Source organism: Rattus norvegicus, chromosome 18 (assembly GCF_021556685.1).
Source record: "Rattus norvegicus strain SHRSP/BbbUtx chromosome 18, alternate assembly SHRSP_T2T, whole genome shotgun sequence".
NCBI lineage: Eukaryota > Metazoa > Chordata > Mammalia > Rodentia > Muridae > Rattus > Rattus norvegicus.
This window is the reverse complement of record NC_141551.1, coordinates 41,346,712-41,415,766: the sequence shown is the minus strand read 5'-3', so window position 1 is coordinate 41,415,766 and position 69,055 is coordinate 41,346,712. Positions and strand designations below refer to the sequence as shown.

The window sequence follows — 69,055 nt, the reverse complement described above, 5'->3', positions numbered from 1 at the left end:
ATACTGTGCCCTAACAAGATTTCCTCCAAGATGAAAGCTTTTATATTGCAGGAAACTGCTAGGCAACACTGTTCTAATCCAGTTGGCAATACAATTCCTCTGAATATCCATACACATTGAGTTAAGAATTCTAGGGCACCCATGGAGAAACCCTGTTTCAAAACAAACAGATAAACAAACAAAATCCAACAACAAAAAGCCCACAAATGGAGTAATGTCCTATATGAGCCACATACAAGTCAGGACTCACGGGAAATATAGGCTATTAGGAAATTAAGATGGTATTAACTTGTAAGTAGGAAAAGTCAACAACATTTGTTTGTTTGATCACATGGCTTTGCTGTCCTATCCCTGGCTAGACTGGAACTCAATTTGTAGACCTGCCTGGCTTTCAACTCACAGAAACATATCTGCCTCTTCCTTCCAAGTGCTAAGGTTAAAGGTGTGTGCCACCACATCCATCTGAAACAGTATTTTTGTAGGTAGCCCACATTGGCCTTGAGCTTTAGGCATTGCTCACTGGTTTCGACCTCCCCAAGGCTGAGATTGCAGGAACACACCTCCAGTATTGCTATGTAAACTTAAAAAAAAATCACCACTGAGGATCCAAAGTAGGACCTTGCACATGCTAAGCAGGGGCTCTACCACTGAGCCACATCCCTGGCCCTCTACTGAGCTTTAAAAAAATCAGAAGCATAAGCCACCTTGTCCAAGGCATGTCCATACATTTCACAAAGGAATTTCCTCTCTGTCTCTAAGGAAACCACAGACTTTCCTAAGTGTATTTGTCTAACTGGAAGATGTTTAGAAGAAAAATACATGTGGGAGAATGGCATAAACCAGCCCAGGGGAGGATCAGTGTTGTAGAGTCTGTGTGTTTGAAGCACCTAGAATGTGCACATTCTTGTAGACAAAGTAGAAGAGAGGTCACCAGGGACCAGAGTGGGGAGGACTAAGGATGCATTGTTTAAGTGGCAATGGAGGTGTGGTGGCATGGATGAAATGTTTGCATATAGATGGTGGTGACAGGTACACAGCACTGTGACTGTGCTCAACGCCACAGAATGGAACATTCATGAATGTTTAGAAGAAAAATATTTTTCTCACCATGATTGTTTCGAAAATTGAGTTCTTGAAAACTGCTTTTTGTGTTGGGATAGGTAGGACACAGTGACTGTACGTAGTGAAAAGATGTGCCGGGGACATGGTGGGATTGCTTGCATTCCAGGCACAGGCCCTCAGTTTCCCCCTTTAGAGACAGCCGGTACTCCGTTTCATGTTGTTCCTCACTTCTTTCCTCTGTTTTTATAAACAGGTTCATATTCTGAAGCCAGTGCTGATCACCTATAAGCTCTTTCCACATCAGAGTCCACTACATGCGAGATAGTCAACGACTCTTGGTCCAAGATGAACCTTTTTACTCTTGAATATTCTCAAACCTTTAACCACTGCAAACAATTCTACAGTGGATCCAGGGAAGGCAATGCCATTTTGCAAACACCACTTCTTCCTATTCTTCCACAAGAGATCCCAAGCTCCGTCCATTGCTTGGCTGTGGATGTCGGCATCTATCAGAGTCAGCTGCTAGGTGGAGCCTCTCAGAGGACAGCCATGTTAGTAGTCTCCTGTCTGCAAGCATAACAGAGCATCACTAATAGTGTCAGGGATTGGTGCTTGCCCATGGGATGGATCTCAAGTTGGGCTGGTTATTGATGGGCCATTCCCTCAGTCTCTGCCCCCTTCCCCAATCCCTGCATTTCTTGTAAACAGGATAAATTTTGGGTTGAAAGTTCTGTGGGTGAGTGGTGTACCTATTGCTCCACTGGGGCTCCTGCCTGGCTACAGGAGGTGGCCTCTTCAGGTTCCATATCCCCAACACTGTGAGTCACAGCTAAGGTCACCTCCATTGATTCTTAGGCACCTCCCTTATCCCAGGTCTCTGTCATGTCCTGGAGATGCCCCACCCCCACCCCCACCCCCGCACCTCCCCTTGCTGATCAGTTACAGATTTCCATTCGTTTTCATGCCCATCTCTTAGTGGGCCTGCAAACTGGCCTCAAGCTTGAAGCAATCCTCAGGCCTCTGCCTCTCAAGTACTGCTGAGGCAAAATCTGTGCCACCATGCCTGGCTAGTTTTTGTGTTTCTTGGGAGGTTGGAGGTTGGCTAAATTTTGCAGTACTGGAGATCAAAACCATGCCTCAGGCATGCCAGGCAAATGCCATTTCCTGTCCTTTCCTGCATTAATACTCCAGTCATGGTTGGCTTATTAACTTATTTTAGTTGTCTGAGACAGGGTCTCTCACTATAGCCCAGATTATTCTAGGACTCTATGTATCCCAGGCTGTCCTGGAACTCACTAAGTAGCCCAGACTGACCTTGAATTCAGCTCCTCCAGCCTGAGATTTCGTAAGCGCTGGAATTATAGCCATGAGCCACCATACTCAGTATATACTTAAAAATAACTCACGAGGACATAAAGAAACGACGTGAGACTGACACTTCCTCTGTAGTCTGAAGGGCCTTCTTAAGAATAGGCACGCTCACCTGTAATACATCTGTATTACAGGATATTTGATTATTGTACATAGAAAACCTAATTGTTACCAAAATATAAAAGTTTAAATAGATGTCAGATGCAGTCAGGTGTGTCCTGAGGAGATGTAGTTTGGGTGTGCCTCTAAAAGCTTCCACAGATAAGACCACAAAAGAATAGGAAGATCCTGCCTAGTTTAAGGCAAGGTATTTGGGAGAGTTCTTGTGATTTTTGCCCTATGACTGGAGGCAAAGTCAGCTGGGTGGCCTAGAGCTACCCCACCATAAAGGTTCGGTCCCTCCTGCCTGACTTGGCTTGGAGCCCTTCCACCCTGATGACTCAGCCTGCCAAGACTGTAGGGAGGAGCTAGAGACTTCTTTGATAAGCAATTGGATCTGTGATAGGAGCCTCTCTTTTGGCTTGGAAGAACCTTTAAGGAAGGAGTTTGGAGTAAGAGAAAGGGATTTTTCTCTTCCAGCTTGCAGAATCCAGAGGGGAACAGTTGGGAGGACACAGGTAAAACAAGATTGTAGCAATGGGAGCTAAGGGGCCTCTTGGGTTTGGAAGAGCTCAAGAGAAAGGCAGACTAGGATGATGCAGATAGAGATTCTTAAAGAGCTAGCACTTTAATTGTAGGATCAGGCTCATAAATAGACATCTTGTACAAAGTTAAGAGAATAAAGTTACCTCACTGAGCTCACAGGTTTTTAACCTCGGCGTATGACTCTGTGTCTTTAGGTATTAATATTAGATCATTTAAATGGTTGACTATCACACATCTGGAGCTGAACAGCCTCATGCCAGAGTGACAGGCATCATGCATACAAAGAAGTGCAACCAGAACAGCTTCTTGAGAATAAAGAAGTCCTTCCGAGTTGGGAAGCAACCCACTGAAACCAAAGGCTGACAGGCATGGCATGACATAAGAAGTGTCTTAAGTCCCAGGGAGAATGTGATATGACTGTAACGCATCTATACTGAATTCTCCTGACCAAATGTCTGAGTATAAATAATGACATTTATGGAGTCTCGAAGGTGAGATGTACCAAGGTGGGGGTTTAGCCAAATAGGCATTGCAGTAAGTGAAGAAGCTGAGGGTGTTGGGCTTAACCTAAGTGTTTAATCAGTGTTGTGTAGACATAGGCTCAAAGAGTTCCTAGGGGTTTATATTCAGAAAATGTGCAAGCAAAGCCGTGGCTTAATTAGCTGTAATGGGGATTGGGCATGGAGGCGCACACCTTTAGTATAGCACTCAGGAGGCAGAGGCAGACAGATCTCTGTGAGTTTGAAGACAGCCAGAGTTACACAGTGAGAACCTGTCTCAAAAACAAAACAAAGCAACTGAATGAAAATAAAATTGGCCATAATGGGAGCATTCAGACCACGGGAATTTGTCAGCACCACAGACTGAGGTTTTCCTTCCTCACTAGAGAGCTTGTTAGTGCTCACCAACCAACTCAGAGGGAAACAAAGCTTCCTGGACAACCTTAAACCTGCACTGAAACTGCTCAGCGGGCAAATACTCTTCTGTAGCTTGTGTCAGCTGCTTTGGAAAAGCTGGAAAGATAATCAGTCTTTGAGAGCCTTTCCTGATTGTATTCTCCCTCCCCCATTTTTATGGGAGGACAACTTCTTTGTGATCTTGTCTCTAGGGACTAAAGTGACATCAAGCCAACTTCTCTGGTCCCTTTCTTCCTAATGTGATTGAAAAGATAGGGTATTCTGGGGGAGAAGCTGGGGAGGGTGAGGAGACAGCCTTCTGAAGGCCTTTGTAGATCCTAAGTACATGGAAAAAGTGTGTGTGTGTGTGTGTGTGTGTGTGTGTGTGTGTGTGTGTGTGTGTGTGTGTCTATGTGTGGTGAGCATTGTCTATGTGTGTGTGATGTGTATATGCAATGTGTGTTTATGTAATGTGTGTGTGAAGTATGTGGGTTTGTGTATGTGTGTTGTGTGTGCAGTATGTGTGTGTATGTGTGGTGTCTCAGTATGTGTACGTGGTGTGTGTGTGTACTGTGGTATGTGTACAGTGTGTGGTGTGTGTGAGGTATGTGTATTTGTATAGTGTATATGTGAAGATATATGTGCAGTGTAATGCTGTGTGATATTTGTGTAGTGTGTATGTGCAGAGTGTGTTATGTAATATGTGTGTGTTTGTGTAGTATGTATGAGTAGTGTATGTGGATGTAGTGTGTATACTGTATATGTGAAGATATATGTGCAGTGTGATGCTGTGTGATATGTGCGTAGTGTGTATGTGCAGGGTGAGTTGCATGATGTGTGTGTGTTTGTGTAGTATGTACGAGTAGTATATGTGGGTGCAGTGTGTATAGTGTGTATATATGGTGTGTGTGTGTACTGTGATATGTGTGTGGGCAGAGACTATAAGTCTACCCTATTAAGCATTTTGGGAAGAACATATGGAAGGCTGGTGACTAGGACCAGCGTGTTCTTGCCTTGTCACAGAGGAGGATCTTTCAAACAGATTTAAGCATAAGCAAATGAGACTATCAAGATGAATCAAAGCCTAAAGGTCTTTCTGAACTTTCTCAACATTATACTTATGCGCTTCCTCAATTGTTGCCTAATCCGAGGGAAGAAACTTCCTCAAATAAAATTGAAAATAGAGTTTCCCACCAGCCTGGCAAATGTTGTACTGCATTTGAAATTAGTTAGACTTACCGAAAATGAAATTATACAGCTCTAGTGGTGGTGAACACCCTGGCTGCTGTGGTCTACATTCAGACTTTAAAACTAGCCCTGCGTCTGAGTCTGGGACAGGAATCTGTAGGGAACACTTGAGTTTCTAACTCAAAAAAAGTCCAAACCATGGGCAGATGCATACAGACCACATAACAACATGGGTGTCTTAGTTAGTGTTCTATTGCTGTGAAGAGACACCATGACCACAGCAACTTTATAAAGAACATTTCACTGGGGCTGGCTTACAGTCATTGTCATCATGGATGTTAAGCATGGTGGCATGCAGGCAGACATGGTGTGGGAGAGGAGGCTGAGAGTTCTGAATCTGGATCCACAGGCAGAAGGAGAATGGCACTGGGCGTGGCTTGGGTTTTTGAAACCCCAAAATCTATCCCTAGTGGCACACTTCCTCCAACAAGGCCACTCTTCTGAATTGTGCCACTCCCAATGTGCCTAGGGGGGCCATTTTTATTCAAACTACTACAATTCACTCCCCGACCTCCATAGGCTTGTGGCCACATCAGAATGTATAACAGACAGTTAGTTATTTGGGATCAGGTGAACTTTTACAGGTTATAAAGTTAGAACATGCAATGTGTTCTGCCTTCTGTGTTATAGTGAGTTAAATAAAATGGGCATTCTGAGCTTGGCAGGCAGCAGGCATTCACAGAGATACAAAATATGCATCATCAAGAACACCATAATTAAAGGCTTTCAGAAACAGGTTCTAAACATAGACATGTTCCAGTTAGGAGATGAATAAGTGTTGTGTGTTTTAGTAACTGGTTACAATTAGAAAAAACTGGGAAAAAATTCTGAATAAAAGATTATTAGTACCTTTACTTGGAAAAACTAATCTTGGGAAACATTTTTGGATTTACAAAAGATTTGTTTATCTTTATTTTTTATGTGTATGGGTTTTTTTGTCTGCATGCATGCATGTGTGTGTGTGTGTGTGTGTGTGTGTTTGTGTGCAGTAACAGCAAAAGTCATCAGATCTCCTGGAGCTGGAGTCACTAGTGGTTGTGAGCAGCTATGTCAATGCTAGGAACTGAATTCAGATCCTCTTTGAGAGCAGCAAGTGCTCTTCACTGCTGAGCCTTCTCTCCAGCTCAGTGAGATATATCTTTAATGACATAATTATCCATCAAGAGAGCAGAAAGTCTCTGTACAGATGTTGACCTAAGGCAGCTGAATGTTCTGAATGATCGTATGAGTTGGACATATGTCTCTGCAGATTTCTTATTACTTTAGTATAAATTATGCCTTGGCAGATTTATTACAATAGAATAGTATACATTAATTTTCTCTTTATGGACTATGTGTATGTTCCAGCTGGGACCAAGGAGACTAGTTGTAGAGTCTTATAAGAGAGACAGAACCCCTCCCCCATAGTCACCTTACTCTATGGAAGAGGCCTCAGGGAGAAATGAGTCTGGCTGGAAAGCTTCCTCTCTTCTCAAGAATGGATAAGGCAAACTTTGGGAAGGCATTGATGTTGGATTGTTTTCTTTATGAATATCCTGTCGTGGTCAAAGGACCAGACTACATGAGGGTGGGTGGGAGGAAGAATGGGGTCAACAGGTTTCTCATAAACACCCATTTCCTATCAATCTTTCTGGAAGGAGGTAGATTCTGGCTGAGTGGAGGTAGAAGAAGTGGCCACAGATGGAAAAAGAGAGGGAAAGTTCTTTCCTCTTTACAAGTAGTATAAACTGTTGTTTTAGTGTGCTTCTCTGTTGCCATAAAAAGTAATAACCAAAACCAAGTTGGGAAGGAAAGGGTTTATTTATGCCTGTGTTTTATAGTTCATCGCTGAGAGAAGCTGGGCAGGAACTAAGAAGCACTGTTTACCACTATGCTTTCCACAGCTTGCTTTTTTTATTCAACCTAGAACCACCCTCCCAGGGGTGACACCACTGGGCCCTCTCACATCTGTCATGAATCAAGAAAATTCCCCATAGATTTGCACCCAGGCCAATCCGATGGAGGCATTTTCTCAATTGAAGTTTCCTCTTTGAAATCATGTCTAGATTTGTGTCAAGTTGACAAAAACTAACTAATACAAATATGGAGTTGGAATCTTAGAATCAAAGGCCAGAACTGTTTCCTGTCATACACAGGAGAGAAATGTCCTTTTCATAGACCTTAGAATAGCCTTGAGCCTAAGGTCTCAGAGGAGCCACATCTAACTCTATTATGGGTTTGTTCTGGCTATAGTTCATCTCACCGTGTTCCATGACACATAGTTCATTTCAACTTAGTACTTGGTGGGCTTGGGAATTCAATGGAAGATTGGGTTGGGCCCTGAAGAGGCCATGGTGTTCTTTCCCTGAGGCCAGAATTGGAGGTAGAGTGATGGACCAGTGAGCAGCCATGTCATGAAGCACTGGCAGCTGTGTTAGGGTAGACAACAAAAGGCGATGAGGGAGGCTGGTTGAGACATTCTCAAAGCCACCTGGGAGTTTCTCTGTGAGCCTGGGGGCTCAAGCCATGCCCTGCTCCATGCTCACACATGTTGTGTTAGCCACTCTCAGGCTGTGTCTTGCCTGAGACAATTAATTTTACTAGTGGCATCCAACTCCATTTTGAGTTCAAATATAGGGACAGGATGGCTCCACATCCCATTGTGCACATAGACACCACCACCTGTTTGTCCACCACTACACATGAAGCACAGACTGATCACTTATTTCTTTTTTTTTTTTTTTTTTTTTTTGGTTCTTTTTTTCGGAGCTGGGGACCGACCGAACCCAGGGCCTTGCGCTTCCTAGGTAAGCGCTCTACCACTGAGCTAAATCCCCAGCCCCTGATCACTTATTTCTAAAGAGAAAAAGATACCATTTATGAACTTATCAAAGTAGTGTCGGCATATGGTATCATATGAGCACGAGTATGCTAAAACTAAAGATTTAAGAAATTACTTAGCATAACTGGCTGAGGAAGGGTATAACACCTGTGCCCCATAAAGAAGAAGACCCCAACCTGCAAGGGCCACAATCCCAGCAGCTTCTCATTTGATTTCCCAATGAAGGGATCAAGGGACCAATAGAAAGGGAATAGCCAACGAGCCCCAAGGCGCCCTCTCTGCTCTGTGGCCACAGTTTTACCTTTAATGCCATTGTGTTCAGGGCCACAGTAACTGGCCATAAAACAACCAAATCCGTGCTCAAAGGCTTTATAGAATCCACCTTTCCACACTTCTGAGATTCTGAATTAGGAGCAAACAGGGAAACGGTGCTGGTAGCAGCCAGACAGAGTTGAAAATATCAGCCTGGGCAAAATTACTCCTGTAATCCCAGTGTCTCAAAGGGTAATCATTGCTGTGATGAAACACCATGACCAAGAGCAACTTGTGAAAGAAAGAGTTTATTTGTCTTAGATATCCTGAGCCAGTCTAATGAGGGAATCTAAGACAGGAACTCAATGGGATGGAAACCTGGAGATGGAAGCTAATACAGAGGCCATGGAGGAGTGCTACTTACTGGCTTGCCTTCCTAGCCTGCTTTTTTCTCAAGCCCAGAACTACCAGCCAATGGGTGGCAGCACCCTCAATGGGCCCTGCCTCTCCCATCAGCCACTAACTAGGAAATGTCCTACACACTTGCCTACAGCCTAATCATCTGGAGGCATTTTCTCAGTTGAAGTTCCCTCCTCTCAGGTGACTCTAGCTTGTGTCAAGTTGACATAAAACTAGCCAGCGCACCCAGCTACTAGGATGACAAAAGTGTGGTGATCACGTGTATGTTTGGGAGTTTGAGATAAGCCTGGACAAGATAGGGAGACACCCATCTAAAAATGAAACAACAAACGGACGTTACATTTTAACCACAGCCTCTGTTACCATCGGTAAATGTGGCTTCAAGGTTTCAGCCAAGTGTTTGACTAATCGATTTCTTTTCAGTTAGACACAGTCACTTAAGACACCGGCTTAGCAGGATCACCGTAGGCTTCTCGTCTCTCCGTCTTCTATCACACAACTGGCTCCATGCACAAAGCCCTTGCTGATAGAGAGGGATCATGGGGAAACTTTCCCTCTAACATAGGGAAAGCTTCTTTTTCTAAAACTCCCTAATCAAACCACATCTCCTTCTGCATGAATGAGGAGCAAGGAAAGACACCATCCATGTGAGTGCAGCGATCAATTATAAAGACATAACTGTCCCACCTCTTTCCAGTCTATTATTAAATATTGTCTTTATTGATTGTCTGCCTTGGCCTAAGCAAAACTTCTCATGAGATCCCATAATTTTATTATATATCTTCTAATATATGTAAGAAATTATTCATCCAGGGACTGCTTCAGAAACCTTCATCCGTAGAAGATAGGAACCACACTTGGAGGTACGAAGCTACGAGAATCTGATAACACAAAATGAATAAAGGCCAACTCAGGCAGCCCAACTGAGTGGCAGCAAGGTGGAGGCCAAGACACAGCCTTGCATCGTTGCCTGCAGTCACTTCTGAGTTCTCAGAGCCTCTTTTCTATTCAAGGGAGGCTGTGATTCTCAGAAAAGAATTTCAGGGTGAGTCAGTATGATGCAGAATTGGAGTTTGTTAAGAAAAAAGTTGTCACAGATTTAAGCAAGGACTTTGTGGGAGGCTTTTAAGCAAGGAGACTTTGAGGGAAAGGATTGTATGTACCCAAAGTGACTATGGGCTTCTCAAGAAAGACTCATAGATAAAAGTGTCTTTACACAGAGATTTGCAAGGAGGTTAGGATTTTTTTTTTTTAATGCCAGATGTGACTCATGCTTTTAGTTCTAGCACTCAGTAGACAGGAGGATATCTGTGAGTTCCAGGACAGCCAGTGTGCCAGAGTTACATAGTAAGACCCTGTCTCAAAAACCCAAAAGGAAATAAATAAATAAATAAATAAATAAATAAATAAATAAATAAATAGTATGTTTTTATAGTAAACAAGGCTTATAGCTTTTTGTTGGTTTTGTTATTGTTGTTGGAGTTTGGTTGGTTGGTTTCTTTTTCTTTTTCTTTTTCTTTTTTTTTTCCTTTTCTTAAAGAGTCTCAGAATAGCAAGTTTACAGTTGGGAAAAGAATGTGACCATAAATGCTTAGACCTTAAATATCACTAATTCGAGATCAAAGTATTGTCTCTTTCTCTGCAGCCTTCTCAGCAAAGGTGAATTAGGCTTGAATTCTTGACTCTCAGCCAGTGAGAGACTTCAACCAAATTCTGGGATAAGGGGTTCCTTTCCCTCACTGTATCCCCTTAATTCTCCCCTTCTATCCTATTTTGCAAAGTTTGGCCAAAGACAGCCACAGGACAAAAATTGATACAAATAAGGGGAAAATAAGATGAACTGTCCCCATCTCTTTATAACAGGATAATCTTGGGCTGAAATTATTACTCAGTGTTAGAGTTCTTGGTTAGCATACGCTGGCCTTTGGTTCAATCCCAAGCACTGAAAAAAATAAAGAAATAAGAATGATATAATCCTCAGGTAGACTCCTTCAGAAGGGTTTGCAAACCAGTACCTAACAATTGTATTGCTGTAACAGTTTCTTGTTTCTTCCGATAGTTGTAGTATTCCGTGCAGAGTTCGTGAGTCTAGTGTGCCCAGCAGCTACTTTTGCCTTGTGGTGATGGAATGCCCAACATAAACAATCTGAGCGAGAAATGATTTGTTTGGGGGTCATGGTTTCAGGGCATTCAGTCCCAAGATCTCTACCCTCAGGCATTTGACAGAATGTTCTGGCTACAGGAACAAATACAAAAGCATGTGGAAGAGGCTCAATTCTGCTTCTTGTTGAGTAGGGGACAGAGAGAAGGAGGCTGCAGAAAGAGCAGGAACGGACATAGCTCCAAGGGCGCATGTGCAACCTACTTCCTCAGTGGGATCCCTTGTCCCACCTTTCATCACCCCCAGTAAATCTCATATTATAACCACATTAAGCATGAGCCCACTCATTAATTTAGCTCCCTCACAGTCTAATGGTCTGGAAACAGCCTCCCACCCAGAAGTAAGCTATACTAATCTCATAAAGGTTTCTTAATCCCATCACATTAGCAATCAAAAGCAATCAGACAGTTCTGGGACGTGCAGCTTAGCACATTTCCTATTATGCTACAGGGATGTTGGAGGCGAGTTTTTGTTGCCTTATTTTTCATTCGCCTCAGCTTTGGTAATGGCAGGGACTGTTGGGTTCCTTTCTCTCTCTTCTACCTTACCTTGATACCTTCACCTTCCCTTGTAAGATCTTACAGTGGGGAAGTGGAGAAGTTAAAGCAGAGGGCCAGCCTCAGTGTAATCTCAGAATCACAGCAAGGTGAAGGATCCACTGTTTGAGTTTGCTCATAGCACTTTTCACCGCACAGCTGGATCAGTCAGTAGACCACAAGAGATCCTTAGTGTTGTGGTTCGAATTTCAAGAGAGTCTGTCAGTTGATTCTGGGCCAGAAGGCTGAAGACTTGTGCTCACATGCTGCTAACAGAGGACTTTGCTAGTGGAGATTTTTCTCTACAACCTCTCAGTTCTGGAAGTCATGTTAGACTTCATATATATATATATATATATATATATATATATATATATATATATATATATATGGTCATTCAAAGATTTCTGATGTGGTTTGAAGACTGGTAGTTTTGTAAACAACCCAAGCTGTTTAGTATTGAGAAGGATAATAAATTTGAAAGGGTGGTTTTTCAGATGGCATACGATCTCAAACCAGGATATGTCAGGTATAGACACATAGAATTATAGTCTTTTAGGATAGGTGACAAGGTACTTTAGGTAATGGACAAAATTGATGGACTGGGTGTTGAGTGTATCATATGTTTTATAAATTGTAGAATGATAATAATTGTACTCAATTTATATATAAGCGAAAAGGCCTTTTAACTGGACAAAAAGGGGGAAATGTTGTGGTTTGCCCTGGAGTTATCTGTATTTTGATGCTATTCCCACTGCCCCAAGGACAATTGTCTAGTCTTGTACTCAGGACTCAGGAGACTTCACCAGAACCTTCTCCCCATTGAATTTGTAAAATACAGGTGAGGGGCAGGTACAGGATAGAAGGGGGCCTGTCATTGGAGGAGAAGAAAGGATGGGCGGGAGAGAAATTTGAAGGAAGAGGGGGAGACAGGAAGGGAAAGGGGAAGAGATAGGAGGGAGAGAAGCTGTGACAGGAGAAGATGGCAGGTGACGTTAAGATTCCGCTCTGTGTATTTACAGGTTGTTATGAATGTTCTTAAGGGATGGATGGTACTTGGCTTTGTATGTTTAGGTGGACAATTATATCTTACCAACTGGGTCAAAGATTATTGTGTTGTATGTTCTTTTATGTGATGGTTTGAGTATAGGAAAGTGTGCGGCGGCAGGAGACACTGGGCCGCCGTGGAGTTGAGATGTGTTTCTGCCAAGATATCTAGCAGATAACTTGGGGCACCAGGTGCTGAACCTAGTGGGGGATAAAAAACTATAGTATTTTTTTATAGTTTTACAACAACACCTTAGTTTGTTCATTCATTCGTTAGCTCATACATTCTTCTCTCCTTCTTTCCTTTCCTTTCTTCCCTTTCTTTTTGTTTTATTTTGTGGGGGTTTTTTGTTTGTTCATTTTTTTTTCAAGACAGGGTTACTATGTGTAGCCTTGATTGTCCTAGAACTCTCTCTGTAGGTCAAGTCAGGCTGCCCTTGAACTTAGAGATCTGCCTGCCTCTGTCTCCCAAGTGCTTGGATTAAAGGCATGTGCCACCACTGTCCAGCAAAACTCTGTCTTTTTAAGACAGAGTTTCAGTGTTCTCCAAGCTGGTCTCAAAGCCACTTAGCAGCAGAGGATGACATGACAGGGCACTTTTGATCTTACTGCCTGAACGCTGAATCACTAAGCCGATGGTTCATGCAGCACTGGGGATCAAGTCCAGGTGACTGGATGACTTTGTAATAACCTTGTGCCTATTATGCAAGCAGTCCACTGAGCCATATCCCCAGTCAGAGTATCAAACTCTCTTTTAAAATGCTTTCTATTAGCATATGTTAACTTTATGTAATAATGGGTTTCATTTATAATATTTTTATACCTTCACCTTCCCTTGTAAGATCTTATGGTGGGGAAGTGGAGAAATTAAAGCAGAGGGCCAGCCTCCTTAGTATAATCTCAGAATCAGAGCAAGGTGATATATATATCTCCATCCCTCTATCACTGACCCTTATACCTTGCCTTCTTCATGGATCCTCTTCCTCTTTCCAATTGGTCCCCTCTACTTTCAAGTCTTTTCGTATTCATGTATAGTGTGTGTGTGTGTGTGTGTGTGTGTGTACATGTATACCATGTATGTGCCAGAGCATGCATGTGTCTGTGTACGTTCATGTGAAGACCAGAGGTCAATACCACATGTTTCCTCCATCCTTCATCCCGTGTTTTTGGGGAAAAGCAGTACTGAGAACTGCACTCTTGGTCCAAGGGCATGCTGGAGATGTGCTCTACCACTGAACTACACCCCAACCCTTCCACCTTATCTTTTGCTTGACAGGGTCTCTAATGGAACATAGAACTCACCGATTGTCTACACTACCTGGCTATTGAGCTCCTCGCCCCACCTGTCTTCCTACTTCCTGTAAGGAGACCCAAACTCATCTCCTCATGCTTACATAGCAAGCCCTTTACTGATGGAGCCATCTCCCCATCTGTGTATTTTTGTCTGTTTATACTGTTTGTGAGCCAGTAAATATCATTATCATGGTTGTTTACAAAAACATCTATAAGGGGCTATTTACAGGAGCTTAAACTCTTTGCCAGGAGCCACACCACTGAAGACAATGTCTCTGCCTCCGCCAATCAACCACTGAGCAAGTATAAATCTTCAGAGAGGCGTGGCCCTTGGGAACTCCTTCCCTGAACATGAGATTGGGTGATGGCCTTAGAACCATTTCCTTCTGTGCTTTAAGTGTCAATTAGAAAAAGGAAAACTTTCCGTTTCTCCCTAAAATTCTGTATCTCCTGGACTGCTCACCCCTGTGTCTCTACAAGGAAGAGAGAGCGGGCTCTGGCAGCCTGTTTGCCCACAGTCACATGAAGCAGCTTTAGCACCAGCAGGTTTTGGTCCTATCTACTATAGGTTTTTTTCCACGTGTGTGTGTGTGTGTGTGTGTGTGTGTGTGTGTGTGTGTGTGTGTGTGTGTGGGCATGTCTCAATAAATATCCCAGGCCGATCTCTAACTCACTGTCCTTCTGTCTCAGGCTCTCAAATGTTAGAATTACAGTCATGTGTCACTATACTCAACTCCAGCCAAAAGCTTTAATGTGACCAGTGAGGCTGGACCCAGCCAAAAGCTTTAATGTGACCAGTGAGGCTGGACGTTGGGTTTGTTATTGCTCCAGTGTTGGGTGGTGTTGGGCATTGAACTCAGTACTCATCCCTCAGTATCAAGTTACACAGTCTCTACAATGGTTTTAGAAGTTAAAAGCTAGCACAGCAAGATGATTCTCTGGGTGAAAGCATGTATATTACCCAAACCTGACACCACATGCACGACTTTACCCTAGCCCCAAGCCTAACACCACATACATGACCTCACCCCCACACCCAAGCCTGACATCACATGTATGACCCTCCCCCAGCTCCAAGCCCAACACCATGAGCATGACCCTCCCCTGCTCCCCCACATCATATATTTACATAGTAGTAGTAAAATAAGACTAAAATAATAAATCGAAAGTCATGTGGCAGCAGAAGTCACAAAGATAATGTGTGGCAGACACATTCTGATGAAAGTTACACTTTCGGGCTGCTGTGGGAGGATGGGGTTCTCCATTGTCAAGTGTAAAATTCAACGGAGGAAGCTTCTCTACTAGAGTTTTCCAGACCCACACCCCAGAGGACCTGATGCTATAGGAGGCTGAAGTAAAGATCACACTCCCCAGAGTACAGGCTTGAAGAAATCTTTGTCCCTAACCTGTATTACTGTTTCTCCTATGATGCTGTCTCCTAGCTTCTGCCCATAAAGAAGAGCGACAAGGATGCAGTCAAACATCTGAGTTCTTGCTTCACTCTGATGCTGCCTTGTACTGGATTGTTCTACTTCTGTGAATTATGGTTTCCTCACTCACTATCTAGTTAAAGAATTAAAAATCAACTGATCTCAAGAGAACCCCAAGATTCCTAAATTTGCCACAGATCAGAGGCAGGATAGAATAAAAATCAGAACCCATACAGAGCCAGACATAGTAGCACATCTCTGCAATCCCAGCATTCCTTTGGCAAGATGGGAAGTGGAAAGAAAAGAATCCCCCGATGCTCAAGGGTCAGCTCATAGCACACTGGTGACCAAGAGAGCCAGTCTTAAAGAAGTAGACAAAAACCACACCTACAGATGCCTTCTGACTCCCACATAAATGCTATGGCACATGTGTGGCTGCACATACACATGAGAGAGTGAGGGGAGAGAGGGAGAGAGGGAGAGAAGGCAGGGAGGAGAGAAGGAGAGAGGGAGAGAGAGGGAGAGAGGGAGAGACAGAGAGAGAGGGGGAGAGAGAGAGAGGGAGAGAGAGAGAGGGGGAGAGACGGAGAGAGGGGGGGAGAGAGAGGGAGAGAGAGAGAGGGAGAGAGGGAGAGACAGAGAGAGAGAGGGGGAGAGGGAGAGACAGAGAGAGAGAGGGAGAGAGAGAGATTGATTGATTTTTAAGTGACAACCTGTTGTATAAGAATTACCAAGAAGACAAAAATCAAATTCATTTTACCTTAAAATACGGGCACCGGGGTTGGGGATTTGGCTCAGTGGCAGAGCGCTTGCCTAGGAAGCGCAAGGCCCTGGGTTCGGTCCCCAGCTCCGAAAAAAAAGAACCAAAAAAAAAAAAAAAAAAAAAATACGGGCACCATCTCTTCAGGTACACACTGGAAAGAACTGTCACTTTTTTTTTTTCAGAAAGAAAGGTCTCTAATGATTAAAGTAGCTTCAGTGTTCCATGAACATCTAGTTCACTTCCTTTATGATACTTCATCTTTTTCTAAGATCTAAGCATTCCTACATGGATTGATGCAGCCCCTCTTCGAAGGAACCTGCGGTATTTTAAGATCAGTGTAATAGACCTGGCTGTTTCACATTGCTCTTTAACCATTCCAGAAGCTGGAGGCATCCTCCAAGTGCAAGAATGCACTGTGACAGACATTTCTTTATCTGCATCTACTGTGAGTGTGCATCCCTCTCCAAATAACACACCTAGAAATCTTGGAACCCCCTCACTACCCCACTTACATCAGATTCCAACGTACACCCAACTCTGAACAATAATACAGATTTCTCTGCTCTTAGTAATACTCAAATGCAGATAGCTTTTATTCTTCTATTATCCCAGTGTATTCTGGGGCAGAGTATAACAGAGCCCATCTGGCCTGAACTTGTTTGGAGTGCACAGTAGTAAGACAAACAGTGTCCTTCAAGTGAACTTTTAGGGAAATGCTTGTTAACCAACTTATGCCTATTCATACATGGGTGTTGTGGTGTCTGATTTTGTGTATCAACTTGACACTTGTGAATTATCACAGAGAAAGGAGCCTCAGTTGAGGAAATACCTTCATGAGATCCAGCTGTAAAGCACTTTCTCAGCTAGTGATCAAGAGTGGAGGGCCTAGCCCATTGTGAGCGATGCCATAACTGGGCTGGTAGTCCTGGGTTCTATAACAAGCCAGTAAGTAGCATCTCTCCATGGCCTCTGCATCAGCTCCTGCTTCCTGACCTGCTTGAGTTCCAGTCCTGACTTCTTTGGTGATGAACAGCAATGTGGAAGTGCAAACTGAATAAACCCCTTCCTCCCCAACTTGCTTCTTGGTCATGATGTTTTGTGTAGGAATAGAAACTCTGACTAAGACAAGTGTTCACATGATTAAAATCAGATGCATTATGGGAAGGGACATGTAAGTAGAAGCTCTCTGACCTATCTTGACTGATAAGGATCACAATGCCTTCCTCATTCTAGAAGGGTTCTGCCCCATACCTTAGAGGGAGGAATGCTACACAGAGAAGCAAAGAAAAATACTAGGCAGGTTTTGCTTGGTTTCCCCACCCAGTCTAGTAACTATCATGCCTGGACAATGAGGTCTCCATAAAATAGTAGAAAAGCAGGTGACTTCCAGATGGCTAAACTCATGGAACTTCCTGGGAAGGGCATGTAAGTCTGGCACCCCTCTCTCCACACTGCTCTATTTCACCTGTATCTGCTGGACATCCTGTAGACATGACAAGTGAATATGTATAAATATTCCCTGAGCTCTGCGACCCATTTGTGCAAGTTTGCAGGACCCCCAGTTTATGGAGGTTTGACCAGAAGTATGGGGAGAGGTATGAACAACCTAGGGTTTATAAGCACCATCGAAAGTGGGCAGTACTCAGCTTCAGAGAATGGGCCTTGGGGAATGGACCTTGGTGTTAGCTCAAAGAAGCAAGTGTTAGAAATCTGGTATCTGCTACTAAGAACATGTTTACTCACTTGCTTGGCTTATGTGGGGAAACTATATTTCTGGTGTCTGAAGTAGTCTGTGCTGTGAAAGAAGAGAGGAGGAAACTGAAGGTTGTGGTTTTTTTTTTTCTTTCCTTTTGTATCTTCAGAGCAAACAAAATGAGATGATACCCTGATGCTCTAACAATTATATGTGACAGTATTCAACTGCAAAAACCAAACCAGGAAAGACGCATGGTCCTAGGAAAGACAGTGGGTGTGTGGGAGAGGAAGAGAAGGAACGTATGCTTTTGGATTTTCTATGTATTTCTTGTCTGTTGTGCAGTGGGAGGTGAAACCACGTCTATCTTGTGCTTACAAATGAGGACTGACAGTTTGTTAATGCTGCAGAGCTGGGTGGTTCACCCAAAATGCTGTTCTTTTCCTTAGTGTTACCCACAATCCTACTAGTCTGCAGGAAGAAATTGTTTCCTTCTTTATGTTGACAGTGGGTGCTGGGGTATCTCAGAGATGCTTATCCTAGTCGAAACTCTGATGCTCATACACAGGTGTTTCTATGACCCAAACACCTGGCTTTCAGGTCTGTTGTCACTGGTTATGATTTTTTTCATTGGGTCTCATTGAGCCCAGTCTGGCTTCCACCTCACTCTGTAGCTGAGGGTCACCTTGAACTTCTTATTCTCCTGCCTCCATCTCCCTTGAGTGCCATCATACCCACTTTATAGATTCGCTGCTAGGGAGAAAACCAGGAGTCTATGCAGGCTAGGTGAGCCCAAGAGAGCATCTCAGCTTTCAAATTGTTTTCTAATTTTATTTAAAAAAAGGTTTTATCAATTCTATTTTTGCATAAAACACAAGGAAGAAAGCTGGCCAATCAACACATGGAAAGGGACCCATCACATATTGAGTCTAAGAACAAACTAATATTCATTTACCTTGTCTACAGTAACTGTGTATAATTCAAGGAGTCATGTAGCTGTTGCTGGTTGAGAACCTGCCATGTAGCTGACACTGCTCTTCAACTAATCCTTCTGTCTTTGCCTCCAAGTACTAGGATTATGGACTACACTATCAGGGGCTGTTTTGATTCTGTTTGTTGAGGCATCACCTCCAGCTCATAATCCTCCTGTCTCAGTTTACAGATATGTACTACCATGCACAACACATTGGCTTTGACCTTAGCATGTAATGCTCCAAGTCAACGTGATGGGGCTCCTGAGCCTATGATGTCTTTTACCAGTTGGGTGTGGATACAAGCAGGGAGCATCATAAATGGAAGTCATACTGGGAAATGTCAGAAAGTCTCTAGCTGATTCCAGGAGGAAGTCCAGAGTCCTGTGACACTGGTGGGACTCTTTGCTAAGTCTTACAGCTTAATAAGAATCAGCAAGGCAATTTCAATATACATTTTTTTTCATTCATTTAGGGTTGCTAAGGCACTGAGTACTTCCCTAAAGAAGGCAAAACCCCAGCCTAAAACTTGCCTAAAACCCCAGGAAGTTGGGAGGTAGAAGAGAGTTTGAGGATACTATAGGGAATTAGAAATCAGCCCGACCTATACAAGATGCTGACTTCAAAACAAAGAAACAAAAGATATTGCAATAGCCTTGCTGTGTCATAAAAATCTGTTTACATGCTAATGGAACCTGTTTCTCTCCCACCAAAAAACAAACAAAGCAAACTCTCACTCATTCTTCTCTTCTTGTAGCCACTCATTCACTGAAGGTTTATCTCTTGTCAGGAGGGTTCATTTCATGTATCAACCTGTTTGGACTATGTGAGCAAGTAATTCAACAACAACAACAACAACAACAACAAAGAAAGTTTGAGATTAGAGCATGCCAACAACAAAGAAAGTCTGAGAATACAGCATGCCGGAGTTTGAGCATTTACCCAGCATGCCACAGACTGCTTGGGTTCAATGTCCAGTACTGAAAACAGCAGCAAAATCTAATCTTCTAGTTGATACAAAGTCAACTTGAATATGCTGTAGATGTGACAACATTTCATACAGATGACCTTGAATCTAGTAGATTATCCTTAATAACCTGCTTGGGACTCCTCCAAGGACCGAAAGGCCTTCTAAGTGAAACTGATTTGCCCAAGGAAGAAGGAATGGTGCTGTGGACTCCAGCTTCAGGTCTCACTGGCTGTGTTCAGTCTGCTGCCAGCACAGTGTGTAAGTCAATCCCCATGGCAATCTGATCAGCTAGAGCAGCAGTTACCAACATGTGGGTCTCAAGCCTTTGGGAATCGGATGACCCTTTCACAGGGGTTACCTAAGACCATTGCAAAACACAGATGCTTACATTACAATTCATAACAAAATTGCAGTTATAATGTAGCGATAAAAATAATTTTATGGTTACCACAGCTTGAAAAACTGTATTAAAGGGTCACAGCTGAGAACCACTGCTTTAGATGAACTATGGGGTCAGTAAAACAGGAAGCACACTATAATGTAAATATATTGATATTTCCAGGCCTTAGTATGCAACACTTAAGACTTCAGATAATGAGCAGAATGGTGAGTTTGCAAGGTTACGGTAATTCCTCTAAATTCTAATATCATTTAAAATATCTAATTCTAACTTACTCTTTTTAAAAAATATTTATTTATTTAATGTATGTGAGTACACTGTTTCGGACGCACCAGAAGAGGGCATCAAATCTCATTACAGATTGTTGTGAGCCACCATGTGGTTGCTGGGAATTGAACTCAGGACCTCTGGAAGAGCAGTCAGTGCTCTTAACCTCTGAGCCATTTCTCCAGCCCCAGAATATCTAATTCTAATATCATTTCTCTGAGAAAATAATTTACTCTTTCAATTTCACAGCATAAAGCAGATATTGTTTTATTACATGAGAGCCATTTTTAGGCGACTTTAAGAGAACTTTAGCTAGAGTGAAATTGAGAGTTCGAAAATACCCATGCTGCCAGAAACACACATCCTTGGTACAATATGTTTGGGTGCACTCATACTGCAAAAACAGAAAGGAGAGGGTCTTTCCTCCCTCTGGTTTCTAACTCTGCTTCAAGTCAATGATTTACCTTTACTTCAAATTTAAATTTTCACCTCACTTCAGTATTCCAGTTTTGTAAAATACCCAGGCTTCCACCTCACTCATGGAGTGATTTCTCAAAAAATGATTCATCATTGTTTATTGTCACTTGGGGGTGTCATGTGCCACTCCCTGCATTAAGGACTTGTTTAACAGGTGCATATTCCAAGGTCCCAGTCCAAACTACTAAAGCAGAAACTTTCCAAGAGAACTGAAATCAGCATTTTAAATGTGCCTTCTAGTAATTCTGTTCTAAAAAAGACTTATCATATTATTTGTGTGTGTGTGTGTGTGTGTGTGTGTGTGTGTGTGTGCCACTCAATGGCCATTTCTCAAACTGTCTCCTAATAATTCTTAAAGTCGAAGAACCCTGCTGTTCTCTAGAAAGATTAATATTTTTTGTGTATGTATGTATATGTATGTATGTAAAGTTTATGTGTGAGTATGTTGGGACTTTGTTCCTTCCACTCTCCAAGTATGTGTGTATATGTACATATGTGTATTGTGAAATGCTTGGACCCTGCTTGTTAGAGCTTTGCTCCATCCATTCTGTGTGTGAATATGAATGTCTGTACATATATATGTATACATACATGATGTATATGTACATATGAAGTTATTGGAGTCTGCCTTTTGCTTCATTTACTCTGGGTGCATGGAAATGTATGTGTGTATTTAGAAAGATTAATATTAAATATTTTATATTACATTTACTTATTTATCTATCAGTGTGTTTGTATATAATTATATATGTATGTGTGTGTGGGTGTATGTATCTGAGTGTGTGTGTGTGTGTGTGTGTGTGTGTGTAGGTGTACACTTACCACAACACCTGTGTGGAGGTTGGAAGACAACTTGCAGAGTTGGTGTTCTCCTTCCATCCCGAGTTCTGGGTCAACAGCTTGGCCGCAAGCGCCTTTATCAGACGAGCCCACCTTCCAGTTCTGCTCACTTTTATAATAAAAACCCAAAACACAATTTCCTTTCTCCATTTGTTTGTTTTTAAATACGCATCGCTCACTCTCACAACACACAGCTTTTATTGTTGTTGTAAAGTTTTAAAAAATAAAAAGGTATCTTTTATCCCCACTAGGTCTACACCGCAGTGCCCCAAGATATCTGCTTGATATCTTGGTCTCAGTTAGCAAAGCCTCTCAACCGCTTTGCTCCATCTCACATCACACTGCCGAAGGCCTCTCTCTGAGCCTGGCAGCAGTCTCTCTACCTATCTAGTTCCCAAGTCAGGTTTCCATGCCAGAAACACACATCCCAACTCCATGGCAGCCCAGACTAAGCTGCCCCACACTCCTTTACACTTACATCTGCACATGAAAGAACACACAACACAATAACCTTAAATCCAATTGATAAGATATAATTGCCCACCTAAACATACAAAACTCTGTACACATCCATCCTTTAAGAACATTTATAACAAACTATAAAGGTACAGCATGGAATCTTAACGTCTCCTTCCATGTTGTCTCCCAGCTACTCTCTCTCCTCCTATTCCGTTCCTGTCTCCTCCTCTTCCTTCAAACTTTTCTCCTGCCCATTATTCCTTCTCATCCAATGACAGGCCTCATTCTATCTTGTACCTGCCTCACCTGTGACATCATCCCACAGGGTATAGTTTGTGCATGCCTTTAACCCCAGCTCTCAGAGGCAGTGTCTGGGGCCAGCCTGGTCTACCTTGAACCTAAGGATAACAAGGGCTACATAGAGAGATCCTATCTTAAAAACAAAAACACAAACAAAAAACATGCAGGGTTTGTTGGGTGTGATTGGACACACGTGTAATTGCACTCAGAAGGCTTAGGCAAGAGGCTTACAAGCCTTACTCCAGCCTGAACAGCAGTGTGAGAAATAACAACAATAATAATAATTAATACTAAAATAAACTAGCATTTTTGGCTGGCTAGTCTTAGGTCAACTTGACACACAAACTGAAGTTATCTGAACGAAGGGACCCTCAATTGAGAAAATGCCTACATAAGATCCACCTATGAGGCATTTAGTGACTGATGGGAGAGGGCCCAATCCATCGGGGGTAGTTTCAACCCTGGGTTGGTGGTCCTGGGTTCTATATAAAAATAAATACATAAATAAATAAATAAATAAATAGCAGACTGAGCAAGCCAGTAAGCAGAAACCCTCCCTGGCGTCTGCATCAGCTCCTGCCTCCAGGTTCCTGCCCTGCTTGAGTTCCTGTCCTGACTTGTTTCAATAATGAACAATAATATGGAAGTGTAAGCTAAATAAACCCTTTTCTCCCCAACTTGCTTTTTGGTCATGGTGTTTTTTCACAGCAATAGAAACCCTAAGATACTTCTTTTTAAAAAAAAAAACATATGGGCACAGGAACTCTCCGGATTCTCCAAGTCACTTTCATTGGGTCGCTGAGGTCAAAACAACTTTTACAATAATAGTGAGACATTATCTGAGTTTTTAACCTCACTCTTTCATGAGCATTAGTGGAATTTCCCCAAGGCTAAATGAAGCGGAGAAGACAGCAGCAAATCAAAGGCACAAACAGCTGGGGACCTGACTCTCTCCTCTGAGGCAGGAGAGGGGTCTGCAGGAGTGAAACAATGTCTCCTTCTCCTTGGCGACTCTGTGCTTTAGAAACATTGTTTTTCCACTAAAAGATTTCACCCTAGCACGCAATGAGCTTATTGTTCAAAAATAAATTAGCAAGTGCACATTTTTTAGATTCTAGTCTTTATTTCTAAGTAGTAGGTAAAAGTAGGTATAACCCACCTACAAATTAGCTGTTTAGGTTATCCAGTATTTTTCAGTCATGAGCCAAAAATCTAAGAAGCATTCCAAATTTATTTTTCCTTCTTAAATGAATACAAAAAAGAAGGAAACAAAGAAAGAAAAGAAAAAAAAAGAGAGGGGGAACTCTTTTCTGGCGGTTTTATTAACACATTCTGAACCATTTTATTTGTGATGGAACAATTGGTTTGCCAAGTGTGCAAATAACCACTGTTACATGGAACTTTGGAGCATTTTCACTATTCAAGTGTAAGCTTTGATAGTTTCCATGAAGACCAAGGGGGCCGGGGGCGGGGCGGGGGCGGGGCAGGAGCGGGGGCAGGGGGAGGGGGGACACGGGTACTAGAAAAACAAGCTCTCAGAATTCCGTCCAAGTAGCCAAGTCCAATCAACACTGAAAAAGAAGCAGATGTGATATTATTAAAATAAAGATGTTTCAGGCATGCGTAACATGACAGCACTGTGTTCGAAGCAAACACTTTTGGAATCTAGAGGTCTTCTCCAGCTTTCCTTTCATCTTGCAGGGATCAAACCTCTTAGAGTATCCTTCTTCAAATCCCGGTTTATATTGGAATTTGACGTTCATTCATTATTCATCCTTTTTCTTATTCACCAAATATGTATTAAGTATTTCCTTTGTTTCTGACACACCACTACACACTGGGAATACAGATAGGAATAATACAGAATAACTCAGAGACCAGCTTGAGGCATGAACAATTTTTGAGGCGATGAGTATATGAAAATATATTTATTGTTAAAGTCACTTTGGCCAAAATAACTGTACACGTCTGCAGCCTTTGCCCTTTTCCCAGCTTATTACCTCTTCTTAGCACTTATCACTCTATCCTGTATCATTCTATTCATCTGGGGAGGGGCAGTGCTGTTAACAATGCCTCAGAGGTTCAGTGACTTTTTTTTTTCATGGCATATGGACGCTTAAAAACATTTAATGAGTGGATTTGTCTTTCTTGTTATTTTGCATACATTTTAGGAAGAAAGAAAGGCAAGACAATACATAAAATACCTTTCGTGAGTTTCAGGGAAGATCTGCTGCATGTTTCTGTGTCTCTTCATGACCCCAGCGATATGCTCCTCTCTACAGACACACAGTTGTAGCGTGAGAAGCCTGTAAGCCATCATCCAACAATGTCTATAGGAGAATTGGGACTGTGAATAATGTATGCTGAGTCCTTCCTAAGTGGAAACGCTTGATGTGGCATCTCACCCACCAGCAACATCATCAGCAGGTAGATGAAATTGCTTTACAGATGAGGAGTTATGGGGTTTGCTCAAAGTTGTAGAGCAAGTCATAGCAACAACAAAAGAACTGTTTATCAGTATTTCCAGCAAATTGTCATGTGTGTTAAGACTTGAGACGTACTGGTTTACATAAGCGTCTTGTCATCTCTGTCAACTCACAGACCTTTACAACATGAAAACTGCATGGGATACTTCTCTGGGAGGTGCTAGACACTGCACACTGCTCCCCCAACAGCTGCTTTCTTCCTTTTTTTTTTACAAGCACTTCTGCCTGTTCCTTCCTTTCAACAACCTCCTCCATAAAGCATTTGTTCCTTGGCTCATTAGGTTCCAACCAGCCTCATGCTGCTCCCGCTGGCCCTCCTTGCTAAGCAGTCTATGTGAGCCATTGCCGGTGACTGATCTATCTCTCAGAGTAGTGGTCTCACTTTGAACCCTCTATAAAGCCTTGTGAGAAAGAAGGAAGTTTTTTCTTTTCCTAATGACTTGGGTTCCTGTTCGAGATCTTAAAAGCAGTATTAATGCTTGCCACTTTATCTCTCTACCCACAGGACATAGTACAATATGCTCACTCCAGAGAGAGTGGGGGAAGTTCCTGGAGTAGAGCAACTGAAGTAATCCCCAAATATAGTTACATATTATAGTTCTTGACTTAAAAAGAAACACAGCACACCAGTGTTTCTCAAGTTTAAGAACTGTACTTAACTTTTCAAGGGAAATGTTTTCATAAACCTAAGACTTTGTTAACGGACTTCAATGAGAAACATACGATTTTATGAAACAAAAATTTTAAACTACAAACAAAAATTTTCCAGTGTCAATTAGTGCCCCAAATGTTATTTTACTGACAAGCAAGATTATTTCCATGGTGTCTTTAGAATGAAAACTCAACGTTGAAAATTCCACAGCAAACTCCTGAGCCCCAAAGAATGCTGCCAAGCCTGCCCCACCTAGTTTGAAAAAAAAAAGAAACCAACCAAAAAACCTATACCAGTCAGAAGTTTATCTCTGTATTAAAGCACCCTAAGTTGCATAAGGGGGCTTTGGCAGTCCTCACAGTGCAGGGCACCACCCATTTCCTTCCTTGTTGATTTAAACGGGGGTGATTACAGACTGATGGATGCTCTCCTGTTTGGTCGTGTAAGAGGCAATTAATCTGCATTCCAGTTGTCTGCCTGGCGGAATGACTGATGTCACAAGTCTAGGCAAGGGCTTCAACCTTCCATTGCACACAGTTTAAAACCCTGCTTAAATTCCCTGTATTAGACACCCTCTGGGGGTATCCTCATTTCCATTCTTCCAACCCAGAGTCCTCTCTGTCCCATCCAGTTACCCACAGCAGAAAGAACTCCAAGGCTTTGGAAGAGTTTCCATCCTTTGAGGCTGTTCTCTGATCAGAGATTAAAACCAGACTTTTCATTATACCTAGTGCTTTCCATATGGTGTCTCGAAGGGATTGGGATCATTTTCAGCAAGAATTCAGAGAGATTTTGTTACAAGGTCAAATGGCTAAGACTTGGCACCAAGTCAAAAAACATCCTGCTTATAAGCACAGCCTTCTTAAGTAGTATGTGGAGACTGAGGGAGTCAGGGAAACCTGTGTTAACCCCTTAAAGAGCCAGGGGTGGATTACAGAAATTCTAACAAATGCCCTGGAGTTACTTTAGTTGAGCTGCCCTAGAATGCCAGAGAGAAAGTGTAGAGAAATAATTAGTAATACTTCTGTTTGGACCCTACAAAGACTACTGACCATTAGACATTTTACTATGATTCCTGACAAGTCACAGTGTTGACTTTTTTTTTTTTTTTAATAAATCAGAGGTACACCATGTAGCCCAGTCTGTCTTGGAACTTGTGGCCTTCCTGATTCAGCCTGTGCAGTTGCTGGATTTTTGAACATGCACTGCCACGCCCACATCACGCCCTTTGGTGGTGGGATAACGTGTAATTTTTCCCCCTGCCATTCTCTGTATTTCTGTACTTTCCCAAGGAGCCACAGTGAGGTAAGAGGGGATATATTTAGACTCAGACTTGGAGGCTCCACCATCTAATCCACTCCCTGGAGACCATGGCAAGTTATTAATCTTAATTCCACTTCGTTTTGTATAATGGGAAAAATATTAATAATCCTGCCTTCCAAAGGCTCTAAATGCCCTGTGCCCCACCAGTCTGTGGCTACCATAAAAGGAGTTCATGAGTGTCCTGGCTCTGGCCTCCATGTACATTGTGGAAGTTCTGGTCCCTTCTAAATCCTGTAGCTTGGTGCATTAGGCAACCACCTAGAGCAAATGTTGAATACCTGCTCCAAGCCTCAGAAGACTCGTGTGCAGACAGCTACATGTAGAAGAGCCTGGGAGAGAGGACCAGGTGGCAGCCATGGCTGCCCTGCTACTCAGACACTACCATCCTGGCACCTCCTCCTCTAACTGCTCCATCCTTAAGCAAGGTCTTTCCCAAGAGGCCACCAGACATGCTACCATTGCACAGCCAGGAATCTTACGCCAGGCCCAACCTGATGTTATGCTAACTCATAACCCTAGTACATTTTGAATGAGCCAAGTTTCAAACTCTTAAATATTCATTTTTTTTTCAGGAAACTAAACAAACTGAAACCAGTTTGGGGGCTAGAAACACTATAGTCTGAATGTGAGTCAGACTCTCCCTGAGGACCCGTGGCCAGCAGTGTGAACACAACAGCCACCATTCTTTGTTTCATGCCTTTAAGCTATGTAGCATTGCAAGCTTCCTCAACTACTACCCTTGGTCCTCTCCTCACAGCTGTACTGCTCAGGATTGGGGGCATTGCTGAATCAATGAACTAGAAGTATCCGATCTGTTTTGTTTGTTTTGTTTTCTATTATCGTCCTGGTATCCCAAGGAATATATGAAACAGTCCTCTTCCACTGTTAACCTAAGAGTTTCACGTAACAGTGTTCTACATTGGGTAATAGAGTTACCAGTGGTCATCTAATCGGAGGGTGATGACATTGTTTGCACGGTTGAACACTGTACTGACAGTCATGCTGTGCCATGTTCCTCTTCAAGTGACCTGTGTGTTGGGTTCTCACGACTGAAAAAGAAAACATGAACTGTGCAGTGATGTTCTATTCTAGAGATTAGAGGTTAGTCTGCCTAACAGAAACTCAAATGGAAGGGGGGAAGGCCAATATAGTCACTCCCTGCTATTCACGAGGACTCTTTCCAGGATACCCACACACACAACTGTATAGTTTCTGTATAACTACACATATCCACCGGGAAACTCTAAAGCATTTCCGTTTTACTTATATCAACTGCAGTTGTTCTACATCAATACTGAACTGTACTGTTTAGGAAAGCCTGTGTGGTCAATACAGGCAGAACTTTGAAATAATTTCGATCTAAGATGGTTGAGTCTATGGATAAAGATAGACAGCCAACAGCATTAAGCTCCAACTGTTTATCTTCGTCTACAATAGCACATTCACATTTACTAAACGTGTTTGTGAAGAACCAGCCTGCCTCCGTCTTGGGCGTAAAAGCCGTCTTACAGAACAGACAAACTAGGTTCATTCCTGTTTATGATTAAACCTCTGTTTCTTGAGAATTGGGCTAGGCCCCACCTGTAACCTTAACTACAAATGGTTCTGTACTGCCTGTTCCAGGAACGGCAATCTTGTCTTTGTTTCAAAAGTTATTTATAATTATCTTGTATCTCTACCCTTGTTTCAAAAGGTTATCTGACCCCATGATTACCTTGTTTTGACCACCTGCTATGTTCTGCTCCTGTGACCTATTCCCCCCTCCCCCCATTTGGGAACCCCCTACCCCTGAGATCTATAAAACCTTGTCTTCCTCATCCGATACTGACCTCTTGAACCCTGTTGAAGGAGGTAGGCGGATAAAAAAAGTTTGCTTTAATTAGTTGCTTGCTTTAATTAATTTGGTTATGATGTTCTCCCGTCTTCGGGATTAACATTTTCTACACAAGATAACCATCTTCTCTGAGAACAGAAGTCAAATCTTGAAGATCAGCTCTTGAGTGTAGGATGATGGGCTTTATGCCATCAGATCATTTCATTCTCTTTCTAACCATAGAGGACACGGACATCATCCAGGCAGCTGGAAACCTCTTCCTGGTAATGTTATAATCCTGTCCTCACCCTCTGCTTATGAGGGAGGGGGATTGGGGGAGAGCTCAACCTAATTCTAATACACCTGGAAAGGCTTGGCTTAGAAAAAGTCTGAATGTTATAGCCTAGCTTTAATGACGCAGAAAGTGCACCTGACTGACTGCCACCTTAATTTGTAAGGCCTATGGGTTTGGGAACACTTTCAGCCATGTAATGAATCCAAAGAATGGAAAATCATGGTGGGAAATGTTGCTTTAACCTTTCTGGGCATGCCTGAGAATACAAGCTTTCATTGTAGCAAATGAAGGTTTAGAACACAAGATAATCGGACTGAGGAGTGTGTGGGTCACCATCCCACCCTTCCATAATTGCTAAAAGATACTAATGTATTTGATTTAACTCAATCAGTTTAGTATCTGTTTCTCCTTAGTTTTCGTTTTGTTTTGTTGGGACAGAATTCTCAAAGCCCAAGTGGGTTTGTCTCAAATTCAACTCACAGCCAAGGATAGCCACCAGCCCTTCATCATAACACACTCACCTCCCGAGTGCTGGGATCCTTGGCCTGGGCCTCAACATCTGTGTTTTCTTCTCCCTGTCTGTGTATGCTGCATGAACTTATTTTTTTAGTTTGATTTTTATTTTTCTGCCATTCTTTTTTGTTGTTTTCTGTTTCTTTGCTTTCTTTCTTACTTAAAAAAAATTTTGGAAGTAGAACAAATGTAGTTTTATTAAGAAAATGTAAGTAAGAACTCCTGAGAGTGAGAGGACCACCAAGGGAGGAATATCCTGTCTGACATTCTTTAGAGTATTACTTTTATATTGCCATGACAGAACACCATGACCAAAGCAACTTAGAAAAGAAAGCATTTAACTTTACATTCACAGTCCCAAGGGCGAGAGTTCATGACCATCATGGTGGAGAGCATGACAGCAGGCAGACAGGCCTAGAGCTGGAGCAGTAGCCAAGAACTTACATCTGATCCGAAAGCCTGAGGCAAAGAGAAAGCTAACTGGGAGTTTTGAGGGCTTTTTGGAACCTCCATGACCACTCCCAGTGACTCACCACCTCCAACAAGGCTACACTTCCTAATCTTCCCCTAACACTTCCATCAACTGGGGACCAAGCATTCAAACCTATGAACCTGTGGGGCCATTCTCATTCAAACTGCCATAGTGTGTGTGTGCGTGTGTGTGTGTGTGTGTGTGTGTGTGTGTGTGTGTGTGTGTGTGTGTGTGTGTGTGTGTCTATGCATGCACACACACACACAAGGGCACATGGAAGCCAGAGATGTCAGTCACTCTCCACTGTGTTCTTTTGAGACAGGTCTCTCTCTAAACCTGGAGCTCACTAGTTCCACTAGCCTGGCTGAGCAGCAAGGCTCCCAGGATCTTCTGTCCATTCCTGCCAGCAATGGGGCTACACACTTATGTTATAAGCACTCCACTTTCTTAGTCTCCCCAGATACTCTATATAATTTTTTTGACAACTGATCTATTACTATAGCTATGTAAGTTGTCACAGGTTACTGGTAGGATGTTGCCATTTTGAGATGTACAGGTATGTTAGTCCCCTGTCCCTCTCCTGTTCAGTTGTGTTAAATACCCCTTCTGTATAAATTGAGAATCATGGCAGACAATGTTGATATTTTGCTTCAACCATCTAATATAATTTAGTGGACTCGAAGAGCAGTAAAAATCTTTGGTGTTTACCTACAATTTTGTTTCCTGTGTTCATCTTTCTTCCTTTTTGAGGTTCTAAGATTTTTTTTTCTTTTATTGTTTTCTTCAAGTGTCAAATCCATTTAAGGCTGTTTTTCACCACCCCATAGTACCGAGGCCTCACAGATGTAAGGCAAAACCATTTGTCTACTGGTGACAAATTTAGCTACTTTTTCCTTGTCTGGAGGACATTTCTGCTGAGTAGAGGATTCTCAGTCAACAGTTCTAGCACTTGGGAAACATCTCTTTTCTGGTTTTCATGGTTTTGGATGGGAAATCTGACTCCAGTTAGAGAGAGCTCCTGAAAAAGAGAGGCTCCCTTGCTTTCTCTGTTCTGACTCTCTCTGTTTCTGTCTGTCTGTCTGTCTGTCTGTCTGTCTGTCTGTCTCTCTCTCTGTTTCTCTTTCTCCCTCTCTCTCTCTGTCTCTGTGTGTGTGTGTTTGTCTCTCTCTCTCTCTCCCTCTCTCTCTCTCTGTGTTTGTCGTCTCTCTCTCTCTCTCTCTCTCTCTCTCTCTGTGTCTCTCTCTGTCTCTCTGTGTGTATGTCTGTTTGTCTCTCTATGTCTTTGTTTCCATGTCTTTCTCTGTGAGTATGTGTCTGTCTGTCTCTCTCTGTCTCTGTCTCTCTATGTCTCTGTATGTGTCTGTTTCTCTGTGTTTATGTAGCTTCTTGAATCTGTTCATACTTCTTGCTGAATTTGAGATATTTTCTCATGATTATTGCTTTGAAGGACATTTTATTCCTAGTCTTTCTCCTCTCCCCCATGGGGACTCCAGTGGCCTGAAAGCTATATCTTCTGTCATGGGTCCATTGGTGACTTAGCTCTTCTGAATTGATCAAGAGTGGGTTCCTCATAAGAAAAGGAGTTGGCCTCTTTTTATAGCACATGCATCTGTGTTCCCTCTCTTTGTTCTCCTCTCCCCAGAGTCTGACTTTCTGTTATGAGCTGAGGCAATATGACTATTCTTAGTAGACCCAGGCCCCTGGATCTTCATGTCCTCTTTCCAGCCACCAGAACCCAAAAACAGTGACTTTCAACTTCCTGTGGATTCTAGAGCCTCTTATAGGCAATGCAGCACCACAGAGGCAGGGACAGCATCCGGTTTTCTCATTCAAGATGAGATCCTGGGTTCAGTGCTTTTTCTTTTTCTTTTCTTAATGTTCTGGGTATCTTTAAATCTTTATTTTCAGAAGATCTCTTGTTAAGTGTCTCTCTCGGGAGAGAGTGCTGGTCTTTTGCTGCCAGCTTGGGTAAAGGTGTAAGCTCCAGCCTAGCTTTTGCTGAACTCCTGGAGAGAGGCAAAGGTGCTATGAGGGTAGCACTGGGCTCTTCACTTAGCTTAGGCTGGTGGGGTTGGGGCAGAGATAAAATTTCCTTATGGAGTATAGCTACAACTAGGTATGTATGTATATATGCGCACACACACACACACACACACACACACACACACACACACACGCATAAGATATATCCTATCTTAAGTTGGAGAGAGGGCTCAGCAACCAAGAGCACCAGTTGCTGTTGTTTCACAGGACTAAAGTTCAATCCCCAGCTCACAAAAGTCAGCACACATCTTCTGAAACTCCAATCTTATGACACTGCACAGGCATACATTTTGACAAAAACACCCATACACTTAAATTTTTAAATGAAAATAATTCCCTCTATAGATATTGACTACAGTGGCATTAACTCTGCCAACCTCATGGATAGTAGCAAGAAATGGGAGGGAAATTATTAATGAAGACACTGCCAAGGGAAAAAGCCGATGGAGCAGAGAAAAGGGTTGGAGACCCCACAGGCAAGGCTGGGTACAGGATTAAGGCTTTTGTATCTATTCTGAATACTTTGGGGATCATTTGCATAGAGCAGGATTTCTTTGGCAAGTCAGCCTTGGTTTGAGGTGTAGGGGGTGGGGCAGGTTTCCAGTCTTTTTCTCTGCCAACTGTTTTTTTTTAATATGCTAATTTTGCAGCCCTGTGGAAGGGCTCGTTCCCCACTCTACCTCCTGCTTGACACAGAGTCAAGTTGTTATTCGTGACTCGCACTGTTAATTTGGAAACAAGTTGGTGTTAACTGGCTTATATTAATTGGAACTTTTGTTGAAGTTGCATTGTGCCAGCTTACTCTGGCCAAATTAATTTCTTCTCCAAGTAAAATTCAGGTTAAATGCCCACCACCTAAGTTCCTGAGCAAGCACAGACTGTTTTCCTTGCTAGTGAGATTGTTTCAGAAAAGTTAGCTTTGGGTCTAGAAGTGCAACTGCTTCCTCTAATCTCAAAAGCACATTTCCTGCTTTCTTACCGATTTACCTGTGTGGTGTGGTTGCTGAGCACATCTCAGGGGCACCTGTCCCTTGTAAAGGATCATGCAGTTTGTTCTCAATGATGTGGCTTCAGGCAGGGCACCTGGGATGTGTTGCTGTAGGGGACTTGAAGAATGATAGTCACCTCACATGATAGGGCTAAGTAAGGATGGGGAGGAAGAATATAACAAGGAAGGGAATTAATACTGCAGTTCAATATCCCAAAGGCTAGATAGATGCAAAGGTCACCAGAGTGCCCTGAAGGTTAACTAGCATGACTGCATTTGCCAGGCAGGGTGGAAACACAGATTTGCTCTCCATCACAAGTTTCAAGAAAACTACAACAGGAAATGCAAACTTGGATGTCTATGGGGGCTGGGATGAAGACTTGATTACACAAATACCTTTCTCTTTCTTTTTTAGCTCTAGTGTAAGACAAGACTCTCAGAAGCTCCTCACCTAGTGAATAGATTCTGCTCAGCATCTGAAGGGTCCTAAGCATCTCAATGCTAAACTCTCTGTGCGAGTCTCTTCTTAGTCTGCTCTGGATCACTGAGCCAGGTCTCTCTCAGTTGGAACCATCTTGTGTTCCTGCCTCTGGTTTGCATGCCTTTATCTGTGAAGTGGGCATAGCTCATCCCCGACGACTCTCAAGACACTTCTGTGAGAACATTTCTAGCTCCAGGGTTTGCCCTGTCATGTCTTTCCATCTCATTGTTTAGAGAGAACTGTATAAATTTATAGACTATATATTCTTTTTTTTTGAATTTTTTTTTATTAACTTGAGTATTTCTTATATACATTTCGAGTGTTATTCCCTTTCCCGGTTTCCGGGCAAACATCCCCCTCCCCCCTCCCCTTCCTTATGGGTGTTCCCCTCCCCACCCTCCCCCCATTGCCGCCCTCCCCCCAACAGTCTAGTTCACTGGGGGTTCAGTCTTAGCAGGACCCAGGGCTTCCCCTTCCACTGGTGATCTTACTAGGATATTCATTGCTACCTATGAGGTCAGAGTCCAGGGTCAGTCCATGTATAGTCTTTAGGTAGTGGCTTATAGACTATATATTCTAAATGGCTAGTTTCCACTTGTCACTCTCCAACCTTATTCAAATGAAAAGTTGATGGACTTTATGATCTTTATGAGGTAAACATGTCTGCTTGCCTAGTCCCTGCTGTAGCTGCAGTTTATTGAAGAAGCCAGTTGTGCATCAGATTCTCAACAGCGAGTACTAAATGAGGAAGTGTGGAGGCACAGGCATGTATCCTCCTGCCTCAGCCTCCCAAGTGGCACAAGTGGTAACTGGCACATGCCACCTTGGCAAGCTAGTGTGCTCCTTTAAAAGGGTGTGACTGTTACCACTTAGGGGTCTTGGTAAGAATTAAAGGGCAGAAAAAAAAAAAGCCCAGAAACAGCAGACAGCAACTAGAAACAAGGTTTCTTAAGGTGAAGAAGCACACACACACATACACATGCACACACACACACACACACACACACACACACAGAGAGAGACAGAGAGACAGAGAGACAGAGAGACAGAAACAGAAACAGAGAGAGAGAGAGAGAGTTAGAGAGACAGAGAGTTCCTATAGAGCAGAGAAGATATTTAGAAATTTTAACCCGTTTTTCTCTGGGGGCCTGGGATGGGTCCCCTTCCCCTAATTTTGGGTTGCTTACCTTTAAGAAAAAATAGGAGCTTATAGGCCCATAGTTTCAGGCAAATGTATCTGTCCATCTTAGACCAGTCAGCCAGAGGAAGGCCTTGCTGCCAGGAGACAAAGCCCACTAGACCTTTCTCTGTCTCAGATCACAGGGTAAAGAATAAGCCAGACATCTTTAATCTTTATTATTATCAGTCTGTCTGTCTGTCTGGGATTGGTCTAGCTTATAGTCTCTCTGCTACCTATTCTCTATTAACATTGATGTATAAAAATGTAGACAAATCAGTAGATACATTTTTTATTTTAGGGAAATCTAGGGGGTTTGTTTGGTTGCTTGGTTAGCTGTCTGGTTTTATTTTACTTCCCAGTCCACCCTACAAAATCTCATGTATTTCAGACTGGCCTTAAGCTTGTTATCAAGTTAACCTCAAACTTCTGATTCTCCTTCCTCTATTTCCTGAGTGCTGGGATCACAGACCTGAGCCACCATGAGTAGTTTGTGTTTCTAGGGACAGAATACCATGCTTCAGGCACGTTTGGCAAGCACTCTACCAGCTACACTGTACCTCAGTTTATGATGCATGTGTATTTTACTGTTTAATTTGATGTGTGTAAGGCCATACAACTCTCACCAGGATTAAGATAGAGTATTTCTGTTGTCTCCAATGTCTTGTTGGTGGCAGTGTTTTAATGATCAGTGCTGGTTTTCTGCCAAGGGTAGCTTGGGAGGACTCGTTGAAAGGGGCAAATTCTTCCCTAACAAGGTCAGGTACTAAGGGTGAAGGGAAGGTGTGTCCCTATTGCCACTGATAGACTTAAATTGGTGAGGCAGCTGCCATAAGGTTCTTTGGGGATATTTCTGCCAGATCTAAGCCACTAATCATAGTGATGCCAGGGTAGAGTCCTGCTGTGCGCTCTCTCTCTCTCTCTCTCTCTCTCCTCCTCCTCCTCCTCCTCCTCCTCCTCCTCCTCCTCCTCCTCCTCCTCCTTCTTCTTCTTCTTCTTCTTCTTCCCTCCCTCCCTCCCTCCCTCCCTCCCTCCCTCTCTCGGCAGCCCCCTGACAGGGTCTGACAGTGAGATTTCCAAGAAAGCAATTATACAAGGGTTCTTTGTTTCTGACCTAAGAAGGAAGGTTGGTTAGGGAAATTAATCCCTGTTTATCTTTTCTTTCTATCAAAGGCAGAGAAAGGGGAAAAGAGGTCACTACTGGCTCTGGAAGGTAGTAGTGTCCTTCCTTCAGGGAAGCTAGCTGCACAGAGGAAACTTGATTACAGGAGGCCATTATAGGTCATAACAGAATCCATTAGCCCACGGAACCTCTAGTCCCTTGTCTGAGACACAGGAGGGCACCCACCAGCAGTAGTATGGGTAAGTGCTTGGGCGTCTGAGGAAAGTATTCCTTGTTGGACTTGTAGGGACACCATAGCAAGGCAGGAAATGAAAGCCTACACAGCAGTCAGGAGATTGGTGTCAGGATACACACACATCCTGCAGATGCCTCAGACAATTCCGTGTGAGTTCCAAGGGTTCCATTTATGGACAGAGAGACATATTGTTTGTTTTTGTCAGTACTATGTCATTCTCAATTCTTTAAAATTGGAATATTTAATTATTTCTCTTATACTTGCCATGCATGTTCATAAACATCCAAAAACTTCAGAAATAAATAAAAAATATTAAAATCAGTTGATCTTTCCCCATGGAGAAATAGCCACTGTGAACTTTGTGTTATTTACTTCTTTGTTGGGTGACATAGTCTTGCCATGTAGCCCAGGCTGGCTTCAAACTCAAGATCCTCCTCCCCCTGCCTCCTGAATGTTGAAGTTACAGTTGTACACAGCCATACCTAACCACTGCCAGTTGCTGAACAATAGCTTCCTTTCCAATATCCAGGTAAAATTACACACATACATGCACACACTTGTGTGTTTACACACATGTGCACACATGCACACATGCAAAGATAAAGCTTTTAGGACATGGGCCATTGTGAACATTTAAGATCCAAGTTATACTTCTTTGTGTGCATATCATTTCTAAATATTCATTTATGCATATGAGTGCTGTATCTGAAAGTACACCTGCATGACAGAAGGCGTCAGATCCTATTACAGGTGACTGTGAACCAACATGGGGTCACTGGGAATTGAACTCGGGGTTCTCTGGAAGAACAGCCAGTGCTCTTAACCACTGAGCCATATCTCCAGCCCATAATTTTTAAAAATTATTATTCAAAGCATCAAATAGTGTATCTGTGTAAGAAGAGTGCTCTCTATTGCATCAGTTACTTTTCTATTGCCATGATAAAGCACCATGAGCAAGGCAACTTGGAGAAGGAAGGGTTTATTTGGGCTCATGGTCTGAGAGGGGTGAATCCACGATGGTGGTGTGAAGCATCAAGGCAGGAGCAGGAAGCTGAGGGTTCATAGCTTGAACTGCAAGCATGAGACAGAGTGAATGGAAACCGATGAGAGGTTTTAAACTCTCAAAGCTCACCTCCTGTGACATACTTCTCCAAAAAGGCCACATCTTCTAAGCCTCCCTCTGAAAATGTCAACAACTAGGGACCAAGCTATGCACGTTTGCACATGACATAAGCACATGCAGAGGCATGCAAACAAACAAGCAAATAAATGTATGCATGTGACAAACAAAATCAGTTGGGTGCATAAATATATATTCCTTCTGGTTCTCAGTTCTATTCCATTGATTTGTGTATCTGTTTGGTTTTTGTTTGTTTATTTGTTTTTTGTTTTTTGTTTTTTGTGCCAGTACCAGGCTGTTTAGCTTACTGTAACTTTCCAGTATTTTTTCAAGTAAGGTATTGTGAGGATCCCAGCCTTAAGTTTTGTGATTGTATATTTGTTTTCCAATATCTCTTCAGAGTTACAGGTGGTTGTGAGCCAGCCAATGTGGGTTCCAAGACTTGAACTCTGCAAGAACAGAAAATGCTGTTAACTCCTGAGCCGTCTTGTCAGCATTGGTTTTCTAGGTTGTTAGAGGTTTATATGTGGGAAGCACAGAGGTCCTGGTGTTCACAGATAAGCACTAGGGGACTCTTAAACACACGGGGTTTTCCCTTTGAAGGGAGAGATGTATAACCTGTTTTCTGTTCAGAAGTCTGGGAGTGGATTGTTTAATAGCCTGGTGACCTTTGTGTTCTCTGGATGGCCAAGACCATACGGATCTTCCCCCACACCCTATCTGTAGACCCCATCTTTATGGAAGGCATCACGTGTGGTCAATCTATAGATTCTATCTTTATAGTAGGGGGGGGGTCACATGTACTTTATAAAGAATGAGTGTAGTCACGTCTTAAGCTTTATTGTACACACGGAATTGAGATAATTATCACTGGGAAAGATTTTCACCAAATCGTGATGGATTTAATTATACTTAAATAAACTACTCAAGATCATCCATTGTCTTTCGATTACCATTGAACACCATTTGAAAAATCTCCTCCGAGGAGATGTAAAGCCCTAGAGCTGGGCACTTCCATTCCCATTGGGACCAGACAAGTTGTCAGCCCAGCTAGAAGATCATATCCCACCAACTAGCAACAGCTTTTGGGATAGCCTGTGCTCCAGTTGTTCGGGACTCACATGAAGACTAAGTCGTTCATATGCTACATATGTGCAGGAGGCCTAGATCAACCCCATATATGTTTTTTGCTTGGTGGTTCAATGAGAGACTCAAGGGTTCGGGTTAACTGATCCTGTTGGTCTTCCTATGGAGTTCTTATCTCTTTAGGGGCCTGCATTCCTTCTTCCTATTCTCCCATGAGAGTCCCTAAGCTCTAGCCACTGTGTGCTGTGGGTGTCTGTAGTGTGAATCAGTTGGTTGGTGGAGCCGCTTAGAAGACAGCCATGCTGAACTCCTGTCTGCCAGCAAAACAGAGCATCATTAATAGGGTCAGGGATTGGTGCTTACCCATGGCATCCCATGGTCTCAAGTTGGGCTGGTTATTGGTTGACCACTCCCTCAGTCTCTGCTCCATCCCCAATGCCTACATTTCTTTTTTTTTCCCCATCTTTATTAACTTGAGTATTTCTTATTTACATTTTGATTGTTTTTCCCCTTTCCGATTTCCAGGCCAACATTCCCCTAACCCCTCCCTCTTCCCTTCTATATCAGCTTCCCCTCCCCATTCTCCCCCCATTGCCACCCTCCCCCCAACAATCACATTCACTGGGGGTTCAGTCTTAGCAGGACCAAGGGCTTCCCCTTCCACTGGTGATCTTACTAGATTATTCATTGCTATCTATGAGGTTGGAGCCCAGGGTCAGTCCATGTATAGTCTTTAGGTAGTGGCTTAGTCCCTGGAAGCTCTGGTTGCTTGGCATTGTTTACATATGGGGTCTCGAACCCCTTCAAGCTCTTCCAGTCCTTTCTCTGATTCCTTCAACGGGGGTCCTGGTCTCAGTTCAGTAGTTTGCTGCTGGCATTCGCCTATGTATTTGCTGTATTCTGGCTGTGTCTATCAGGAGAGATCTACATCTGGTTCCTGTCAGCCTGCACTTCTTTGCTTCATCCATCTTGTCTAATTGGGTGGCTGTATATGTATGGGCCACATGTGGGGCAGGCTCTGAATGGGTGTTCCTTCTGCCTCTGTTTTAATCTTTGCCTCCCTATTCCCTGCCAAGGGTATTCTTGTTCCCCTTTTAAAGAAGGAGTGAAGCATTCACATTTTGATTATCCGACTTGAGTTTCGTGTGTTCTGTGCATCTACATCAATTCAAGCATTTGGCCTAATAGCCAATTATTAATGAGTGCATACCAAGTGTATTTATCTGTGATTGGGTTGCCTCACTCAGGATGATATTTTCTAGTTTCATCCATTTGCCTATGAATTTCATAAAGTCATTGTTTTTGATAGCTGAGTAATATTCCATTGTGTAGATATACCACATTTTCTGTATTCATTCCTCTGATGAAGGGCATCTGGGTTCTTTCCTGCTTCTGGCTCTTATAAATAAGGCTGCTATGAACATAGTGGAGCACGTGTCTTTGTTATATGTTGGGGCATCTTTTGGGTATATGCCCAAGAGAGGTATAGCTGGGTCCTCAGGTAGTTCAATGTCCAATTTTCTGAGGAACCTCCAGACTGATTTCCAGAATGGTTGTTACCAGTCTGCAATCCCACCAACAATGGAGGAGTGTTCCTCTTTCTCCACATTCTCGCCAGCATTTGCTGTCACCTGAGTTTTTGATCTTAACCATTCTCACTGGTGTGAGGTGAAATCTCAGGGTTGTTTTGATTTGCATTTCCCTTATGACTAAAGATGTTGAACATTTCTTTAGGTGTTTCTCAGTCATTCAGCATTCCTCAGCTGTGAATTCTTTGTTTAGCTCTGAACCCCATTTTTTAATAGGGTTATTTGTGTCCCTGCGGTCTAACTTCTTGAGTTCTTTGTATATTTTGGATATAAGCCTTCTATCTGTTGTAGGATAGGTAAAGATCTTTTCCCAATCTGTTGGTTGCCGTTTTGTTTTAACCACAGTGTCCTTTGCCTTACAGACGCTTTGCAGTTTTATGAGATCCCATTTGTCGATTCTTGATATTAGAGCATAAGCCATTGGTGTTTTGTTCAGGAAATTTTCTCCAGTGCCCTTGTGTTCGAGATGCTTCCCTAGTTTTTCTTCTATTAGTTTGAGTGTGTCTGGTTTGATGTGGAGGTCCTTGATCCACTTGGACTTAAGCTTTGTACAGGGTGATAAGCATGGATCGATCTGCATTCTTCTACATGTTGCCCTCCAGTTGAACCAGCACCATTTGCTGAAAATGCTATCTTTTTTCCATTGGATGGTTTTGGCTCCTTTGTCAAAAATCAAGTGACCATAGGTGTGTGGGTTCATTTCTGGGTCTTCAATTCTATTCCATTGGTCTATCTGTCTGTCTCTGTACCAATACCATGCAGTTTTTATCACTATTGCTCTGTAATACTGCTTGAGTTCAGGGATAGTGATTCCCCCTGAAGTCCTCTTATTGTTGAGGATAGCTTTAGCTATCCTGGGTTTTTTGTTATTCCAGATGAATTTGCAAATTGTTCTGTCTAACTCTTTGAAGAATTGGATTGGTATTTTGATGGGGATTGCATTGAATCTGTAGATTGCTTTTGGTAAAATGGCCATTTTTACAATATTAATCCTGCCAATCCATGAGCATGGGAGATCTTTCCATCTTCTGAGGTCTTCTTCAATTTCTTTCCTCAGTGTCTTGAAGTTCTTATTGTACAGATCTTTTACTTGCTTGGTTAAAGTCACACCGAGGTACTTTATATTATTTGGGTCTATTATGAAGGGTGTCGTTTCCCTAATTTCTTTCTCGGCTTGTTTCTCTTTTGTGTAGAGGAAGGCAACTGATTTATTTGAGTTAATTTTATACCCAGCCACTTTGCTGAAGTTGTTTATCAGCTTTAGTAGTTCTCTGGTGGAACTTTTGGGATCACTTAAATATACTATCATATCATCTGCAAATAGTGATATTTTGACTTCTTCTTTTCCGATCTGTATCCATTTGATCTCCTTTTGTTGTCTGATTACTCTGGCTAGAACTTCAAGAACTAGAGTGAATAAGTAGGGAGAGAGTGGGCAGCCTTGTCTAGTCCCTGATTTTAGTGGGATTGCTTCAAGTTTCTCTCCATTTAGTTTAATGTTAGCAACTGGTTTACTGTATATGGCTTTTACTATGTTTAGGTATGGGCCTTGAATTCCTATTCTTTCCAGGACTTTTATCATGAAGGGGTGTTGAATTTTGTCAAATGCTTTCTCAGCATCTAATGAAATGATCATGTGGTTTTTATCTTTCAGTTTGTTTATATAATGGATGACGTTGATGGTTTTCAGTATATTAAACTATCCCTGCATGCCTGGGATGAAGCCTACTTGATCATGGTGGATGATTGTTTTGATGTGCTCTTGGATTAGGTTTGCCAGAATTTTATTGAGTATTTTTGCATCGATATTCATAAGGGAAATTGGTCTGAAGTTCTCTTTCTTTGTTGTCTTTGTGTGGTTTAGGTATAAGAGTAATTGTGGCTTCATAGAAGAAATTCGGTAGTGCTCTATCTGTTTCAATTTTGTGGAATAGTTTGGATAGTATTGGTATGAGGTGTTCTATGAAGGTCTGATAGAATTCTGCACTGAACCCGTCTGGACCTGGGCTCTTTTTGGTTGGGAGACCTTTAATGACTACTTCTATTTCATTATGAGTTATGGGGTTGTTTAACTGGTTTATCTGTTCCTGATTTAACTTCGGTACCTGGTATCTGTTTAGGAAATTGTCCATTTCCTGCAGGTTTTCAAGTTTTGTTGAATATAGGCTTTTGTAGAAGGATCTGATGATTTTTGAATTTCCTCTGATTCTGTAGTTATGTCTCCCTTTTCATTTCTGATTTTGTTAATTTGGACAGACTCTCTGTGTCCTCTCGTTAGTCTGGCTAAGGGTTTATCTATCTTGTTGATTTTCTCAAAGAACCAACTTTTGGTTCTGTTGATTCTTTCTATGGTCCTTTTTGTTTCTACTTGGTTGATTTCAGCTCTGAGTTTGATTATTTCCTGCCTTCTATTCCTCCTGGGTGTATTTGCTTCTTTTTGTTCTAGAGCTTTTAGGTGTGGTGTCAAGCTACTGACATATGCTCTCTCCTGTTTCTTTCTGCAGGCACTCAGAGCTATGAGTTTTCCTCTTAGCACAGCTTTCATTGTGTCCCATAAGTTTGGGTATATTGTACCTTCATTTTCATTAAATTCTAAGAAGTCTTTAATTTCTTTCTTTATTTCTTCCTTGACCAGGTTATCATTGAGTAGAGTATTGTTCAACTTCCATATATATGTGGGCATTCTTCCCTTATTGTTATTGAAGACCAGCTTTAGCCCATGGTGGTCTGATAGGACACATGGGATTATTTCTATCTTTCTGTATCTGTTGAGACCTGTTTTATGACCAATTATATGGTCAATTTTGGAGAAAGTACCTTGAGGTGCTGAGAAGAATGTATATCCTTTTGCTTTAGGATAGAATGTTCTATAAATATCTGTTAAGTCCATTTGGTTCATGACTTCTCTTAGTCTGTCTACGTCTCTGTTTAAGTTCTGTTTCCATGACCTGTCCATTGATGAGAGTGGGGTGTTGAAATCTCCTACTATTATTGTGTGAGCTGCAATGTGTGTTTTGAGCTTTATAGTAAGGTTTCTTTTATGTATGTAGGTGCCCTTGTATTTGGAGCATAGGTTTTTAGGATTGAGAGTTCATCTTGGTGGATTTTTCCTTTGATGAATACAAAGTGTCCTTCCTTATCTTTTTTGATGACTTTTAGTTGAAAAATCGATTTTTTTAGATATTAGAATGGCTACTCCAGCTTGCTTCTTCCGACCATTTGCTTAGAAAGTTGTTTTCCAGCCTTTCACTCTGAGGTAGTGTCTGTCTTTGTCTCTGAGGTGTGTTTCCTGTAGGCAGCAGAATGCAGGGTCCTCATTGCGTATCCAGTTTGTTAATCTATGTCTTTTTATTGGGGAGTTGAGACCATTGATGTTGAGAGATATTAAGGAATAGTGATTATTGCTTCCTCTTATATTCATATTTGGATGTGAGGTTACATTTGTGTGCTTTTCTTCTCTTTGTTTTGTTGCCAAGATGATTGATTCTTGCTTTTTCTAGGGTATAGCTTGCCTCTTTATGTTGGGCTTTACCATTTATTATCCTTTGTAGTGCTGGATTTGTAGAAAGATATTGTGTAAATTTGGTTTTGTCATGGAATATCTTGGTTTCTCCATCTATGTTAATTGAGAGTTTTGCAGGATACAGTAACCTGGGCTGGTATTTGTGTTCTCTTAGGGTCTGTATGACCATTGTCCAGGATCTTCTGGCTTTCATAGTCTCTGGTGAGAAGTCTACTGTGATTCTGATAGGTCTACCTTTATATGTTACTTGACCTTTTCCCCTTACCCTGCATTTCTTGTATACAGGACAAGTTTTGAGTCAAGTCTTGTTGGTGGGTATCCCTATCCCTCTACCAAGATTCCTGCCTGGTCTCAGGCTCCACATCCCCAATGTTGTGTGTTACAGATAGGACACCTCCATTGATTCTTGGGTGCCTCCCCTATTCTAGGTCTTCTTCCTCGAGGTGCCCCCTACGCCCCTTCTCTTCTCAGTTGTACATTTCCATTCATTATTGTGGCCATCAGGACATCCCCCCATCCCTCCCCACACTTGACCCAGAGCCCCCTTATTCCCCCATCTCCTCTTCCACCCAGTTCCCTCCCTCCATCTGTTTCTTATGACTATTTTATTCCCCCCTTCCAAGTGAGGCTCAATCATCCTTGCTTGTGCCCTCCTTCCCTTAACAGCCTCCTTGGGTCTGTAGAGTGTAGCATGGGCATTCTTATTTTATGGCTAATGTCCACTTATAAGTGAGTACATACCATGCATGTTCCTTTGAGACTGGGTTACCTCACTCAGTGTGATATTCTTAAGATCCATACATTTGCCTACAAAATTCGTGGTGCCGGTGTTTTTCATAGTTGAATATAGATGAATGCAGATATACCACATTTTTCTTTATCCATTCGTCAGTTGAAGGACATCTAGGTTGATTCCAGTTTCTTGAGCCAGAATTCTTAAAAAGTAAATAAAATAGATAAAAAGATTTTGTGTATCTCTGCATTGGTCCATATTTGCATGCACATGAAAGAGAAGGCAGTCACTGGGAACTCCGAGTTACATGGTAGAGATTACAATGTGCCACACAGAGATGGAGAACAGCAGCAGAGAGGGGGCCTTGGAGGCTGAGACACTTCTATTTGACAATTATTTATGGTCCCTTCAATGAGTTTTCTTCCACTTCCATGAGTTTAGCAGTCAACTAAGGTGACTGATTCAGTGGCTGTCCACTAACTTCTTTTTAAAATGCTCTGAACTGTTCGCCTGTGGTTTTCAGTTTTACTAGCGTGAAAGTTCACTTTTCTAATACCCACTTGGAGCTAGGGCTGAAATTCCCTCCCCTCCCCTTTGTTTTTCTTTAGCTGATTGTGAAATACAACAGAGACTCCTCTGGGCTTAAGGGTTTCCAATCTGGTGCGAATGCAATGGATTGAGACCTACCCAGAGCCTTATAGTCTGACCCACAAGCATGTGTGCCATGTATGCTTCAAAGTCACGCTGCTCTCAGCTATTTCTATTTTATAACAAACTGGTTAGATGCAATGACAGTGGGGTTGTGAAATCTAAATTCCTCACCTGTTGGGCTCCAGTTTAAGGCTTAGACAACAAAGCAAAAACAAAAGAAACAAAACAGAAACAAAAGGCTACCTGGTGTAGGAAGCATGAAGTCATTGCTACAGCAATCCACATCTGATGCTTCTGGTGTTGGGAATGGTGCCTACACCTGACAGGGCTCTGTGCTAGAGTTCTCTTCCGCACATGATCTTCCTCAGGGGAGTGTCTGTGAATGCTGTGGCTTCTCACTCAGGTGGAACATTCCTGACCTTCTTGTGTGCTGACAGGTTAATGGACTTCAATGCCTGCACTAACTTGTTGTATTGAGATTCTGTTCAGACAGAAAATGTGACTTGTTTATTAATTAACATATTTCTGTTGGTGTGTTTGAAAGTTATAATGTGTGTAGACTAGGATGGCAGGTTCTTAACACAGTTCTGATAACGTCAATCAGAGTAGTCCACTGGCATTTGTAACCCCAGGCTTCCAGTAACTGAACAAATGCCATTCATCTGAAGTCCAGGATCCAGTCTTGGGGCTCACCAGGGCAACAATTCTTCTGCAGAGGGCAACAATTCCTCTGCAGGGTGGGTCAGTTTTGCTGTACTACAAGGACCTCAAACCCAGGCACTTTGTGGAAGGAGCTTAGCAGCCTTTGAGAGATGTCGTCCCTTCAGGTTTTAGTCAAAGTTATAAACTCTCTGGTCTGCAAGGGACAAGCAGGTGATGTAATCGAGTGAGACAGGTGATAGAAAGACTTGGAAATCTGGAGCCTCTTTGTCCAATATTAAGGTGTTGGCTTTTTAAAGTAATCAGTCCCTTTCTGCTTCATCTAATTGCTGTCACATAGAGCATGGCCTTGTTTCACCAGAGCTTTGGATTTGTTGAGTGAAGTCCAAAATTTATGTGAAGTTCCTTTTACTTATAAACAATTGACAAATTAATAATTACCAATTTGTCATGAAGTTTTCAGACCCATTCTACTTCCTTTCTTTCTTCATGCAGATATTACTTTGGCAGTCAGAATTTCCCAGAATTCTCTTTCACCTCACAACTCTCACTCTACGGCCTTATCCCCTCTGCTTTCTCTCTCTTGGCTGTACTTGATGGACACCCAACAGAGAGGCAGCTCCTTTTATCTGAGTGCTCCATATCTGGGTTTCTAGCACCAAACCAATGTCTGGCCCACAGGAAGTGTTCAAGAAAAGTATTAATTGTATGGATGAATGCTGGGATACAGGGTGAGCACACTGAAACAGGCATAGGTAAGATGAGGCAGGCACTTAGAGCTAAAAGCTTTTACAGGCTGGGAGTCCTAGCCATAGTCATAGGGATGCAGTTGCTGTGGAAATGTTTGTTGTGATCTTAAAGGTGGCATCAGAAAGCTAGGGAAAGGGATTAGGATGTTTAAAAGTTAATATTCTATTATTTCAAAATGAGCGAATCTAATGATTCTCCAATATGTCCATCAAATGCATGAATGATACTAACCAGAAATTGGAAAGTTATATTTTTGCTCCGTTCTTCATTTTTATGTAGAAAAATGTATGCCAAGGTAAACGCATATGAAAAATTCCCGACAGTGGGGAAACACAGAATTGATTTCAATTATAGGACTGGAACAAACAGAATTGCAGCTACATATTTATTGGAAAACATGGGATAAGTAGAAAAAAAGCGAATTCATGTCTGTGGATAGAGACTGCAATTGATTTTCAAATAGATTTTCAAGCAAGCAGTAATAACAACGCTTTTAGTTTTATAGCAAAAGCCGGGCAGAATTTATCATGTATAATCAGCCAACTGTATCTATAGGTATCATACCATACATGTATATTTAGTGAACCAGATGGAAAATACTTGAAAAATGTATTTAAATCCTTAAAGACTATGCACAGGGTTTCACCTCACAATTATTCCCAGAACAACACAGTACCAGCAACTGTTTACATAGCTTGCTATATAATCTGGAAGTGACTTGAAGTTTACAATCTACAAAAGTTTTTTGCAAATGCTACAGCATTTTCTGTGTCCACGGTCAGTCCAGAAACCAATCCTAAGATGCCTATTGCTTTGTTTGCTGGAAAGAAGTACACATTTGTACGCACATCCACTAAAATGATACTGTGTGAGTACACAGGATGAATGCAATGGCGAATGTTTTAGGCCACTACATGGAAACTCTGGCTGAGTCTCTGAGATGGGAGAGCTATCAGATACCAAAAGGCAACGAGGCAGATCAAAATATGCAACAGGCGAAGGGACTGTTGGAGGACTTGTTTCTCCAGGGGCATTTGCAGTAGGAACAGCATCAGGGGAACTTCTAAAGAACTCAGCTGAATTCCTAGGAGGGAATCAGTTTTCAACATCTGCCATGCTGGGGAGTGCAAGGTCCTTCAGAATGAGAGCAGCAAAAGAAGAAATTCCTGCACTCATTTCCCCCAACTCCCTTGAACCCCAAGAGCCTGGGGCTGGAACTGAATGAACAAATGGAGAGCAGGGCTGACATATGATGCAAAGACCACCCGTGCTCCTTTTGAAGCTTGCCCTTGGGAAGGGAGGGAAAATGATTTACCTCCAAGGAAGTCTTGTACAGTGCACAGGGATGGACATTACAATGAATCGAGTAAGACTTAAGGTAGGAGGTTATCTGCGATCCTCCTGCCTCCACCTTCCTAGGGCAGGGTTTATAGCAATATGCCACCTCCCTGGTTTAGACAGTATTTTGTGCATGCTGGGAAAGCACACCTACTGATCAAACTACATCCCCAACCCGCACAGATGATTTTTATCCGCACATAGTAATTACAGGAAGTAGAGGATTTCATTAAAACATTTCCTTTCATGAACATAATGTTCTTGGGTCATATTCACCTCTGCTCTTTCCAGTTCCTATTCGCCCCTCTCACTCCCACACTCCTAATAGTCCTCCTTTCAGGATAAGGAGATAACTCTTAAAGTGACAGCACGCCATCTTCAAGTTCCTCTTCTTCCTTCCTTTCTTCCTTCTTTCCTTCCTGTCTTTCTCTCTCTCTCTCTCTCTCTCTCTCTCTCTCTCTCTCTCTCTCTTTCTCTCTCTCTCTTGTTTTTTTAATTTTTTTTGACACAGTATTTTGATTTTGTTTTTAAATGTAGGCTGCTTGGAGCTCATTATGGAGATCAAGCTGACCTTGAACTCACAACAATGCCTTGCCTCTGCCTCTCGAGTACTGGATGAAATCTGCACTACCTTGCCCAGATTCAAGTTTCTTTTCAATTATTTCCCACAAGTGTACTTGTCCTGCGTGTTCATTGTTCAGTGCTAATGCAGTCCTGCAGTTGCACTATAGCCTGTCCCTGTGATTATTATTACATTTCTAGAAACTTGCTCTGATGATGAGTGGCTTTGTGTTTAATGAGATTAAAAGGGAAAACTGATCACAGGTGTATTTTGTAAATGGTAGGGGTCAGGGGAGACCCGCTGGAGAGATGGCTTAGTGGTTAAGAGCACTGACTGCTCTTCCAGAGGTCCTGGGTTCAATTCTCAGAAACCATCTGTAATGAGATCTGATGCCTTCTTCTGGTATGTCTTAAGACAACAACCATGTACTTACATAAAACAGATAAATCTTAGAAAGGAAGGAAGGAAGGAAGAAAGAAAGGAAGAAAGGAAGAAAGGAAGAAAGAAAGAAAGAAAGGAAGAAAGGAAGAAAGAAAGAAAGAAAGGAAGAAAGGAAGAAAGAAAGAAAGAAAGGAAGAAAGGAAGAAAGAAAGAAAATGAGGATCTATTCTTTTCAATCCAGGGGTTGTGAAATGAAATACGAATTACTTATTGTAATAAGTATGATAACAAGAAATGCCTCAGGAATCGAGTGAGAATGGGGAAGGAAGAAGTCAGATCGGTGTGCATCTTATTCTGTTGTCTTAAAGATTGTAGCCATGGGACCAGCAGCATGACTACGTGGGTAAAAGTGCTTGCCATGAGGATCTGAAGATCTGAATTCAATCCTCAAACCTCTACACACACACTGTCAGACATGCTCACTGTGTGTGTGTGTGTGTGTGTGTGTGTGTGTGTGTGTGTGTGTGTGGTTAAGACCACCGACTGCTCTTCCAGAGGTCAAACTGTATGTGCGCACACACACACAAATGCCTATATATTTTAGGATTGTTGGGATAATTATATGATACCATAATACAACTTAGACCAAAGGCAACATTCGACAAATTAAAAACATAATTATTAAAATAGATGAACTTAGATATAAGATGTCTCATTATATTGGAAAAAATCACATACCATTATATCCTTTATGACTTATCATTATTATATAATAACATGCTTTTGGACATTCTTATTCTTATCACATACATTTTCATGGAAACAAAATGAAAGAATGTCCATAATTTTCAGGAATTTCAACAAGATATAGCTTAAGTTGTGTCTTAGTCAATATTCTATTGCTGCGAAGAGGCACCATGTCCTCAGCAACTCTTATAAAAGAAATCACTTAATTGGGGCTGGCTTACACTTTCAGAGGTTCAGTCCATTATCATCATGGCTGGGAGCATGGCAGCACTCAGGTAGACATGGTGCTGGAGAAAGAGCTGAGAGTTTTACATCCAGATCCACAAATAGCAGGAAGAGAGCCACTGAGTCCAGCTTGGGCTTTTGAACCTCAAAGCCCACTCCCAGTGACACACTTCTGCCAACAAGGCTACACCTCCTAATCCTTCTCAAGTAGAGCCATTCCCTGACAAAGCATTCAAATATATGAGCCTATAGGGGCCATTCTTATTCAAACCACAAGGAATAAAATACTTATCATTAAAACATGTGTGATGTGGTTAGCACTGTCCTCTGTCATCAGTCAATAAGACTGGATCATCAAAACCCAACCTTTTAGTTAGTAAAATGTTACAACTTGATGGTGGAATTTTTTTTTTAAAATATGGGTAGGTACTTAAAGACTTGACTTTAGACTGATTATCTTGAACTTGTTTGTACAATGTTTGTACCTAAGTCCCAAATTTTCAACATGCCATCCCTTTGTAGAGGTGAATTGTCTTTGAAATTGTTCTCTCTTGCTAGAACCCAGGATAGAGCAGTTCTGGTGCACCCATGAGCTGTGAAGAGGATCCTTTAAGAACAGAATAGTAGGACCTAAGAATGTATACTTTCCAAATTGTACTTTCTGCTACCAACTGCTACCTACTCCCTCTCTCTCTCTCTCTCTCTCTCTCTCTCTCTCTCTCTCTCTCTCTCTCTCTCTCTCCTCTTCTCTTTTCTTCTCTTCTCTTCTCTTTCTGTGTCAGTACATAGCCTAGGCTAGCTTAAAATTCCCAGTCCTTACTAGCAAAAGAAATCAGTGGTTCTCATTTGCTAACGAAATTAACTTTATACTATTAAACTATTAAGATCATATTTAAAGCTCTATGTGATATAGTCTCAATCTATGTTTAACTGGCTTTTTAACCCGATTTGTGATGTAGTCCTTCTGATAATTCCACTAAATTAATGGGTACTAGTTTTTTAAGATCTATTTAATTATTATTTTTGTGTATGCATGTAGTAGCATGAGTTTGTTTGAACCATACAAGAAGAAGCCTATAGAAACAAGAAGATGGCATTGGATCCCCTGGAATTAACAGTTGCTAGTGAGCCACCTGATGAGGGTCCTGAGAACTGGACCTGGGTCCTTCACAAGAGTCATAAATGCTCTAACCTGAAAGCCATATTTTTAGCCCCCAAAGTCTATGGTTTTTAGTGATGGTAAAGTCACAGATCCTGCTGCTGCTGCTGTGAATTTTCTTCTATATCTAAGTGAAAAGAGATGATAAATCTCAGTCAGAGATGAATGAAAACAATAGCCTGCTACTATTCTGTGCATCTGACATCTGCCTTCCTCCACACTACCTCCCACTTCCCCACCTTCTCAAACTCACCAAGACCACACATAATCTGAATGTGTGGAGGGCAGGTAAATCAGACAGTGGAGAATGGTGGGTAACGAAAAGTCTATGTCCGCCCTCCGGGCATTCGAAGGTAACATTTGCTTCTCAAAAACTTGCAGAAATGTTCTAACCAAATAAAGATTAGCCCAGAGCTGGCTGGAGTAGAGCCGGTGTTTAGTGAACTAGAACAAACTGTCAGTTCTCTGTCCCCTGCCCGACGAGTCTCCTGTGTGGGGAAGAAGGTTCTTGCTAATCTCCGAATCAAAACACAGCCAGTTCTGAGGTTGGTATTTTTTGCTTCCTCCATCTGGAGGCCATCTGGCTTCTGTCTGTACTCCCCTAGATCTTGGTTCAAGTCCATCTGTTTTGGTGTTTTGCTCAGACCAGGTTTGACAGGAGTACTGCTGAGATACAGGCTTCCATTGCCCTAATAATCGAGTTCCCCAAGGCAGAACATTTACCACCTTTCTCTTTTGAGTCCTCTGTTGAAGCCACACTTGGTGGTCCCAAGAGAGGGACCCTCAGCAGAGTGTCTGTACTGGGCTGACCAGTGCTTCCCTCTACTCTGCTCTATTCAACCCTTTCTTCTACTGATGAGTTTTAATCTGTCAGTGGAATAAAGCTCTAATATAATTTTTCCTTTACTGAGGGTCTCATACTACCTCATACTATAACCATAAACCTCCCAGCTGAAAGGTGACTGAAGCTTTGTAAAGTTTCCAGGAAATGGACATTCATTCATTCATATACTTTTTCATCCTGTCAAAGATTAGGTCAAAGTTTACTGTACAAAACACATCAGATTACAAGTGAGTTTACACAACTATATGTGTTTGTGAGGTGGTTTATTGGTTGTTTAAGAGTAAGGGGGACAAAGTCTCTGAAAGTTTTCAGTCCATCTCATTTAAAATGGAGCTGTTCAAATAGGGTTCTATTGATGCGGCCACTCATCAGTCTCCACAGACGCCTCCTCGTCTGCAGAAAGTTACTTTACATTTAACAGCATATAATAAGATCTTGTGGGCTGGAGAGATGGCCCAATGGTTAAGAGCACTGACTGCTCTTCCAGAAGTCTGGAGCTCAAATCCCAGCAACCAACCACATGGTGGCTCACAATCATCTGTAATGAGAACTGATGCCCTCTTCTGATGTGTCTGAAGACAGCAATGGTGTACTCATACAACTAAAATAAATTCTTTAAAAAAAGGTGGGGGGGACCATGTTTGATCATGTGGTGGCTCCCAATATTGTTTGCAGAATTAAAATAGCTTATTATGGTCAAGTTGGCGGATATAGTGGTTGAATGAATATTAGCCTCCGAAAGAAACTCCGTCATTTCTGCTGAGGCGTGGGAGAAACTGTGTTCCTGAAGATAGATACTGCAGGGTAGAGAATGGCACTTGGGCACTGATGTAAGAACTCAGAGGTACTTTCCAAAAGGCCAGACTTTGTCATCATTTACTTTCCTCCTTGCTGTGACAACACATGGGACAAAATCAACTTCTGACAGGAGGGTTTATTTTGGCTCATGGTTCGAGGGCGGAGATTGTCCTGGAAGGGAGGGCATCATGACCGGAGTGGTGTGGACTGCTGTGGTGGCAGAGACATGAGTTAGCTGTAGGCAGAAAGCACAAAGAGATAAAGTGCTGGCAATCTGCTGACTTTAGTCTTCTCTCCTTTTTATTCAGTCTGAGACCTTCAACTCAGAGACACTTCCCGAAACTCCTCTGGAAATTCACCAATAGACATACCCAGAGGGGTGTCCCCAAGTCCAGCTAAATGGACCATAAAGATTATCACAAGACCACCTTCCCTTAACTCAACACCTGAACATATCATTTTTTAAAAGATTTACTGTTAATTTTATTTGTGTTAGCATGTGTGTGTATACATTGTGTGTGTGTACACTGTGTGTGTGCGTGTTCACTGTGTGTGTGCGTGTTCGCTGTGTGTGTATACTGTGTGTGTACACTGTGTGTGTACACTTATGTGTGTGTGCATGTGTGTGCGTGTACACTGTGTGTGTGTGTATACACTGTGTGTGGGGGGGTGGTGTTACTGTAGAAGCCAGAAGAGTTTGACATGTGTCTTTAGCTGGAGTTACAAGCTGTCCTGAGACGACCCAGATGGGTGCTGGGAACCAAACTCAGATCCTCTAGGAGAACAGCAAGTATTCAAAACTGGTGATGGGTCGATTGAGCCAACCACTCAATCTATCAAGCAGATCTGTTTTAAACCGTAGCATTTTATCCCTTGTCCTCAAAGGCCATCTCATGATGCACAAGGACTTTAGTCTACTCTAAAAGCCCCCAAGTCCTACTGTTCCAACATTGTTCAAAAGCGTAAGCACAGAACAATGCCAGTTTCTAAGCTGTGAGTTCCCATAATTTAAAATACGTTACACACTTTAAATATACGATGGAAGAAATGTTCATTTCCCTTCCTCAAAAGAAGAAACAGAGGCATAGCAGGGAAAGGTCAAGTCAAATTGAGACCCAAAATCCAGTAAGGCAAACACCAAATTCTGCAGCTCCACTTGCTGGTACCTGAGCCCCCTGGGCAGCAGCCACTGGGTTTAAACAGCTTTGGATAACCCCGCTCCTTCAGTTCTGCCATCTACAGCACATGTGATCTCTTTCTTAGACAAGCTCCACTCTATGCCTGCATTTTTCATTCCATGGCTACCCAATAGTCCTAGACTCTCCAACATCCTGGGATCACCACTGTACCTCTGCTTTGACCTTCATGGCTTTAGGTAGTGGCTTTGAGGGCCTGCTCACAAAGACTCGGCCTTTCTACACATTACCCGACCTCAGCAGTTTTCTAGATCCTTGTTGCAAGCCCTCATGGTTCCCCTCACTCTTGCAAGCCTGACAAACCAGAACAATGCAGGCAATTGTTAATTGGTAATTCTACTAGCTCTAGGTACAATCTGACCTTGTCTACCATAGCTGTAGTGCCTCGGCACCTTTGCGGCTGAACTTGGGAAAACACTCCCCTAGATGGTTGTCGGTTTGAAAAGGGAACCCCTTCAGTCATTTTCTCAAGAAGGCTCTCTCCTGTCAGATTACTTACATTTTCATAAGTAAGAGCTTCCAATGGGTGAGTCAGGTCTTCCCTTCTGTCCTACGGAGGAACATTTGATTTCTCTTCAATAACACCAGTCTCTTCAATAATTCCAGCTGCTTTCTATGCATTTGCTTTGCTGAAACCTTCAAACTTGCTTCCACTCCTTTCTTGACCAATCTGTACATTTTCCGTGTCTTTGTGCTTCACATTATCGCTATAAATCTCAATTGATACAGCAAGCAGTAACTGCGCCATAACCTGAATGCTGGGCAGTCTTGCAATTTCTGCTGCCAAACAACTTAGTCCATTACTTTTGAATTCAACCTCACTCAACTATAAGCATATGGGAAGAAGGCACACCCATTTTGGAACCATGGAATATAACATACAAGACTTTAGGTCCAATTCTCAATAAAGTCTCTATCTCCCTCTGAAACCACATTTAGTGTCTCCATTTCTATCTACATTCTGACCTTCTGGACTCCCAGCACTTGGATAGTCCAGAGCTCCAAACTCTTCCACATTCCTCCATCACATCAGTTCAGAAGGCCTAGGTTTCTCACAGCAACAACCCCATCTCTTGGTACCAATGTTCTGTATTAGCATCTTTTCTTGATGCCATGACAACATACTTGACAAGAGCAACCTAAGGAAGAAGAGGGGTTTATTTTGGCTTGTGGTTTGGGGGCACAGTCCATCATGGCGGGAAGGATAAGAGGAGCAAGAGAAGCTCTTCCCGTGATGGTGAGGCAGCTGGTCACAGTTTATCTGCAGTCAGGAAGCAAAGAGATAGATGCTGGTCCTCATGTGGCTTCTTCCTTTCTTTCTTTAATTTAGCTCAAATCCTAGCCTAGAAGATGATACTCTCCACATTCAGGGTGGGTCTTTCCTCCTTCATTGACTCTCTCTAGAAGCACCTCACTAGACATACCAGAAGTATGTCTTCTAGGTGATTCCAACTCTAGTCATCTTAACATTAAACATTAATCGTCACAGCATTTTGGTCTTTTCTGTGTTGTTAAAGACCAAGTTATTTATAAATAAATTTTATTTTTTCACAGTTCTAGGGACTGATAAGTTCAATACCTAGGGATCCGGTGAGAACTTTTGTGTTACGCTATCACATGGTAGCAGGTAGAAGGGCAGAGAGCTTTACAGCAAAAGAGAGGCATAGGGTTAGGCTCATCCCTCAGAAAACCACTCCTGTGACAACTAGCCTACTCTTGTGATAACAATCTGTGAAGAAATACAGAGCACTCATGACCTAATTACCTCTTTAAAAAGCCCCTCCCCTACAGCATGGTGGCATTAGGGGTTTAAACTTCGATCTGGCTGTCCTAGAAGGAATTAAATTTGAATTTGAAATGAATTTGAAAGATTCACTAAAACTACACCAGGGATCCTTCCTAGATGAGAAGGGAGAAGGATGCATCTAGAGAGGAAACAGCAGAGCTTCAGGCAACACACACACACACACACACACACACACACACACACACACACACACACACAGGACTTTATGAATTCAACTGAAGTAGGAGGAGATCTCAAAATTCCAAGGTATGAAGTGGTGTAGAATAGAGAAACTTGTGCTTGCTAGCAAAATCTAGACATCCATAAATGTTTTGTGGATGGTTGGCTCTAGAAACAGCAAAGGGAGAGAAGCTGTGAGGAATGTTTGGTGACTGTTGTTCTCCTAATACTAGAGATGTCATGGAACTCTTCAGACTTCATAGGTAGCTGTCAGCTCGGAGTTTCCTAAGTGCTTGCTTATACGGGAGGTAGTATGTCCACGGAAAGCAGGGGCTAGTTGGATTTTGGACCTGTTGTGGGGTATTCACAGAGAAGACTACTCGGACATAGGTTTATGCCAACAGAAAGTCTTTATTAGCCAGACAGAATCTTGATGTTCAGGATCTCAGTATACCCCAGAGCCTTTCTCAAAGTAATCATAGCCTGAGTTGACACACCTCAGTTAATAAGAACAGCTAGACAGAGCAGAACCACAGAAGCGAAAGTAACAATGTTAGTTCATTTAGAGACTTTCCCAGAACTTTCCCAGACTTTGATTTGCTTGATCAAATCTTTGTTTTCATTTTGGCAGGTGGTGCTGTCTGTGTGCTGGGAGTTGGTGTTGTTTTGGTTTAGGTTTTTGTTTTGGGTTGTGTTTTTATATTTTTGGTTGCTTTTTGTTTGTTTTTGAGGCAGTTCCTCTGTAAGTGCCCTGGCTGTCCTAGAACTCACTCTGTAAACTGACCTCAAACTCAGAGGTCCATCTGCCTCTGCCTCCTGAGTACTGGAACTAAAGGCATGTGCCATCACTGTCCACCCTATGTGCTGACTTTCATAGCCTGAATGGTATTTCCATCATGGAGTCTGCTGTGCTAAGATCTGGAAGCCTTGTTACAGAACCTGTCACAGTTCTGTTTTTTTTTTTGTTTTTGTTTTTGTTTTTTTGTTTTTTTTGTTTTTGTTTTTTTGACAGCTTTTCTTGACAGTCTTTAAAAGATTGCAATGACATTTCTGGAAAATCACCTGGGACTGTTGCCAACATTAACAAACTCAGACAAACAGAGATTGGCTGTAAGAGACACTCCTACCAAACTCTTAAAAGGCCCAAACCTTGAGCGCTGGCAAGATGGCTCAGCAGTTAAGGTCACTTGTAGCTAAGCAGCCAAGCCTGTCAACCTGAGATCTATTTCTGAAACCAAAGATGAGAACCAATTCCTACAAGTTGTTCTCTGACATACACACACACACACACTACATAACTACAACTCTAAAAAGATTTAAGTCTCATACCTTAAAATTATTGTAGCACAGAGTTCCTTTTTAAGATGAACCAGTAACACTGACATCAAGCCAGCAGATTTTGCTGTAGAAAAGTCTCAGTGATCTTAAGGAATTTGTCAATCTCCAGGGAGGTCAGGCATCTGCCTGTTTTGTTTAATTTTTCATTTTCTTAACTGAGAATGATGGTCCATAGTCTATCTCACTGTGGGTTTATTGGTTAAGTCTGACTTACTAAAACAATAGTTTCCATAGTTCCCCACCCATGTAGACTTATGTTCCAACATACTAGGTGGAAAGAAACTATGGGCATTGTAGACCCTGGTGTATACTGTGTGCTCTTCTTCTATGTACAGACAAGTGCTTAGGCCGTGAGGCTGTACCTTTGGTGGTTTGTAGTGTAACAGCCAGATTCGTTCTTATGGCAGACCCAGTCTCACATTAGGCCTTTGTCCTTTCCTCATTAAGAGAACAGAACTCACATTTTGCTCACAGGAAATACTTTATGCCTTCCATTTGTCACACCCAAGCTTTCAGTATCACCACTCTCACACTTCAGAGCCACTAAGTAAACCAAAGTTTGTCTAAACACGAGCACTGTGAAGGACAGTCCAAGTGATCTGCAGGCCAGGCTGGCTGCCCAGTGAGCCAGGCCTTGGGTACAACTGAGATCCTGGAGAGAAGACAGTGCAAGACTTAGCTCACTATGCAGCTTAATATACAGGTTAAAATGTGTGTTCTGTGCTTCACTTTTCTTTAAAAGGGGAACAAGAATACCCTTGGCAGGGAATAGAAAGGCAAAGATTAAAACAGAGACAGAAGGAACACCCATTCTGAGCCTGCCCCACATGTGGCCCATACATATACAGCCACCCAATTAGACAAGATGGATGAAGCAAAGAAGTGCAGGCAGACAGGAGCTGAATGTAGATCTCTCCTGAGAGACACAGCCAGAATACATCAAATACAGAGGTGAATGCCAGCAGCAAACCACTGAACTGAGAACAGGAGCCCCGTTGAAGGAATCAGAGAAATAACTGGAAGAGCTTGAAGGGGCTCGAGACCCCATATGTACAACAATGCCAAGCAACCAGAGCTTCCAGGGACTAAGCCACTACCTAAAGACTATACATGGACTGACCCTGGACTCTGACCTCATAGGTAGCAATGAATATACTAGTAAGAGCACCAGTGGAAGGGGAAGCCCTGGGTCCTGCTAAGACTGAACCCCCAGTGAACGTGATTGTTGGGGGGAGGGCGGCAATGGGGGGAGGGCGGCAATGGGGGGAGGGTGGCAATGGGGGGAGGGTGGCAATGGGGGGAGGATGGGGAGGGGAACATCCATAAAGAAGGGGAGGGGGAGGGGTTAGGGGGATGTTGGCCCGGAAACCGGGAAAGGGAATAACACTCGAAATGTAAATAAGAAATACTCAAGTTAATAAAAAAATAATAATAAAAAATGTGTGTTCTGTTTCCTTCTAGAACCTTTGATTTAATATTTTCTGGCTACTATAGACTATGCATAAACAAAACCATAGAAAGTAAACAAGAATTGAGACGTGACTATTGCATTCATATAAATCATATACCACCGAACTCTAAGCCAGTGCTATCCCTTCTTCCCATAGCTCAGGTATTCTTTCTGTCTTTCTGTCTTCCTGTCTGTCTTTCTGTCTTTCTTTCCTTCCTTCCTTCCTTCCTTCCTTCCTCCCTTCCTCCCTTCCTTCCTTCCTTTCTTTCTTTCTTCCTTTCTCTCTCTCTCTTTCTTTCTTTCTTCCTTTCTTTCTTTCTTTCTTTCTTTCTTTCTTTCTTTCTTTCTTTCTTTCTTTCTTCTGTAATCAGACCCATTATCCATTTTATTACTGACCTGTCCATCTTTCTTCCTTTTATAAAATTAAGCTTTATTTTAAGCTCTTATTTGCACGAGTATTCTGCCTGTAAGTATGTTAAGTTCCCTCATGTACATACTGCCCATAGTAACCAGAAGGAGGCATCAGATTCCCCTGGAACTGGGATAATAGATGGTTGTGAGGTACCATGTGGATGGTGGGAACAGAACCTAGATCCTCTACAAGAGTAGCAAGTGCTTGAAACCACTGGCCATTTCTCCAGCCCCTCCAGTGTTTTCTCTTAAGAGATCCCTTCAGTCACTCACAAAGCTGCTGCGGCATGATGAACAAGAGATGCTGTCTAATAGTTACAGATTCTCTGTGGCCATAAATGCTGGCAGGTGAACCCTGGCTTTGAAAATACCTAGTTTGGAGAGATCAAATAACACACAGAGATCACAGTGTCTCTATTACAGTGTATCCCACAGGCTTACTTGAAAATCAGATGAAATAGGATCAAGTTTCCTCAAATTATAATAGCTTGCAACTTGTGAGAACAGTGTTTGTCACATCCAAATGCCACCTAGCTTCTAGAATGGTAAGAAGAGAATGCATTTCTGCTATTAACTCACAGAGTCTGTGGTTCTCTTTACAGAACTCCTGGCAAGTTAATATAGAGTCAGCAAGCCCTAAATGAATAAAAGTAATGAAAGGAAGAACATTCACTTTCCATCTACAATGCCACTTAGAGTCACTTACAATTTAGTGTGTTTGAGAAAGCCAGTGTTGTCTAATTTCATAAAGATGGTGTCTACTCTCACATAAAGTCATAGAATCTTCATGTTCTTATGTTCTTGCCTATTTACTATCCCCAACCTTCTTTGTTATCCTCATGAAGGGGTTAAAAGATCCCACCTAAAATCTGCTCTTGTTAAAACACACACACACACACACACACACACACACACACACACACACACACACTTCACCTTTCCTACCACTCTATACATTTCTAAGCACACTTCGAAGATCTGGGCTTCCACTCTCATCCATAGATATCCATGCATGTCTACTAAGTTCACAGTGTATCTTTTCTTCTGGTGATACAGCCAAAGAACTCAGCATAGCTGGAATCTGGGCTTCTCTATCGGGGAAGAGGGGAGACCACTCGTGTCTTCTCAACAGTTCTAGGCATTCTGACTCTCAATGACATGGTCTGTAATATATGTATTCATACACATGTGTTCATATATGTGTGTGTATATTCAAATACCTATTCTAAAATATTCATAATTTACATATATTGACCAGATATGGCAGATATGACCATATTATGTTCTGATGCATACATTCTGGTTAAACCTCAGCCTATACATGGCTCGTTTCTTTACATTGATGTTTGTGTGATAGAAGTTTGGAAAGTCTATTGAAGAGAGGACCAGAGACTCTTAAGTTCTGGCTTCTATTGTCCTCTTGGAGTACTGTGGTGGTAAGCTCAGTTTCTCTTTCTCATTAATGTGTTTCTTACAATAACACAGTTTATAGGAAGGAAATGTAGGCAAGTGACCCTTGAACATGGTTGGATTAACAACCAACATTTTCATTGCCAGACGTGCTGGTCACGTAGGTGTTTTATGCTCACGCAGTGTGCTGTTTCTCCTTGTTTTTAAGTCGATGACAAACTCATATTCTGAGACTCTCCTGTGCTCAAGTCCTTACGTACTTGATATTACCTGGTCCTATCCCATGGATCCAGGGTGGGGACAGTCACGTACACGGGACCCTGAGCAACATCTCCCTGTAGTGTTTGCGTGGCTCTTAATTCATTCTTTTGAAATGTTTATTTTATGTGTATAGGTGTTTAGCTTCCGTGTGTATCTGTGTACCACGTTTATGTCTGGTGTTGACACAGGCCAGAAGAGGATGTCAGATAACCCCTGGGACTGGAGGTTCACACAGTTGTGAGCCACTGTGAAGGTGCTGGGCATTGAACCTGAGTCATCTGGAAGGAAGCTGCTCTTGACAGCCGAGTCCTCTCTCCAGACTCTTTCTTGGCTCTTAGCAGTGGCTTCAGCATTGACATTCTTCCTTTCACCTTGCAACCTTTCTCCATTTGTTTTCTGTGTCTAGAGGTACCTCCTAGAGATCGAGATGATCCGAAGGCTTTATCTAAGGGAGGTCTACAAATTAGAAAGTACTATGAGAAAGAAAGGCACACACTCTCTTGTACACATCCTCACTGCTTTTCCAATGTCTCCGACTGAAGAACAGTTTTGCTGGGTGCCATGCACCTTCCCAGGAATGGAATAGGTTATCTGCTAGAAACGGGGCTCCAGAGAGAGTCCCTTTCCTTCTTTGTTTTCTGAACAAATTTGCTTTTGTTTCCTTTTCTTTGTTGTTGTAGCTATTTGGTTTTGTAAAGACAGGGTCTCACTATGTAGCCCTGCTTGGCCTGAAACTTACTGTAAACCAGGCTGGCCTCATACAAAGATTTTCCTGCCCCTGCCCCTCTCTCTAGTGTTGAGATTAGAGGTAGACACCACCATGCTTGCTCGCCTGAACAAATCTTCAAAACAACTTATTTGCTGATGAAAAAAAATTAGTCACCCAGGGATAAATAGTTGTAAAGAATCAATCTTCATGTATGAAAGTAATGGGAAGTTGGTTTTCCCAGCCCTGTTCCTGCCCATCTTTTATATTTACTACAAACATGAACAGAGAGTCACTTAACTCCTTCCTGGCAGACATTTCTGGAGGAGTCATTCTTTTAGGCAGGAATATCTCTACAAACAAGTCACCCACAGGAGTCAACATTCCTGTCTGCATGTCTAACTTGCTGGTGCTCCCTTTGAAGGGGTCCTGAGAGTCTCTAATACAGCCTCTGGTAATGTCATCTTCTGGCATGCGTTTCTTCCTCCTGAGGGTAGGCATGGGTGGTGGCTTACCCTAGCAGTGAAATTCAGTCAAGGTGATGGATTGCCACCTCTGTGATCATATTGCTGTTTGGATCCATCTTGTTGTTTGAGCCACTCTGGATCTATAGTTGACTGTGAACTAGCAAGTATCCATATAAGGTGCCCATGTGGCAAGCATCTAAGGGCAGGGGCTCTCAGTCCTACAATAACCTCTGTGAACCTGGATGCTGCCCCAGTTTAGCCTCTAGGTGGGAGTACAGTTTGGCTGGTATTTGGTTCAGAGTGATATGCTGATTTTATGGATATTCTTGGGGTAGAGAATGGATGCAGAGATTCTCTGGGCAAGGACAGTAGCTAGGCAGTATTCTGCAGGCTCTGCAGTTGGTTAGGCCCCCTGCCACCACCTAATAACCCCAACATACCACTTAGGATCCTTCCATGTGAAGCTCTAAGTTCTGTGCAGAACTCCCATTACCTGGGTGCCTTGGGGTTTCTATTACTGCACCAACATCATGACCAAGAAGCAAGTTGGGAGGAACAGGTTTATTCAGTTTACACTTCCACATTGCTATTCATCACCAAAGAAGTCAGGATTGGAACTCAAGCAGATTAGGAAGCAGGAGCTGATGCAGAGGCCATGGAGGGATGTTTCTTACTGGTTTGCTTCCCCTGGCTTGCTCAGCTTGCTCTCTTATAGAACCCAAGACTACCAAACCAGGGATGACTCTACCCACAAGGGGTCCTCCTCCCTTGATCACTAATTGAGGAAATGCCTTAGAGCTGGATCTCATGGAGGCATTTCCTCAACTGAGGCTCCTTTCTGTGATAACTCCAGCTTGTGTCTAGTCGACACACAAAGTGAACCTGTACACTGTGCTTGTACATTCAGCCTCTGTAACTCCTGGCACTCTGTAAGATCACAACAATATAGACAATTGTCAGAAACAAGGCCCAAACAAGGAGAGGTCCCTGAAGTGCTGTGCAAGTTCATCCAGCATGTGTCACTGGAGGGGCTGCAAAGACTTGTCTTCTCCTATTCCAATCCCATCCCATTTCCAAGAAACTTTCCCTTAGACTATCTACAGATTACAAGTTCTATTGTAGGACTTCTCTGATGTGAGGTATAGGTTCCCGCAGTCCACATAAATCATACTGTAGTTTCACATCCTCACATCTAGATTCCCCTATCTATGAAATTATAATGCCTATCTTATAGTATACATGAAATGAGTTAATGTATGTAGACTATGTAAATAGAATTTGCATATCAGTGTATGCAATTATCGTTGACTTTGGGCTTTGTAGTCTTATTTATTATTATGGCATAGACAATGAGCTGGCCTTCAGAAATACAGAGATGGCTATATAAAGATCCTTGGTCCACTTCTACTTACCTGGAAGTTACATTCCAAATGGAGAAATTAGGCCAGGAAGTGTGATTCGGGGCTAGCGAGCAGACATTCGAGAGCCACATGGAGAATGAAAAAGTATATTTTAGGTAAAGGCTAAAGGGGTGGGGATGTGGGGTCACAAAGAGAATGGGCCTGATAGCAGCCTCTGTCTCAGGAAGCCAACTGGCTTGAAAGAGAAGGGACACTCTACCTGTCACATGACAGTTAAAGGATTCTGCCAGCTACTGAAATGAAAGTAAACTGTATTTACAGTCACCAGAAGCAGCAAATGCATTCATAATGTTTATTTATGGCTTCAGGCAGACTGCAACTCATTGAGAAGTCAGCTCTGACGGCTCTTCTTTCAGGAGGCTGGTGGGAACTCTAAGGGACAAACGATCCTCCATGCTGGGTAGGAGCAGAGTGCTGTAAATACAGTCTGGTCCCTGCTCTCCTGGAACAGTGTTCCTTTTTGTGAACAGGACAGAGCAAAGATTTCTGGGAGCAAAACAAGAAATAGGATTTTCCTGCCCTGTATGGAGCAGTTGTTTAAAATTCTTGGAGAGCGGCCTAGACTTCCAAACAAAGATGCCATTCAGAATTAAAGTCTGGGAGTTTCTTCATTAAGATCTTGTTCAAGATAAAGGTGACATGAGCTTGGGGCTTCGCTTGTCTTGTGGTAGGGTGGGTGGTGATGTGTTTTATATGTGGTTCAACTCACAATTCCTTCTCACCTCTGAGAATGACGTCAGCAAATGACAAACTAGTCACCATGCCTTTGCTAATAATAAATCATTGAACAATAGTTCACAAAGTGAGGCAAGGAGTGGATAATTGTTCAGAGAGACAGCAGAATTCATCACACAGTGGCTTGTGTGGAAGGGACATCTGGATATCTGAAATAATGTGCTACCGACAGAATTCCAACTAAAAAGACCAAGAAATGCTCAAACACTGTGCCTAAAGCAATGACTAATTTATCCTCCAAGCCCTTTTTCTAGCTAATCTTATTTTTTGTTTCTCTGGCTTGAAAGGACACAGAATTCTCTCCCCTGCTTCAGCCGAGCTCCTTCTTCTGCTGAGTCTTATCAGCAAATGTTTTCCAAGTGATTGTGGAAGTGTTAAATTCCTGCCTAGGCCTAATCCAGTCTTTCTGTCATTGGTTGGTATTGTCCTTTAAGGTTTGAGACCTCTATGTGTGATGCATAAGCCTGAGTCAAGTTTCTCTTCAGTTCTTGGAATCATTTCTGAGGCATCACCATGGAGTAGGCAAGCCTTGTGGAAGCTGAGTCTCAGCATTTATTACTCTGAATAGGTTTGACTTTCCTCGAATTTAAATACTTAAAAGAACAATATCTCTTACCTCTAAAATAATACAAATATTTAATTAAGATAATGTGATTGCCTCATGTTGGTTTCTGTTCAGTTTGTAGTAAAGTATCCCATAGTTGTCAACTATTCATATCCTGATTTGATTGGAAGGCAGGCAAAGGGAGGGGCCGTTTCTACAAGAGGTGATAGCAGAGGGATGCAGACTGGTTTCTTTAACTCACACTCTCTCAAAGACTTAATATTGGCTGTTGACCAGTTATGCTAATGGCTTTTACAGAAACAATATATCTGTTCCTCCCTTCGATGTCTAGTATTCAGTGTTTCTAGGACACATTATAGAAGGCAGAACAGTGGCTCATCAATGAGGCAACTGCCCAAGTCTGCATAGCGTGTGAATATCTACTTTATGTGGAAAAAGGGACTTCAAAAATCTAAATATGATTCACTTTCCCTGGATTATTTGGCAAATCCCTGTTTAGCAGAATGGACCTTTAGTAGTGGAAGAAAGAGTCAGGGCAAGATAGGAAAGAGGAAAGATTCAGTATTCTAAAGAAACTGGGATTGACCATGAAGGCAGAGGGAAGTGGCCGTGAGCCAAAAAATGCTGGCAGCCTCTGTGGTCTGTGTAAGGCCCTCAGCCAGTAACTGACAGGGAACTGGGAACCTCAGCCTAACAGCTGCACGGATCTGGAACCTACCAACAAGCTGTGTGAGCAAGGACCGTGCTCCAGAATATGATCCACAGAAAACAAAGCCTTAATTTCATTCACTCACTTTCCAAATGTTCACGAAGCAACTATAATTAGGAAGGTTCCAATCCAAGGTCACGGACAACACCCACTTTGAGCTCTCAAAGTATTTATAGAAAGATGATGGGAGAATCGGGAAAAGGGTTCAGACTCTCAAAACAACGTGTTCTTCCTTAATTCTCTGAACTACTCAACCTCTCCTCTTGCCTACTATTTCAAAACAGTTAGTCACAGTGGAGGTGTGTAATGTTTTGCCAACTCATTGGCATGGATCTAGTGCAAGCAAACTAGAGAAAGACTGTTTTCCCATTCTTGGTCTCTGTGTAGAGAGAGCTCATGGCTCTGACTCCCTTCCTGTGGGGCTTTAGTCATTTCATAAGCAACCCCCCAATTGAGTCTGCTGCTCCCCAGTAACATAGTGACATCATTTTCCCTCAGAGGTGTGCCTCAGAATTTTCTGGAAGGCTTATTTAAAAACAGACTACTGGACTAATCTCAGAAGGTCTGATTTAGTCGATGTGGGTTGTAGACTGAGAGGGCATTTCTTACAAAATCCCAGATAATGCCTGCAGTCCACAGCATGCACTCTGAATGTATTTGGCATATTGTTTCTGAGTTATTGATAAATAAGGCTGGTGAAGCCACGACAGTTAGAAGGAGACAGAGCTCAGAGAAAATATGTCACATGCTTAAATAATTGGTATTACACTTTTGGATGTCTGAGCTCTGAGAGTCCTATCCTCAGATCCTGTCTATATTTAAAAAAATATTTTGGGGCTGGAGAGATGGCTCAGCAGTTAAGAGCACCGACTGCTCTTCCTGAGGTCCTGAGTTCAAATCCCAGCAACCACATGGTGGCTCACAACCATCTGTAATGAGATCTGATGCCCTCTTCTGGTGTGTCTGAAGACAGCTACAGTGTACTCATATAATAAATAAATAAATAAATAAATAAATAAATAAATAAATAAATAAATAAATATTTTATGTGTTTAATTCTTTTTAATGTATGTATGTGTGTGTACCTTCATGAGTATTGGCACCAAGTGCATGTAGGAGCCCATTGAGGTCTGAAGAGGCCATCAGATCTCTTGGAACTAGTGTTACAAGTAGTTCCAAACTGTCGTGTGGGTCCTAGGAACTCTTAACCGATGAACCATCTCTCCAGCCACCACCTATGCCCGCCCCTAATGTCTTCCTTATATTCCTATGACAACCCTGAATGCCCTGCAACTTGCTACAAACGCAGGCCAGTGAGAAAGATGATATATATGGGGATTGAAAAGATGGCTCTATGATTAGAGCATTGGGTTCTCTTCCAGAAGACTTGAGTGGATTCCTAGCATCCACTTGGTGGTTCACAAATCACCTATACTCAAGCTCTAGGAGAATCAACACTCTCCTTTGGCCTCCTAAGCTCTAGACAGACACATGGTTCACAGGCAAGATACCTATATACATTAAAATAAATTTAAGAAAGAAGGAGAGAGAGGGAGAAACAGATAGACAGACAGGCAGGCAGGCAGGCAGGCAGACAGACAGACAGGATTTTGGGGCATAAGCGGTGCTTTCTCAGACTCGAAGTCCAGACAGAGTGGCCTGATGTCTTTGCCATAGCGTCCTCATAGCCAAAGCACATTTTCAAAGCACTGAAATTTCTCCTTATGCAACTTGGCAGGAGCACAGAGCATGTGTCCAGCTGAGGGACAAGCAAAGGCATTACACAATGTGCTCTAGGGACACTGGGAACCTCACATGATTTTACAGCCTCTCCCCACGCCCGGCCTCGGTCAATCTCCCTTCACCAAATTCTGTTGTCCTTTATTTCCCAGCTGCCATCCTGCTGAGGATTTAAGGTCACAAAGCGTTCTGGGATTTATTAACAGACAACTGCTAAGGACTCAGTGCCCAGTCTCCAGGCACTGTCCTTTCAAGGATCTCTGATTTGAGTGACAAAAGCCAGAATTCCACACGAGTAACCTTGAACTTCTACGCCGAGTCCTTGTGAATGTTTCGTCTGTGTGACTGACTATATTGACTTAAGTTTATAAGATTCAGAGAGGTAAAAATGTAATTTTGTCTATTGTTTGGAAAACTCCAGCTGAAATTCTAATGTGTTTTTCCTCCTCTGTCAGAGCTAAGGGTCCTAAGTGAAAACCCTGCTTACATCTACTTGCCAGCACATCTGTTAGAACCTACTTCTATAGAAGACCAGCTTAAACGACTTACATGTTCTGAGATTCAGTCCATTATCATCAAGACAGGAAGCATGGCAGCATCCAGGCAGGCATGGCACAGAGGGAGATGAGAGTTCTACATCTTGTTTCAAAGGCAAACAGGAAAAGACTGACTTCCAGGAAGCCTTCTTTTGAGGAAGGTCTCAAAGCCCACCCTAACAGTAACACATTTCCCGCAACAAGGCCACACCTATTCCAAGGCCACACCTCCTAATAGGGCCACTCCCTGTGACCATCATTCAAACACATGAGTCTATGAAGGTCATTCTTTTTCAAACCATCAAACTATGATTAATAAATATCTGAAAATAAGAACAGAAATATGTTAATAATATTTAATGTAATTAATTGAAAAGCAGACGTATCATTTTTATTCCCATGCTGCAAAATTGGCAATAAAATAACTCATCTGTTTAGTTGAGTTGCTAATTAAACTATGTATGTATGAATATACATACTCTGTTTTGACATATCATTTTAGCATCATTCCTTTTATAGAGCCTGTAGCAAATCTTTAGCATATTAGGGAAGCTTCCTGTGGAGCTCCACAAAGCAACATCATAATGATTTTATTATATAGTATTTGAAGCCTAGAGCTGAAAAAAAGAAGAGTCAAAAAGATAATTGACAAAGCTGTTTAGTAGCAATAATATTTAAATGTAAAACATTTATGTGTATAGACACAAAAGCAACTCAAGCCTCAACTATAAATAAATAACTATTATTTAAGTCCAGTAACAATAATTTACGAAGTTTGAATCTTCCAGAATTAAAATATTTTGCTCAAGAAAGAATGAAGAAATCAAGACAAAACTAGTGCAGGGGTCTCTGTAACCTTCAGAGGGATGATTTCCCAGGAGACAAGAAGGAAGTTCAGCTCAACACAGCTCAGGAGCCATCATGTTGGTTCAAACTTCTGGACTCTAACTCTGAGTGGTTTATTTTAGGCAGATTTAAGCACAGTACAATTTGCCAAAAACTATTTTGGTAACCACTCAGTCCTATTTGCACAACAAAGCATATATAAATCTCCTTGGGGGACAAAGTAAGCTAAATATGGATCAGACCTGACTACATAAAAAGTCTGTGTAAAGTCCATAAAGATGGGTTCTATAGATTGAGAGAAACAAATGTACCATAAAGGGCTAGGTCCAGTGCCAACAAAGCCTCTAGGCATGCAGCATAGGAATCAGTGTGCTCTAGCCTTCTGGCAGATAACAGGTATTCCATTTCTTTCCTTGAAGGTACAGCCCTGTATGTTTACCATGTCAGGTTCCTCCAATGCTTATCTAGGAACACAATGACCTCCGTTTGTGACCCCCACAACCTCAAAGACCTGGAAATCTCTCCAGAAACTATCTCTTGGAGCCAGGCATGATGGATGACACAGCTTACATGACTAATCCTGGCACTTGAGAGGCTGAGGCAGGAGGACTGCAGCAAGTTTGAAGTCAGCCTGTGTTATTTAAGACCAGAGAGGGCTGCCCAGAATGGACCTTGCCTCAGAAACTGAAAAAGGAAAAAGATAAAATGTGTTCTGTAAAAGTCTCCAATGACATCTTGGTTTCATTGTTTTTTAAAAGGAGGTAGATCATTCTAGCACTATTCCATTTTATATAACTTGAACATAACTATAAGCCCTTGGAGCTTTCACTAATTTTAAACCAATTTGTAATTAAACTTTAGTAATCTGAAGCCTTTGGTTACCTGGATACTTTCTAACAGGTGAAAAGTTACAATACTAGAAGCTCTTCTGTCAGCTTCTAGCTGTGAACTTCACTCATACCATGGACTCTGCGGAATGGTCACCAGCCATATTTGACCTGGAGATATACACAAATCCCTAGTACACAGTACACAGCCCCAGTCCACCTGTGTTTATGATGTCATCAAAACTACCCTAGTATAACATGAATGTCATAAAGCAAGCACAAAACAGCCAAGAGACATGTAGATGGTATTACCATCATGAGTGATATGTCTTTGCTGTCACACTTCAAATCCTCTGTTCAGTATGGTGTATATAGAAGCCAT

At 42.2% G+C, this 69,055-nt stretch overlaps 1 long non-coding RNA gene across 2 annotated transcripts; it reads right to left on the bottom strand.

Annotated features, from left to right (window-relative positions):
* Window positions 1–36,886: 36,886 nt before the first annotated feature.
* On the bottom strand, window positions 36,887–68,846 carry LOC147999773 (uncharacterized). Of its 2 annotated transcripts, XR_015642535.1 has the most exons (4): window positions 68,729–68,846; window positions 67,014–67,103; window positions 43,983–44,176; window positions 36,887–37,492 (listed from the first exon to the last, which is right to left on the bottom strand). It is a non-coding gene; the product is annotated as an uncharacterized LOC147999773 (long non-coding RNA). The 2 variants fall into 2 exon arrangements; XR_015642534.1 differs by lacking the exon at window positions 68,729–68,846 and having other exon boundaries at window positions 67,014–67,207.
* Window positions 68,847–69,055: the final 209 nt, after the last annotated feature.